Source organism: Protopterus annectens, chromosome 17.part0, assembly GCF_019279795.1.
Source record: "Protopterus annectens isolate FY-2018-M chromosome 17.part0, PAN1.0, whole genome shotgun sequence".
Classification (NCBI taxonomy): Eukaryota; Metazoa; Chordata; order Ceratodontiformes; family Protopteridae; genus Protopterus; species Protopterus annectens.
In genome coordinates this window covers 689,561,513-689,633,601 of record NC_056751.1, presented here as the reverse complement: position 1 = coordinate 689,633,601, position 72,089 = coordinate 689,561,513, and positions in this window count along the sequence as shown.

The window sequence follows — 72,089 nt, the reverse complement described above, 5'->3', positions numbered from 1 at the left end:
CAGCTGGAGCCTGTGAGGATGTTTCTGGACAAGCAGGGGGTGAATGCTCCTTCACCTGGGAGGCATGAGGATGGGCTGCTCCTGAGGAATTTTGATCTGTAAAAAAGTGAACAGAAATGGGAGAGAAGTAAAATAAAATAAAGACAAACAAATGCATAATTAAGATAAGAAAAATACAGAAACAGGGAGATGAAGAAACACAATACATTCACATATATTGACACATATCAATTTATTATTGTTAATCAGTTTTATTTTTATTAAATCTTTGTTGTACTAAAACAAAATATATGGAAGTGCTTATGCACATGTGGTAAAAATGATAAGGGGAAGTAAGTGCTTATCCACACGTGGAATCAGTGAGTGTATGGCTATCAAGTCATGGTAGGGTTTACACTTGCATTCTGCTGATAGTAGCATCAATTATTATACATTTCATATTTGTGTCTGATATAGATTTGGTTGCAATATTAAATACAACATTATGCAGTTAAAGACAGAATGTTGTTTATATACATTGACATATCTTTTAGATTTGGTTGCAGTTCTGAAATCAAAACAGTTTAAGGTTCCATTTACCATCCATGATAAATACTTGCAGCTTTATATGTAACAAAATCAGTTAAATACACTATACTGCATGTATGTATTGAGATATCTTTTAGATTATCCTGTTCTCCTTCAGCAGATAACTTCCCAGCAGAATACTTCAAGCTGCCAGTTTTATAGACTATTCTGAATCTGTCCTACTTAATAGATCTGTCAAGGAATCATACATTTATTCTGTATGGAAAGTATTCTTCATCATTCCCCTTCAGAAAGGCGTGACATCATGTGGTATAACCAATTTCAAACCTATTTCCATATAATCCCCTTTGTCAACACTTCTGTAGAAGTGTATTGACAAGCCATTACTTGAACATATCCTTAAGAAAGAGATCCTGACCCCATATAGCATGGTTTTAGAATCACACATAGCACTGCCACAGACTTATAAACCTTCACAGATACTATTAACAAAGCCAGAGACAAAGGCAAACTCATTCCCTCTGTATTACTTGATCTCTCTAAAGCTTTTGATCTATTCTCTCATCAAAAACTCCTCTGTCAACTGTCTTCACTAGGGCTATCACAATCCACATTACTAATGTCTAACAATTACTTAATATATACCAGTCGGTTAAATTGCTTTACCACTTTTCTCCTTTCCTTCCTTCCTGTCAATATTGGGGGCCACAGGTCTCCATTCTCAGTTGTTTATTCTTCAATATATTCGCAAACAATCAAAATAAATCCTCTCAGCAAGTTTCCCTCATACAATACCCTAATGATTCTGCCCCAGTATGTACTTTAGATAACCTCATGTATCGTCAGAGAATTACTCAAGAAGCCTTTAACTTGTTGCAAGTTGGATACAGGCTGATCACCTGCTACTAAATCCCTCCAACAACAAAAACAAAATAGCTGAATTACTGCTCTTTTTTCCAAAATCCCATTTCCATGAAAAAAAAAACTTTAAATGTTCTTTCTTAACTAATACCATGATTGAAGTTAGCTCACATACAAAACTACTTAGCATGACAATTGATGACAATCTTAAATTTGATTTACGTTTCCACAACAGCATAAAGAAAACCCATCAGAAAAAAGGGACCCTTCATAAAGTAAAGAAATCCCTTACAAAGTTTGCCAAGGTAACTCTAGCTACCACTTGCTTCTTACCCTCTCTTGTATATGGAACTCCTAGCATGACCAACCTACAAGTCTAGTAACCAAGAAAAATCATTAGAGTGAAAAAATAACATTAATCCAAGTTTTATTATTCTTCAAAAATAAAAAGTTTAGTGCTTTTATCTCCTAAAAATGGAACTTCATCAGAATGAAGTAAAAGTTAATCACACAGCACCCAGTGATGTTGCTTCCTGTCACCATTTAAAACTTTAAAGTGCCTAATATTTTAAAAACATTATAACTTGTATTACTAAGCCAAATTAAAACATACTGCACTTAAATTATTATATCAAATTGCTATTTGCATAATAATAAATATAGGTATAAAAAAGGGTTTACTATTAAAATGTGGATCGGCACTTACGAGAAACTGGAAAGGTTAAATGCATATTTCCCAGTTCCCGTAATGCCGGTCCAAAAATGTTCAAATCTACAGTAGTGAATGGTAGTCTGCATTCGCTGAGTGTGCTCAAAGTTCTGATACCAGATTGCACTACAGTGGGGATCATGAAATTTACCCTTTTCCCCACTGTAGTGTGATCTCGGAGTGGGGTGGTGCAGGGGGACTTTCCCCCTGTAAAACAGTAAAAAATAGTGTTGATTTTAGGAGGCATTAAACAAAATAGCCTGGGTCTCTGATGTCACCTCCTACTATTTCATTTAATGTTGAATGTGGACGCTGGAGAAAAGTTGGTTGGAATTATAGACAGGTAGAAATTACGGATATGACATTATTTTTCCATTTCTTGACTACAGTTTTTTTTTTTTTGACTTTCCACATTTTAACAGTAAACCATAAAAAGTATACATATATGAACCCCGTCTAATATGTATAATCAAGTTACTCCTACACATTATTCATAATTCATAAGATTGTAACATCAAAATATAGTATGCCATTCAATCCAGAAAAAAATGTAAGCATTTAAAAATAGTTGCCACCACAGTTTTTTTTCTCAATAATTTCAGACCACTGGCCCTCCTGGGATCTTCAGGAATTCTTTCAATAGCAAAAACACAAGAATTTATGAAAAGTATTACTATAAATGTTTTTATATAATGCATTATTAATATTAGCCCCTCAATACCACATATATGCTCATAAATCCTGTCTTTATATCTACTCTGGATCTTCCTAACATAAAACACTGGACATTGTTGATAAAGGGCTACATAAATAACACCCCTTGACAAACAATTAATGTACCTTCTAGATTTGATGACATGCTTATGCATCATTCTGCAATCTTTATTTAGGACATATGGCCATTGTTTACAATGGCAGCAATTAAAAGTACCTACTTTCTTATTAGTCTGGTCATTTATCCAGCGAATGCATTTTTATCCATGTTGTAAAAAAAATTTTAAAACATTTACACCTTTTAAAAATAATACTGGGGTAACACTCAAAAACATCCCTAAATTCCTGATTGGCAAGAAATAATTCCTAATTTTTGCATGCAATTTGTCTAATAGCCCAGCAATTCAAGCTATAAAAAGAGTAATAAAAAAATTATTATAGTCAAAGTCTACTTTAAACTCTTATAGTTTACATACCTAAATTGCAGTTTCATGTAACATTCTGTGAATTTTGTTTAGGCAGAAGTAGAAGCTATTCAAACACACAGAAATGTAGCAATTCAATGATGTTTTCAGTCCTGTTCAATTCAACCTTCATAGAACAAAACATAATACTGTTACATATAGATGCAGAATATGTACTTCAGAAAATAATGTGTGCTTTGATAATTTTCTGCTTAATAACTGCAAGCATATACAGCTGGTCATTCCTCACTAAACTATTTGATGGTCATTCACTTGATACTGCAATCCGCCCCCACCAAACCTCCCCTCTGACTAGGGTGTAGTGCCTGACTTCAACCATCTTGTGTATACAGTTGTGTAAGAGCTAACCATAGCAGTAGATGTCACTTTTTCAGTATTCATAATAAATTCATAATGGCCTGAAGACCCTTGAGAGTGAGAGGTGGGTCAGCTACGAGGTGCATAGCATGAAGCGGCATGGAGGTTCCATTTGTTCTAAGATGCTGTCCACAGTATAGGGGCATAAGAAGTAGAAACAGAGAGTGGACATGAGATTTTTGAAAAAGAATGTCAAGGGGGTAGGAGGGGGCAAGGGATACTGCAATGGTCATCAGTAGGACATCTAATGCTATGGTAAATTCTTACAACATTGTACTATGTTCTGACTGAAATCACTGTCACAGTGTTTATTTATTTGTTTATTTATTTATTGCTTTTGTTTACCAGGAAATTCCGACTGGGCATGAGTCCCTTTTTTCAGTGGATGCCCAGGGAGAAATGCTCCATTTTACAGAAAAAGTAGAAAACGGTTATACAAGATTTACATAATAAATGTATACGCTTACATAGACTAGTAATGACACGACAGTTAATCAAAAAATTAATAAATGTGCATACATAGAATAGTAAATAAACACACATTGAATTGTAATGATTTGACAGTTAATGAAACATGACAGCTAAATGAAGAATACAGTAAAATATTAGCTAATGTCAAGCTTATGAGTCTCGTTACTTTTAAATGAAATCTGCTGAAAACAGATATTAAGTAGGAGACAGTGAAGTAATTATAGGATAAAGATGGGCACAAATTATGAAAGAGTATTGAGGAGATCCAGGTAAAAGGGAGATATAGATTGTAGTGGAGAGGGGTACACAATAGCCAGAAAGTTAGAGATTTTGAAGAAGTAGCTGTATTATGGCCAGTTACATAAAAGAGTCGTGACAGTAAGGGTTTGGAGATTATCCAGAAGCATCACATGTACAGTCCTGGCAGCTGAGTAGGACTTTATTTGAGTTTTAAATAATCTTAAGGAGTGCTCTTGTCTTATTGTTAGTGGGATGGAATTCCAGGATTTAGCAAGGTGGTGGGAGACTAGTGATTTGTCTGCAGAATTGTTGAGTTTGGATACAAATAATAGGTATTTGTCCAATGAATGTAATGACCTGGCAGGATTATATGCATGCATGAGATTGGAAAATGATGGACAGTTGTTAGGTTTATATACAATGTCATGGATTTGTGGAAGATGTGAGTAGGTTAGACAATGTGGAAATTCTATCCACTGTAATTCCCTTAGGATGGCACAATGGTGTGTTCTGTTTGGAAGGTTGGCAACAAATAGTGCTCTTTATAGTAACATTGCTCATGTTTACATTCAAAATGAATGGGTGATTCACAGAGCTGAAGATGATGTAAGGGTGGCTAGTTATTGAGTTCAAGAGCTGCCCAAGTGGCCAGAAAGGACAAACCTACTGAAGGCAACCCTAGACCTTGAAATTGCATCAGTACTGTAGTGTTTAGTGAAAGTGTGTAGATAGCAGCAGGTGGCCACTTCTAGTATGGTGCTGGCACCCACCCCTTTGTAGAAGGCCCCAGATGACGTTACTGCCTGGGAGAATGAGCTCAATGGTGTAAGGGCAAGGACTTACCATGCAGAGAATAACACAAAGAGATGAACTAGATCCAGTTTGCAATAGCTTGTTTAGACACTGATTCTTCCATTTTTGAGTGCATAAAGGAGACAAATAGTTGGTCAGATTTTCTAATGGATTTGGTTTTGTCCAGACAGAATTTTAAGTGTCTGTGAACATATAGAGAATGTAGCAATCTTTCCACCCTGTTCTGTGTGTTGGGAATTCGAAAGGGAGATTAATAGCCTGGTTAAGTGACAGTTTGTTTGCTACTTTAGGCATGAATGAAGGGTTAACTCCTGAGGTCATCCTGTCCCTGTGAAAACTAAGAAAGTGTGGGTAGACCATCAGAGTTTGAAACTCTGAGACTCCCCTAGATGAAGTAAGAGCCAGAAGTAGAATAGTTTCAAGATGCAGAATTTGCTCATTTTGCTGAGACTGGTGGTTCAAAAGGAGGCAAAGTAAGCTTTTCTAGCACAAAGTTCAGATCCCAAGAAGGTATTATAGACTTCCTTGGTGGTCTAAGATGTAACACCCATTTAAGGAATAGCTTGACCTTAGGCTTGAACATAAGAGGTGGACTGAGGGGTAGACATGCACAGATGGCTGACAGGTGAGCACTGATGGAAGAGTAGGCCAGACCTATATGCATGGGATCACAGATATTTTAGTATGGAAGGTACCTGTGATTTGTTGGAGTCCTGTCTAGTTGTGTGGCACCATAAGGAGATTCTCTTCCCTTTAGCTATGTGGAATTTTAGAGTAGTGGGTCTCTTCACTTCTTGGAGAGCTTTAATTACATCCTCTGAAAAGTGGTACCTGTAAGTAACTGAAACCCTATCAGCCACATATTTAGGCTCAGGGATGGCAGGTCGGGGTGTAGTAGTGAATCCTTCTCTGTAATGAGATCTACTTGTAGTGGCAGTTTATTGTAGCAGCCACTGGTGAGGTAAAAGAGAAGAGGAAACCAATGTTGTCTTGGCCAGAAGGGGATTGCTAGCAAGAGTTTTGGCTTTTCTTTATGAGCCTTTAGAAGAACCCTTGGGATGAGAGGTAGAGGCGAAAGGGCATAAAGAAAAATCCCTTTCCACTGAAAGGATCTGTCCTCCATGCTGAGGGCCAAGGGGTCCAGTGCAAAAGACAGGATGCTGCTTGTTGGCATCAAAAACAAAGAGGTCTATCTGAGATATCGCCCAATGGTAGTAGATGTCCAGGAAAATCTGTCTGTTGAGGGTCCATTCATGATGATCCTCCAAGGTCCTGCATAATGTGTCGGCTAACACAGTGTCCTGTGATGGAATGTATGTGGCAACTAAAGACATGTCTCCCAGGTGGTCTGTGCTAATCTGCACAGTTGGTAAGACCCAATTCTTCCTGTTTGTTTATGTACCACATGACTGTGGTGCTGCATGCTAACATTCATAGGAGACCTACCTCCAGACATGGGAAAAGACTAAGCTTGGATGAGGGCCATCATCTCCTTCCTGTTGATGTGATCCTTTAGTAGTTTTGGTTGCCATCTGCCTTGAACACAGTGTGTCCTTGTCCAGCTCTCCATGCCTCGTCTGAAGTATTTCTGTGCATTTCTTGAACTGGAAGTCATGGGGTGAAAGGAAGTCCTGGGTTGAGCATCACCTGATACCTTCACCATGAGAACTCTCGCCTGAGACAAGGTGATAGTGGGATTAGTGTCTAGAGGGTGAGAGTGCTGGACATAACTGTTCTCGAGTATCACTGAATTTTCCTCATATGCAGTCTAGCTAGAGGAAACATTGGTATAGTTGTTGCCATGAATCCTAAGCCCCTTAATATTTTACTTGCAGAGCATTGACTGTATGAAGTCAGGTTGCAAAAGTAATCTGCAAGGCAGATCACTTTTTCCCGAGGCAAGTAGGCCGGAATCTTTATGGTGTCCAGCCTGGAACCCAGGAAAACTACGATATGAGTTGGCTGCAGGGAGGACCTTTTGTAGTTGATGGTGAACCCCAACTGTGAGATGAGGTTGAGCGTTAGTTGGAAGTCTTGTAGGAGTATCTGAGGAGAGGAAGCTTGGATAACAAATTGTCTAAGGAGGGATAAATCTGTTTTTTCTCTGTTCAACAGAAGGTGATTACTGGTGCCAGATACTTTATAAAATCTCTTGGGGCTATGGAAATCCCGAAAGACAAAGCAGTAAACTGAAAGTGAGATGACCCAGCACAAAACCTGAGGAATCTCTTGAAGGGGGGCAAACTGGAATATGAAGGTAGGCATCTTTTAGATCTAGCGATACAAAAAAGCCTGAGGCAGAACAAATGGAAACAGTATGTAGGGAAAGCATTTTGAAAGGTGGCACTGTTCGAAAAGTGTTTAGCAGAGAGAGATTTAGTATGGAGCTCCATTGCCCTTCTTTCCTTGGTACTAGGAAAAGTCTGGAGTAAAAGTCTTTTCCCACAATTTCCTGGGGTACTGGTTCTATTGTGCCTTGTGCCTGCAATTCCCTTAGGGTGGGTGGAAACAGGTACACCTAATTGTGTGTAGGGGGTAGCATGCAATTTAAAGGAGGGATTTCCATCTGTCCCCCAGGGTGAGGGGCAAGGGTCCCTGATGTAAAAGACATTAAGCTGTTTGTTGGTCTCAGAAGCAAAGAGGTCTCTCTGTGGTATCCCCCAAAAGGGAAAGATGTCCAGGAAGACCTGTCTGTTGAGAGTCCATTCATGAAGATCCTCCAAGGTCATGTGTAGTGCATTTGCAAGCATATTGTCATGTGATGGAATCTAAGTGGCAACTAAAGATAGCCTTTTCTGGATGGCAATCTCCCTAGTGGTCTGTGCTAATCTGCATAGTTGCTAAGACCTGATTCCTCCTTATTTGTTTATGTACAACATGACTTTGGTGTTGTCTGTGAACACTCTTAGGGGACCTGGCCTTCAGACATGGGAAAAGACATGAAGAACTTGGACTGGAAGTGGTGTAGTTAAGGGATGTCCTGGGTTTGGCTTCATCTGGCCCCTTCACCATGAAAACTCTCTCCAAGAGACAATTTAATAGTGGAATTACTGTGTCTATAGGGTGAGAGTACTGGACATAACTGTTTTCAGGTACCACTGAATTTTCCTCATATGCAGTCTGGCTATTGGGAGCATTGGAATAGTTGCTGACATGAATCCTAAGGCCTTAGTATTTTGCTTGTAGAGCATTGGCTGCATGAGGTCAGGTTTCAAAAGTAATCTACAAGGCTCTGCACTTTTTTCCCGAGGCAAGTAGGTCTGCATCTTTGTGGTGTTCAGTCTGCAACCCAGGAAAACTAAATTCTGAGTCAGCTGCAGGGAGATCTTTTTGTAGTTGATGGTGAACTCCAACTGTGAGATGACATTAAGGGTTAGTCTGGAGTGTTGCTAGAGTATCTGAGGAGAGGAAGTTTGGATTAACAAGTTGTTTAAGTAGTGAAAAATCAGTTTTTTCTGTGTTTGGCAGAAGGTGATTACTGTTGCCAGATTGAGGGTGGCACAGTTCATAGGTTCATAGGCTGGTACTAGGCTATCGGCCCTAGGGCCTATGCAAGCCTAGCCATAACAATTCCCTGTATATATTTCTTCCCACAATATTTACTTCTCTGGGCCCCTGTCTAGCAGGGCGACTGACATGATCCCCGGGGTGAATTTCCTATCTCCCATCCAATCATCAAGGTTCCTTTTGAAGAGGGCCAATGAGGCGCTCTGCTTGACATGTATGGGCAGTCTATTCCAGAGTATGGGGAGTCTCTGGGTCAGGAACCTATCCTTCCAGCATGTTTTGTTCATTGTGATGACAAGGTTTAGATCCCTGGAGCATGTGGCTCTGAGGGATTGGGATTTCTTTAAGTGGAGCATGTCCAACAGCTCAGGGTTTGACATGGCCTTGTATGTTAAGCAGATATTGCCTCTGAGTAGACGATATGCCACAGAGTATAGCTGGAGTTTTTTTAGACAGTCAGCATATGGCAACTGCTTTAGGCCTGTGATTCTTTTAGTGAGGTATTTCTGTGGCCTTTCCAGCTGTTTCAGATGTCTTGTGAGGTACATACCAAACAGGGAATTATACTCTATAATGGGTCTAATGAGGGATGAGTACAGTGGGACAATGACCTCCTTTTTTCTGGATGAAAAGCCCTTAGTGATGAGGTGTGCCACATAGAAGGATTTCCTGACTATAGTGGCGATGTGGTTATCAAAGGTGAGACCACTGTCTACCTGTGTCCCTAAGTCTCTCATCACACTTTCAATGTTTAGTGTCCTGCCATCTATGTGGTAATTCATGGGTACATGTTTTTTCCCAAAGGGGATAACTATACATTTCTTGGTGTTAATCTTGAGCCCATGGCTCTGGCACCCAGCATCTGTTTCTGTAAGGCCCTTTTGTAGAATATCCACATAATTTGGGGATTTAATAATGGCTCCCAGTTTGCAGTCTTCTGCAAACTTTGTTAGCCAGAGTCCCTTAGTGTTGGTCTGTACTTCAGAGAAGTAGATGCCAAACAAGAGTGGTCCCAGGACTGAACCCTGAGGTACTCCACTTGTCATTTGTCTGGAGCTGAATTTGAAGTTGGCTACTTTTACAGTCTGGGTTCTGTCAGTAAGCCAGCTGACAACCCATCAAGTGAAGTAGGGATTTATACCCAGCTTAGTCAGTTTATCTATGATTCCAGAGTGGGGGGTGGTGTTGAAGGCCTTGGCGAGGCAGTGATGCAGCAGTTTGTATTGTCCTCACAGCAACAGGTTCTCTGGTTCGATTCTTGGCTGGCATGCATTCTGTGCGGACTATGTATGTCCTCCCTGTGTTCATGTGGGTTTCCTCTGTGTGCTCCAGTTTCTTCCCACATTCCAGAGACATGCGTCTGGAGTATTTCTGCCAGAGCCTCCTGTGAAAATGGGCTCTGTCCCAGTCAGACTTTCCCGCTAAATAAATAACAAATAAATAAATAAAGCTACTTTGTGAAAACTCTTCGGGCTATGGAAAGCTCAAAAGACAAAGCAGTAAACTGAAAGTGAGATGACCCAGCACAAAACCTGAGGAATTGTCTGCAAGATGGGTGAAGTGGAATATGGAGGTAGACATTTTTTAGATCTCGAGATACTAGACAAGCCTCAGGCAGTATGACTAGAACCAGAGTGTGTAGGAAAAGCATTTTGAAAGTTGAAACTTTCAGAAAAGGTTTTTGGCAGAGAGAGAGAGAGAAAGAGAGAGAGAGAGAGAGAGAGAGATCTAGCATGGATCTCCATTGACCTTCTTTCCTTGGAACTAAGAAAAGTCTGGAGTAAAAGCCTTTTCCCACAATTTCTTGGGGGTACTCATTCTGTTGTGCATTGTGCCTGTAGTTCCCTCAGGATGGGTGGAAGCAGGTACATCTGGTTGTGGGGAGGGGGTGGCATGCCATTTAGAGGAGGGATTTCCATCCAGGACATGGTGTACCCCTTTTATTATAATCAAAAACACCTATTGCTCTCTGGTAATCTTTTACCAGGCAGAGACTGATTAGGTGAGCCTTAATGAGAGTGGAAGGGCCTGGGTGGGCTTAAGGGTAGGCGTGAGACTTTGTAGATAATCACAGAGACTTCTCTCCAAAGGGAGGCCTTACAGAAGAGGAACCTCTCTGTGTTTTCTCTGTATATCTCTTTCTGGGGGCATTCTCATGTTTCTGGCTGTGCCTAGGATCTGTTCTAACAAAAGAGGTGGGTTAATAGTAGCTCTCTGCAGTCCTTAATGGTTTCCCCCCATTCTTGAAGGGTTTTAAAAAGTTTGGCTACCTGAGGTCCAAACAGGAGGCTTTTGTCTAATAGGGAATCTATAATTTTAGCTTTTAACTCCTCAGGTATGGGTGGATTGTGCAACCATGCATACCTGCAGAGGACAGAACCAGTGGCAGTTGCTCTAGACAAGACCTCTACAGCATCATAACTACATGCAATGCTGTGTCTGGCTACCTGCATAGCCTGGTTAAGTAAAGAGGACACATCTTGTTTTGAATCAGTCCCTTGTGGGACTAATCCTGCTTTGTTTAAGGATATCAAATACTTTGTCATTTGAGTTTGGTAATTTATAGCCCTGAACTGCATAGTAGAGAAGGTATAGACCTTTTTACCCCCCATGCATATCTCGACCACCCTTGTTTGAAGGGAGGGCATTATCATTAGATAGAATCTTATAAGGTTTATCACAAGAGAGAGATACTGCAGAGGGGTCTGGTTCAGGATTTTTAACTCATTACATCTGAGTGACACCTCTAGGTGCATCTGCAGTTAACTCCTACTGATGCCTCTAGGCATCAAAAATTACTTGTTCATGTTTGCATCAATAATTCAAAAAACATGTTATGTTCAAGGTTTTAAAAGATTTTATCTTAAAGCTTACACAATAGGAAACAACTACATTAATATTTGACTCCATCTAGTGCAGTTAAATAGATATTAACGTTTGTGTTATGATATTAATTTATATAATTTTCACATTTGTCTAAATATCTCAACAACCAAGTAACACAGGCAGAACTCCTTAGCCTCATATGAAAGCCCTCAGCTAGATGAATAAAATGCTGCTGACAGTATGTGTATAACTTGAGTTCTGAGATATTGTAAGCTGTTTACAAAATATTACAAATATAATAGTTACTGTGTTTACTGTGACTTATAAAATTTGCTTTAAGATCTAGAACCTAAAGAGTACTACCACTATAAAAATAGTTTGTGCAAAAGAGTTTGCAATTTGCACTTCTTTTATAACCCCTGTGGTTCCAGACTAATGAACATTTGTTTGAAATGTGAGGACATAATTTGATTCTGTCAAAATGCTTGGGCTCTGTCCATTGGAAGTTACGTTGCAAACTTCCTGAGCTCCATTGGAGTGAATGAGTTAAAAAGGAACTTATGATCACCAGGAACTTTATAAACTCTGCCTGACCTTTTAGGAGCAAGAGGCTGTGGGTCAGGTGCAGCAGATGTGGCTTGAAAGGCATCCAAGAAGGCCTCAAAAACATGGGAACTGAGGAAGTTGCAGGAGTGCCCATTTCCAAGAGATTGTACTATCTTTTCTGAACCACTGTAATCTCCTTAGACTCAAAATGTTTCATCATGTTTAATATTGCCTCCCTAAAAGAAGCTTCTTCCACAGGACAATCATGAGAAACAGAGTCTTCATCCTCTAAATGGAGTTGGTCAGGGAAGTGGATTTTAGATGAATATGCCAATGACTGACCTGAATTAGAAGCCTCCTCATCTTCAGAAGGAGATGACCCACAACAACCTTTTGAGCGGTGGTGGAGTGGGAGCTGGGAAGAAAAGGATGGTGGCTTCAGGGCCATAATGACCTGATACAGGTCTTGAGAAAAGTCTATCCATTTTTTCTCTCTGTCAGGAGGAGGAAGAGGGAGAGAAGTTATGTTTACTTTTTTGGTGTTTCTTGTTAGGCATGATGTTTGCCTGAACCAAATGTAACCGTTTAGATCCCTGATGTACCTCAGTAAGTTTACTTGGGATTTCCTCCATATCCAGTATCTGGGGCAGGTCCTCTAGACCCTCTGAGATAATGATATGTGGCTCAGCTTTATCCACCGACACCGGACAGGCCTCTAATGGAGTCTAGGTACAGGGTATCAGTGAAGGAACTGCATGTATCATGGGTTCTGAAATCTCACTGGATACATCACAGCCAGAAAGAGTCGACTGAGTTTCAGGCATAGGTACTTTAAAGCACCACTACAGGGAAATGATGAAAACACATATATTTTTTATCTTGCCATGAATTACTGCACAAAGAGCAGTTTTGTAAGCTTCAGTTCCTGGCCAAGTTACCGTGTGTTATTTACAGTTGTGAAAGCTCTTTATAAAAAGCCTTTTTTTATCTCTGTAATGTGTTGGCACTTTTACAAGCTTCTTTCAGAGAATGTGCAGTACATCAGTAGGAACAACATTTGTAAACCTCAGTGTAGACCAGTCAATGACACATGAGCTGCAGGCTCTCAAACTTGGCAGGTTTTTGTTCACGTGTTCCATTCTAAGTGAATGATAACAATTGATGGGACTACTTTTTATCACAATCTTTTCTCTCAGACTGCATTATGGGACAGATTTAGCTTTGAAAATTAATCAGGATGTCTGCCCCCATGAGAGCAAACAAGGACTGCAAAAAATAAAATTAGGAATGAGTACTTGTTTTGCTGAAGGCAGCTTTGGAAGGTGCAGTAATTCATGGCAAGATATAAAAATAAATGTTTTTCATCATTTGCCCATAGTTGTCCTTTAAACTTCTTCTTAAGCAGTAGCAGTATGTCTGGGGAAGCAGAATCCACCATTTTGCAATGGGCAAAGCATTTAAGACATTGGGTGTCCAAAAAGGTATTGAGCAAGGAGAAATGGGATCACATCTTAGATACAAAAGATTGGCAAATGGAATAGGACTTGTAGTTGTGTTCCACTCCTAAGCAGAAAACACACTGAGTATGCCAGTCTTTCTATGCAATTTGCCCACATCACTTGCACTTATGCCTTCTAGCCGGCATCTAATACTAGTAAGCAAAAACACTTTAGAAAAGCAAAGGAAGGCTCCACAATGGGGTACTTATCTCTTTACTTGAAGCAGAGGTACCAGAAAGCCAACAACAAACAGTCTGATGGATATAGATACATGACCTGTGTTCAGGCTGGTAGTGAGATAGTCTGAGGAATTGCCCTCATACTTCCTCTATATACCCCTACACTTATAAGTTGAGGTCACTCGTCGGGTGTAAGATCCTGGGAAGTTAAAGCTTTGTTATGGATGTCAGCTATGATAACCCATTCATTATCAATTCTGCAACAATGATTTCAATCAGGACATATAACTCTGTTATACAGTTACTATACTAATAAATATTTTCTGGCCTACACAAAGAAAATCCTTTCTTTAAAATACAATTTGCATGTACTTCAACTACTAATTTAGGTAATACACATTGTAAATGAAATTATATGGCAATGAAATTTATTTTGTTCGTGCATAAATACATTCATTTATATATATTAAAAATAGCTGTAAATGTACTTGTGCAGATTTAGCACTTCAATTTGCAGACATATATGTATGCATACTTAAATATATTTCTTTACTCATACATATACAGAGAATTAAACATTCCATATATTTGTATACAGATGCAGTTCTGTGCTCAGATATGATTACATTTTCTTTTGTATTATTATAATAACTGGGTTTTTGTAACCAGTTACCCCAAAAACTATACTCATCTTAATGACATATTTCTTTTTATACATCTTGAAATAGTTATGCTATACTCCTGATTATTGACACTGTATAACATTGTATTGCTACTTAATGCCTTGTAATAATCCTGTAACATTGCTGTTTAATGCTAATTTACAATGAAAATTGTATAATATGTTGGAGCTTTTCTCCCCAGGCCTCCGCTGAAAAAGGGCTCTTCAGCTCAGTCGGGCAATACTGGTCAACAAATGTAAAATAAAATAATTAATTATGGCACCCAGTTTGCAGTCATCTGCGAACTTGGTCAGCCACAGTCCTTCCGTGTTGGCCTGTACCTCTGAGAAATATATACCGAACAAGAGAGGTCCCAGGACTGAGCCCTGTGGGATGCCACTTGTAACTGGTTGGGAGTCTGACATGGCTCCAGCAATTCTAACCATGTGGATTCTGTCCTTGAGCCGGTTTGCAACCCATCTGGTGACATAGAGGTTTATATTTAAGCTGGTGAGCTTATCCATAATGCCCGAGTGGGGTATTGTATCGAAGGCTTTTGCGAGATCCAGGTAGGCTGTGTGGACCACCTTCCCCTCGTCAATGGCCTTGGTGACTGTTTCAAAGAAATCGACCTGGTTTAAGAGGCAGGATCTGCCCTTAACAAAGCCAAACTGGGTAGGATCCAGTGTCTGTAGGTCCCCAATATCTTTATTTATGAGGTCCATGATGATCCTTTCCATAGCTTTGCAGACCAAGCTAGTCAGGCTTATGAGGCGATAGTTTCCAGGATCTGTTGAGGCACCACCTTTGTGGAGAGGGACCACTGTTGCTGTACGCCACTCTTTGGGTACATATCCTGTAGTAAGGCTGAGATTGAACAGTAGTTTTATGTTTGGGTTTAGCACTTCTTGGAGTTCATGTAGGACGCAGCCCGGGACACCGTCTGGTCCCATTGATGCTGTGTTTTTTGCTTTGGAGAGGGCGGCTCTTACCTGAGCATCTGAGATGTCAGGGGGGCAGCACTCTGCTGGGATAGATATTTGCCCTTTTGATGGGGAGGGTGGGGAGAAGTTTGCGCTGAACCTGTCAGCTAGGATGTTGGCAATGTCTGTGGCTTTGGTGTTTTTTTTTGTCATTTTGGACTAATTCTGAGCATATCTGGGAATTCCCACCCAGGTTCCTAAAATAACTAAAGAAAGCCTTGTGATTATCCTTAGTGTCCTGTGCAATTTTTCTCTCGAAGCTGGCCTTAGATGATTTTATGAGTGCCCGTAGTTTTTTGCTAATACTGATCAGAAATGCCTTCCCTTTTTGGGATTTTGCTCTATCATGTAGTAGCTTCCTCCTTCTATTGTATAGTTTGTTTATGGCTGGGGTCCACCAGACAAGACGTCTGCCTTTGGAGGATTGGGTCTTGGTTTTATTTGGGATTGCATGATCCATGCATTCCTGAAGGTGTTCATAGAATGCGTTTATAAAGGATTCTGCGGTCTGGGACATATTTTTCACAGGCCTGGGGGCTTTGAAGGATTCCACCTCAGTTTGAGGCATGTGAAATTTGCTTTAGAGAAGTTTTTCACTGTGGTTTTCTGGGCAGGGTGTGGGGTCGGGATGTGAATATCCAGTGAGATTAGTTTATTGTCTGATCTTACCAGTGAGGGATACACTTCTGGTCTGGAGCATAGAGTCCCCATGTTGGTGATGATCAGGTCCAGTATGTTTTCCCCTCTTGTGGGAGTGGTAACAAGTTGTTCCATAGCATTTGAGTTTATAAATTCTAGGAACCTTTGGGCTAGGGTGTTGGAGCTAGAGTAATGCTCCCAGTCTATGTTTGGGTAGTTGAAGTCACCCAATATAATGGTGTTTGGAGAGACCTTCATATTTTCCAGTGTTCTCAGGAAGGCCGAGTGGGGTTCCTGGGTTTGGGAGGGTGGTCTGTAGCAGGCTATAAACTGGAAGTCAGTTTTATCCACTGTTAGTTGCACATGGGTAGTCTCTGATGCTTCATGCTGTGCCACCAACCTGGAGGTGTGGGTATCTTTGACGAATATTGATACTCCCCCTCATTTTGTGGTTTGGACCAAGTTTTGGGGCCGAAAAGCATGGTATGAGGTATAACCTGGTAGTGCTGGGGTGCTGTCGGGAGCCTTGAACCAGGTTTTTGTTACTGCACAGATATCGATGTTCTCCATGCTAAGGAGAGTTTCGAGTGCATGCATTTTGAGGTTTAGACTTCTGGCGTTGAGTAGCATTACTCTTAGTTTCTTATCCCTTGTGATACCTATGGAGGTGGGTTTGTCTTTTGAGCCTTGCCTAAAAAGGCACTATGGGGGTAGCAAGAGCCTTTGCCAATATCCGAAAGCCCAGGGGTGACAGGTGCAAGCCGTCCCTAGCGAAGCATCGTGGCTTGTCGAGCATGTCATCCCAGGCTGACAGGCATTGGATCCCCTTTGAATGACACCAATACTTAGGCCGATTGTTGAAATTGATCATCTTGTCTTCATATTGTGGCATCATTCTTGGTGAGGGTAAGATGCTACTCAAGGTCAGGGTCATATCGGCCTGGGCTACATGCTCAGAGAGTTCCTCTATGTCTCTTTTCATGTAGTCCAGGGAGGTACATCTCAGGTCATTCACACCAGCATGGACAATGACTGAGTCATATTTGTACTTGCCCTGGAGTGACCTGAGTGCTTGTGTTATGTGGTGGATCCTAGCGCCCGACAGGCAGCTCACTGTGACCTTCTCCTTGTTCAGCCCGGTGAGCGGGACGTCAGTGTGCCTGACGATAGAGTCACCTATTACAAGTGTATCAGGTGTGTTGTTTAGCCTTAAGGGCTGTGACTGTTCGGCACACTGGCTTTGTGAGCTATGTATTGCACATGGTTTGTTTTGGGGTAGCGGTTGCTTGGGTGTCTGCTTTGGAGGTCTCTGCTGCTTAGGCAGATTTTTATTTAGAGCCTCCGAGTATATTTTTGTGTGTTTATGTGTTTGGTTTGCTGTCGTGGTAGGTCTATGTGAGACTGGAATTGCAGTGAGTATGGTTTCCTTCTCCTCCTGACTGATTACGCCAGTACTGAGTTGAGAGAGCTTAGCCTCCAGTTTGGCTATATCATTGCATCTCTCACATGTGTTGGAATTTGTTGGGAGGAGGAGAGGTTGTCTGTGTACATGAGGCAGTTGTAACATTGCCTCAAGATTCCTAGATTCACCAGCTGGACCGGAGAGGAGATTGACAACTGACCTTTGGACATGCTAGAATAGTATTGGGAATTCCTTTATAACTGAAAAAAAGGACCAATGGGGAACAAGGTACTCAAGGGGAGCTTGTGAGGGTGTAGTGCTTTTAATTTTAATTAATAGTCTTATAACTACTGTATAATCAACTGTATGATTCTTAATACTAAGAAAAAATAATGCTGTAGTGTTTAATGCTGAATGGTCAAGATAGTTTTATATGATACAAATATTTCATATTGATTATTCTGAAAGTGCATAAAAACTTTGGAAAATAATTAATCAGGGAGATAGAATATTGACTGCCTAGTCTCCCCACACATGAGTTATTGATAAATTAACATTGTCTGTTGAATTGTATTGTGAAATCTGATATTTTGAAATTTAACAGTGTGACACTGTATGTTCGGTTTGCGGCCCTTTGTGTGAGTGCTGCAATATCAGAAAGTTACTTTGGGCTCAAATATTGCAAAGTTTTTTGTCAAGTGTCTTTCTGCTCTTTTTGTACATGCTACACTAAGCTTTTCAGTGAATAATAATAAGGCAAGCTTTACTAACACTTCTTTAGTTTTAATTACATGTGAGAGGGTCAATTGAATTTAAGTTTTGATTATATGATGAAATTATTTTAGCTAACATATGCTCTTTTTTTCAACAGCTCCTGATTTTGTGTAAGTATACACAATTTTTCAGGCATTGGAAAGCTTTTAACTATGCAGGGGACTGTTGCACCCTCCTTTAACAAAGGTGGTAAGTGCGAATCATTAGTGATAGTGGTTGGCTGCTAGTAAAGTGCCAGGGTAGCATCTGTTGATAAAGCATCAGGTAGCAGTGGCAAGTGAAAATCAATGGCCATAGAGTTCTGCTGCTGCTGTTGGTAAAGCAACAGTGGTAATAGCTGCTAGTACAGCGCCAGGTAGCAGTGGTGACTGAGAATCATTAGTCATAGTGTTTGGCTGCTAGTGAAGTGCCAGGCAGTAGTGGTAACTGAGAATCATTAGTCAGAGTGTTTGGCTACTAGTAAAGTGCCAGGTAGTAGTGGTGACTGAGAATCATTAGTCAGAGTGTTTGGCTGCTAGTAAAGCACCAGGTAGTGGTGGTGACTGAGAATAATTAGTCATAGTGTTTGGCTGCTAGTAAAGCGCCAGGTAGTAGTGGTGACTGAGAATAATTAGTCAGAGTGTTTGGCTGCTAGTAAAGCTCCAGGCAGTAGTGGTGACTGAGAATCATTAGTCATAGTGTTTGGCTGCTAGTAAAGTGCCAGGTAGCAGTGGTGACTGAGAATCATTAGTTATAGTGTTTGCCTGCTAGTAAAGCACCAGGTAGTAGTGGTGACTGAGAATCATTGGTCAGACTGTTTGGCTGCTAGTAAAGTGTCAGGCAGTAGTGGTGACTGAGAATCATTAGTCAGAGTGTTTTGCTGCTAGTAAAGCACCAGGTAGTAGTGGTGACTGAGAATAATTAGTCATAGTGTTTGGCTGCTAGTAAAGCACCAGGTAGTAGTGGTGACTGAGAATCATTAGTCAGAGTGTTTGGCTGCTAGGAAAGCAACAGGAAATAGTGGTGACTGAGAATCATTAGTCAGAGTGTTTGGCTGCTAGTAAAGCAACAGGTAGTAGTAGTGACTGAGAATCATTAGTCAGAGTGTTTGGCTCTGCTAGTAAAGCACCAGGTAGTAGCGGTGACTGAGAATCATTAGTCAGAGTGTTTGGCTGCTAGTAAAGTTCCAGGTAGTAGTGGTGACTGGGAATCATTAGTCATAGTGTTTGGCTGCTAGTAAAGTGCCAGGTAGTAGTGGTGACTGAGAATAATTAGTCATAGTGTTTGGCTGCTAGTAAAGCACCATGTAGTAGTGGTGACTGAGACTAATTAGAGTGTTTGGCTGCTAGTAAAGTGCCAGGTAGTAGTGGTGACTGAGAATAATTAGTCAGAGTGTTTGGCTGCTAGTAAAGGGCCAGGTAGTAGTGGTAACTGAGAATAATTAGTCAGAGTGTTTGGCTGCTAGTAAAGCCACAGGTAGTAGTGGTAACTGAGAATAATTAGTCAAAGTGTTTGGCTGCTAGTAAAGTGCCAGGTAGTAGTGGTGACTGAGAATCATTGGTCAGACTGTTTGGCTGCTAGTAAAGTGCCAGGCAGTAGTGGTGACTGAGAATCATCAGTCAGAGTGTTTGGCTGCTAGTAATGCACCAGGTAGTAGTGGTGACTGAGAATAATTAGTCATAGTGTTTGGCTGCTAGTAAAGTGCCAGGTAGTAGTGGTGACTCAGAATCATTAGTCATAGTGTTTGGCTGCTAGTAAAGCGCCAGGTAGTAGTGGTGACTGAGAATCATTAGTTATAGTGTTTGCCTGCTAGTAAAGCTCCAGGTAGTAGTGGTGACTGAGAATCGTTATTCATAGTGTTTGGCTGCCAGTAAAGCACCAGGTAGTAGTGGTGACTGAGAATCATTGGTCAGACTGTTTGGCTGCTAGTAAAGTGTCAGGCAGTAGTGGTGACTGAGAATCATTAGTCAGAGTGTTTGGCTGCTAGTAAAGCACCAGGTAGTAGTGGTGACTGGGAATCATTAGTCATAGTGTTCGGCTGCTAGTAAAGCACCAGGTAGTAGTGGTGACTGAGAATCATTAGTCAGAGTGTTTGGCTGCTAGTAAAGCAACAGGTAGTAGTGGTGACTGAGAATCATTAGTCAGAGTGTTTGGCTGCTAGTAAAGTGCCAGGTAGTAGTGGTGACTGAGAATCATTAGTCATAGTGTTTGGCTGCTAGTAAAGCACTAGGTTGTAGTGGTGACTGAGAATCATTAGACAGAGTGTTTGGCTCTGCTAGTAAAGCACCAGGTAGTAGCGGTGACTGAGAATCATTAGTCAGAGTGTTTGGCTGCTAGTAAAGTGCCAGGTAGTAGTGGTGACTGGGAATCATTAGTCATAGTGTTTGGCTGCTAGTAAAGAGCCAGGTAGTAGTGGTGACTGAGAATCATTATTCAGAGTGTTTGGCTGCTAGTACAACGCCAGGTAGTTGTGGTGACTGAGAATCATTATTCAGAGTGTTTGGCTGCTAGTACAGTGCCAGGTAGTAGTGGTGACTGAGAATCATTAGTCATAGTGTTTGCTGCTAGTTAAGCAGCAGGGTAGTGGCTTCTGATAAAGTGCTAGGTAGTAGTGGCCATTGAGAATCAATAATCCTAGTATTCGGCTGAAGACAAAGTGCCAGGGTAATGGCTGCTGATAAAGCACCAGGTATAAATGGTGAGTGAGTATCTAATCATAGTTCGAAAACCAGGAAAGAAGAAAACTAAGCAAAGTGGAAAAAAACATAATGATGGACTTCCTTCATGCAGCAGCTGAAAGTGTCCCAATAAACCATTCTAATATGAAAAGCACAGCTCACTGAGATTCAAAAAAATTGATTTTTCAAATCCACAAAGCTAATATATAAAACATACAAAAATCTACAAACTTAGCACTTTTGTCCCTTACAGTAATGGGACTTCTTCAGAGTTCTAAAGTGCACTATTGTGAAGCAGCTTTTATACATATTTTGTATTCCACTTCACACCCTAATCATGCTAATTAATTAATAAATATACATAGGAAAAAGCTTTTAAAAATACAGGCTACTAAATCCACCAGCTCATAATAAAATAATAAAATCAATAATGTTCCACAAAGAATAAATAAATGCAATCTACAATTCTACAAATGAATAAAACAGTCAAAAAGTTCATTATATCCATGCATAAGGAGAAACACAAAAATACATAAATAGTCCATCATTAAGGCAGGAAAACAAATAATTATTTTTCCCTCTGGCTTTTCCTGGTTAGGGGTTGCCACAGTGGATCACTTGTCTGCTCATGATTGGCAGTGGAGTTTTACGGGGTCAAGTTACCAGCCTGGTGCCCAGCCTTCCACAGAAGGCACACACAAATGCCTAGGACCAATTTAGAGTATCCAATCCACCTACAGCATATCTTTGGGATGTGGGAGGAAACCCATGCAACCACAGGGAGGATATGCAGACTCTGCACAGATGGCTCCCCAGCTGAGCATCAAACTGGAGAACCTCTTACTGGGAGGCAGCAATGCTAACCACTGCACCACCACAGCCACCCCCTGGAAAATAAGGAATAAATAACCCAAAAACCATCTACAATCTAAGGGTTTTCATTCTAAAAAAGCTAATTAGAGAGATATGGTCATTTAAGACTCCCAGTTCAGTTGAATTTGTTTTAACTGCCATTCAGCTATACTTACATCTATTCCCTAACAATATTATAACTATGACATTCACATACAAAAATTTCCTGGACTGATTTTTATACCAAGAGTGTGATACCCTGGCCTACTGTAGTATATCATCTGCCAGTTATATGCCTATACCTAAAATGTTACTGTCCACCCTAGTGTTCATGGGTTCTTAAGTTGCTATTAGCCTAATGACCACTAGTGCCCTTAAAAAAATCTAGCTATGCATCACAAACCTGTATAGATCCTAAGTAACATGGGCGTCTATATGGTGAGGGAATGTTTGTAGGGAGAAACTAAGTGATTTGTGGTGAGGAGGTGTTAGGATAATATTTTTCTTATTTATGACCTTTGTCCATAAAAGACATGGGAGCCAGATCAGGGGTCAATTTATAATTTCCCATCCAGCTGTCAAGGCTTCATGTGAATAGAGTCTAGGATGGACTCTGTTTTATGTGGGTGGAGAACATATTCCATAGCATGGGTATCATTTGGGACACATTTCTGTCTCTCCAGCATGTTCTGTTTATGTAACAAGCAAAACTCAGATCCTTGAATCTAGTGTTTCTGGTGCTATTTGTTTTGCACATGGGAAACAGATCCTTCAGGGCGGGTATGAGGAAGCCCTGTAAGCCAGGCAAAGATCCTCCCCAAAGACAAAAGTTTACGCACCCTCTACATGTTTAATTAAAACAATTTTAAATTTTAAATAGCCTTTCTGGTTACATTGCCATTTATATACGATTGCAAAAAATACCATTTTTTTTCAAAACAGGGAGCATTGCTAACTTTTTAAAAACTGTTAACTTTACATATGGTTGAGGACTTTTGGATCGTGTTTTTGTCATATTTAGATAATGGTTTACCACCATGAGGTGTCTGTGTTTCCACTGATTCAATTGACTTTAGAAAGTGCTTGCTTTTGCATTAAATCAAATTATATCAGTCAAATGTAGCCTTTTTTATTTCATGAAATATTTATAGATAGTTTATTCTAAAACACCATATTGTACATTTTACAAGCTGGCATCAAATATTATTACTTTTCATAAGATTTAAATACTTTATCGGTGTTTTTTTTCTTTGTTGCTATTAGTTGTTGCAAGTAAATAAATATAGATGCTAATTCTTATTTGTTTACATATATATTTTTTTTCAAGCTATGTGGAGGAAGATATACGGATGGCACAGTGGACCAGTGGATAGCACTGTTGCCTCACAGCAACAGGTCCCCTGGTTCAATTCTTGGCTATGATGCCTTTTGTGCAGAGTCTGCATGTCCTCTCTGTATTTGTGTGGGTTTCCGCCGGGTACTCCAGTTTTCTCCCACATTCCAAAGACATGCAGTAGGTGGATTGGACACTATAAGCTTGGCCATAGGAGTGTGTATATGAGTGTGAAATGTGGAAGAACTACTTTGGCAGGGCTAGCCACCTGGCAGTGTAAAGCTTGGCCCTAGATGATTGTCACAGTTGAAATGACACTGTAAACCCTTGTGCAAAAAAATGGGAACAAGGAGTTGTGCCTGGAGAAAGATGAAACCTTCCGTAATGAAACGGTATCCAACCCATTATCTATTAATATTCGTATGGTACTTCCTCTTGTGATCACAAGATGCAGCAACAGTCACCCAACATATATTCGGTTTTCTTAAAGCGACAGACTTGCAATAATTTATGAGTCTTGTGCTGACCATAATGTTTGATGCTGACACTTTGTTTCTGATTCATAGCTTAGGCAGCAAGCACTATGATATTGGTAAAATGTTTAATTTCTCTTTGCACATTGTCTATATGGTACAAAGAATTCACTGCATGCAACTATGTGAAATTTTACTTTCAAAGTTAAAGCAACAAGACGATTTGACTCTTGTTATTTTGTTGCATGGAAATGACAATATTAATATTGTCCTTGAGCAGTACAGCTTGATTGTTTTTCTTAAATACATGTTTAGAAAGTAAAAGTTTATCTTTTTGGATGCTGGAGAGTTCTTGTGATGAACAGATGTTTATGATACAAACAATGAAGCAAGATCTTTTTCTTTCTTTCTTTCTTTCTGTATTGCCTTCTGATTATTTACATCACCATGACATTACTGCACATACTGCCAAGTAAAATTTTAATAAACGTTCCTGTTTACTGTCCAATTTTCTGAAGTGTTCAGCTTGCATATTTTTTGTTAGTTCCTCTTCTAAATGGCCTCTCTAGAGTTTAGCAAGTTACCTTATCCCAAGAATCAGGTTTCTGACACAAGACACCAATGATCAAAACACAGGTTGCTGTTTTCCATTTAACATCACTGCCATGGTAGTTTCTATGAGTATCCCAACAGTGATATCTTTGTTTTGGGAGATTTTTCCCTTCCACACATTTGTGTAACTGAGGAGTTGGTATAAATAACTTCAGGAAGCATGGAGGGCTTGACTCCCTTCAAAAAATGCTTGCATATTAATTTTTCATCCTAGATTATTTTGTGCATTAGTATTTGGCATTGTGGATCGTAACGTTTTATGTCTTCTGTTTTTTTTTTAGTGTCAGGACCGTTCTAGGGATGTGGGTAGACATTATTTATTTTGCTTTATACTTTTTGCCCAGGATGGTGCACTAAAGGAAAGATCCAATTTATGTAATCTCACTTTAAATTCCTTATTCCTGCCTATAAAATTGGAAGTTATATAAATCATCTAAGGCAGTACGTCTACTGAATTGCAGTCAAGGCCTATAGACAGTTACTGATTTTGCTCTTGATCAGTGCAGGTAGGATATTTTACACATTACTTTAGTTCATAACAAGTTTGCTTCAAAAAATAATAATTCTCTTTTAAAAGTTTCTTTCTGGTGTTTTCGCACAATTTCTCACTGTAAAGAGCTAGAGTTTTGGTGCAGAGCTGAGGCTGGGGGTAGTTGATATTAATATATTAGCAACATAAATTTGTAATTTTTTATTATACCACAGCTATATGTTGCCCATTCAAAAGGAGAATATTTGGTATATTTTATTCCTTGCGTTATGTTGTGAAATATTTAACATTTGCCAGAATACATCACTAAGTATTGAGGCTTGCAACGCAAATGGGATTCAGATACTTTACACATGACTTTTTTTCCATTTATTTTACAATCTATGGCTCAAATTGCTTTCTTTTAGAAGTCACATATGTTAACTGACCAGTGGAGAAAAATAGTGTAAATTTAAATGCTACTACAGTAGTTTTAGGATTTTATAAAAATAAATCTATGCATGCCATTTTAGTTAACAGCAACTTTAAACCCAGTATAATTAGTTTGATTATACGAGCAAAGAGAAGATGCTCTTACATAGTATGCATGGAAAATGGATTAGCAGTCTTATTGCTATTTTAGATAAATATTCATCATGGACTAGAATTTATTGATTTGTTATTATATGTACTTTATTGCTGGAAATGACTGGAATGCTGCTACTGACCCTAACAGACACGGTTTTGCCAAGGATAGCCACCATACGTTTAAGTTCTTCTAATATGGTTTCTGATCTGCAGGCCACTAATGATTTGATAGATACAATTATATGTTTTACCAATCATCAAAATGTCATACATTGTTTTCTGCATTACACAAATTGTTTTGTCTAAGGTTGGTTTTCATCTTATTCATAGAAAATTAGAGTAGTCTACATATTCAGTGCCATGTAGAAAAGTCATTCAGTTATTGATTTTTCTTTCTTGGAATGTAACAAAAAGACAAAATAGAATTGATCATTAAGTCCTAAACTATACTTTGTCAGTACAGTTGACACTTTAGCTATAAATTGTGATATCCTATGAGCCATATTTGAAATTTAAGCTTGCATACCAGTATTTGCTAAGCTACTTTTTTTTCAAGAATCAGAAAATTATTTGAATGGGAGAAATTTCAACCAGCTTTAAAATGTAAATAATTTGCTAATTAAATGTGTGCCAACAACTTGTAAGTAAAACCCCTTCAACACGAGCTAAGCTGAATTTGCTCTAGCCATTTATCTTGGGTTGTGGATAGAATGCTGAATGATCTTGGCTACCTTCAAAATTTTGAGATAATATTATTAAAGTCCATAAGCCTTTTACTATAAATATTCCAGATATTAGAGATGGAAATATTGTGGTTAGATCTAAGGAGGACATCTCTGACACCTTTTTAAAATTATACTGTGAGTTTGATGACAACGTACATTGTACATTCTACTAACTTTGAAAAGACATTGATAATGACCTTACTGTCCTTATGTTTCTTTAGCTCAAGTCCAATTCAGCTGAACTGCTCATTATGCCTTTCTCACATGAAGACACATAATTAGTTATTTGTCAGCTAAACAATTATGAGACTCCCTTGCCAGATGACTTCTGCACAGATGTAAATGAACAATTTCAGATCGGGTCTATATTAAAACGACGAAAGTTCAGAATTTTGAATGCTCACATGAGCAGAAATTCAAGAACTCGAAATCATTATTGTGCAGGGCTGCACCCCCCCCCCCCCGCCCCACTAAATATATATATTCCAACTCCGAGATCTCACTACAGTGAAGAAAGGGCAAATATTCTGATCTTCACTGTACTACAATCAAAAAATAAAAACATAGAGTTCCTGAATTTCCGCTCATGTGAGCGTTCGAAATTTTGAACTTTAGTCATTTTAATATAGACCCTTTCAGATCACCAGCCTAAAATCATTTTAAAATATTATACTTTATTCAGTCCCAGAGCATTTCGGATATTTGTATGAACTAGTCCAAAGCAAAGTATTTTGAGTCCTTAATATAGCTCAGATTTGTTAAATCCTTCTGCTTTCTGACCCATAAACCATATAAACCTGGACGTCAAATGTTACACTAGTATATTAGCTTACTGACTGACATCCATTCTGCCTGATATATCATTTTCCATATCAAGTAGGCTTTCTAAACACGAAGCACAACACCAACCAAGAAAAACTGAATGAATGACCCACACGCTGAAATTGAGGAAACAAATGTTTTACTATATAAAAAAGACTCAGTAAAAAATATATTTTTTACTGAGTCTTTTTTATATAGGCTTTCTAAACACTTGTTAAACCAGTGATCAAGCTATAACTATTTCTCTTCATTTGTTTAAAAAACACCATAGATTTCATAATCTTGGACTTGCAATAGATGCAACTAAAGCATTTGACAAAGCAGATTATTTGTTTCCTTTTAAGGTTAGATCTAAGTTTGGATCTCCATCAAAGCATATAAACTATATCACACTTCTTTACTAGAATCATTCAATATAATTATCAGTTAATGGCTGCCAATAGATATCAGTCTATATAAAATGTCACTCAAGAAGACTGCCATCTTTTCCCATATCTTTCAAATACTTATATAAAACCTCTTTTTGTGCATTTACTTACAAGATCATATGTTTTTCATGACATAATGGAATTTCAGTTCACTGCATTTGCTGGTGACATGAACATCTACAACATCTACTTCCAATTCACTTCTTCTGGTATTCCAATTTTTCTATATACCATTAGCGCCTATCCTTTATTTTCTAAAAATAAATTAAATGTGTTTAAATCATTAGTATGTACATATAATGATTTCAGCTGGTTTATAAACCTGTAAGGTGTTTCTGATAAACTAGACTTAAGATATCTAGGCATTCTTTATTTACAAGAAAGCTCGGAATACTACCAAAATAATGCCTTAACTCATTATATCTGACTGACACCTACAGATGCATCTGCAGTTAGCTCCTACTGATGCCTCAAGGAGTCAAATATTGTTTGTTCACATTTGCATCAACAATTCCAAAACTATGCTATATACAAGGTTTTAAAAGATGGCATCTTAAAGCTTACATAATGGCAAACTCAACTGCATTACTAGTTGACCTCTTTCTAGTGCAGGAAAGAGATATTTGCTATCAAATTTATGATATTAATTTATACAGATATAATTTTCACATTTTTCTAAATATCTCAACAACCAAGTAAAATGGACAGAACTCCTTAGCCCCATATGGAAGTTCTCAGCTAGAGAAATAAAATGCTGCTGACAGTATGTGTGTAATTTGAGTTTTTGCTGAGATATTGTAAGTTGTTTACAAAATATTACAAATGTAATAGTTACTGGGTTTACTGTGACATTTATTTGAAAACCTAGAACCTAAACAATATTGCCACTATAAAAATAACTTGTGCTGAAGAGTTTCCATTTATACTTCTATCATAATCCCTATGGTTCCAGAGATATGAACATTTGTTTGAAATGTGAGGACATAATTTGATTCTATCAAAAGGCTTAGGCTCTGCCCATCGGAGGTTACAATGCAAACTTCCTAAGTTCCATTGGAGTGAATGAGATAAAATATTAGAACACAAGTCATAATGACTTTAAAATGTCATGGCATGAACTATTTGTGGTATATCAAAAATAATGTGAACATGTTTCCCAGGTTGTAGCCAGCTGTGGACACATAAACATATAACGCCCTGACTACAGATCAAACAGTCAGTGATTGATTAGTTGCTTATGCACTTGCTGGAGCACACAGGACAGAATGAACATATCCACCCTGTGGGTACACATTGACAGGAAGCTATCAGCCCACTGCTATAATCTCTTGGAGGTGGGACAGCAATGTGCATGCATATCCAAGGTATAGACATTACGATTACTAGCACCTGGTGGTACCTTTTAATGTGAGTATGCAAAAGCATGCATTTGCATGACCATGGCATTATGGGCCTCCACGATGGGAATCCCCCTTCACCACCTTAGTAATACATGTTAACCCTAACCAGGCTTCTCACCCTACACTTTACCTAAAATAACCTTTCCATAACACCACTACTAATCAGACTAATTAGAGGCTAGTATTATGGAAGAGTATTACTATAAAGATCTCAACCAATCAGGGACACATAGAACATGCTCCTGGACAAAAGTAGTCAGAACCAGGCACAATCATGGGCAAAATATCAGAATAATACCACTATTAGTCTGTGACATTGACATACGTTCTGTGACTGTGAGTTAGTATGCATGTTCTGCAGGAACACACTTGTACAGCTGTCATGATTTGTCAATAACCTATAAGGGGCATCAAGTACATCTTCCTTAACTCATTCTCTCGGGAGCAGCTCAAAAAATCTTGACTGCTTACTTCCACCATAAGAACAACATTGCAGCCTGAGTTCGATTTCAGATGATCCATTTCTAATACCATATAGTAAACAAATGTTCATAACTCTTTAACCATAAAAGCTAGATTAAAAATGTAAATGCAAAAGTTGTTCAGTAGACAACGATCCTTCCAACAGTGTAAATGTTAATAGTGTTTATCTAAGTCATTGTTAAATATTTGCCAAGGAATGCTGATGTAATGCATATTTTCTTCAGCTTTTGATAAAACAAATCACAATATATTGGTGAACATACCATGTAGACCCATACAATTTGTAATAATGTGTTTGTGTGAATATCAGCTTTAAAAATATATCTTTACCCGTACTGTGTGATACTGTGTGATGACCTTGTACTGTAATATTCACATAAATATGATTAATATTATATTTCTCATAATCTGACAATTAAAGCATAGTATCTCATCACTTGTAACAGCAGAGACTACATATCAGAGTACAAGTCATGTGGCTCAATGTAAGCTTCAAAATGATTCTTCATGTATGTTGTCACCATGCCTCCTTCCAAAGATATGTGCATAATAATGAAAAATAATGAGAAATATAATTTTCATAATGTGACAAATAAGCCTAGTATTTGATTTCTGTCCTTGTCATAGACGAGCATTAATTTTTTTGCAGAATTTGATGTTTGTTTGTTCTGCTGTGAACATTACACTTCACCCCTGACTTTGCATTACTTCCTTGCACACGATAGAAATATGGCAAAATATTAAATTTCATAACCCTGCAATGAAACTGTGATATCTATTCATATATGATACTCACATTTCATAGTATTACATGAAGATGTACCTTTTGATGGTGGCTTCAAAAGGAGAACTCATTTACCACCTTTGTAGAGTTATTCACTGAGATATGGAACATATCATAGTTTTCATAACCTAAGTCAAAAAGCAAACCTAATATCTGTACATGTGTACAGCATGCATATACAGTTTTTTGTCATGTTGTAAGTATTAATGCTGGCTTCAAAATGAACATGTTGACATGTTCTCTAACAAAGTTATTCACCAAATTATGAAAACATATAATATATTTCATAACCTTAGTCACAAATAAAATGTAATGTGTGTACATAAGTACAGCATACAAAGGCAGTTCTTTTACAACATTGTAATCGTGATGATATGAGGTAGTGCCATCTGTGCCAGGGAGAGTAGGCAGTGCATGTGTAACATATGCCAGCATAGCTAGCTGGAGTTTTGTAAAAAAAATTATGTCATTTGGCTGTCACACTAATTTGAACAGATGTTTGTAATAAAATGTATTTGTAAAGTTGCTTGTGCTAAAAATGCATCAACAGTGGGTCCTGCTGGACAGAAAAGAGATATACATGTATGTCAGACAGCATGATTACAACTGATTAAATGTATATGTTTTAACAGAGGATTCTGAAAGGGTAGAGGTTAATCACAGTCCAGCTAATTTTGAAAAATATGTTGAAAATTAAATGGGTTGGTTTAGGCCATAAAGATTTTATCTTACGGGTCTGATTGCAGCCAGAGACAAAAATGTTTGGGAAAAACAGGACAAAGAATCTTATTGTATTGTCCTTGGGGGTGAAATAATTGCTATCCTGGAAGGGTGGAAGTGTTTGAAATTGTTTTATAGCTTTCAGATGCTGCAATACATCTTAGCAAAGCACTGGGTATGCAATGTACCAGAGTCAGGTGACCAGATGTGATGTCATTCTATAACCAGCACTCAAATGATTATTTAGATATTAGTGAGAGATTCTGGAACTCTCACAGCAGCATTTTGTCTTCTGGAACCTGACAGGAAAAGTCTCTCACATATATCTCACACAACCTCACACCTCATCTTGAGTTGCTGTAGTAAGCAACTCAACACACGTCATCATACCTTTCTTTAGTAAATAACCAGGGAATAGTAATTATTTAGATTAGTCAGGAAATATAGTGAGATTAGTTAATTACTGTTTTTTCTGTATTTGTGGGAATCTATCCAACTGTGTTATTTTTTATATCTCATGTGATTGAAACTGTAGTGTTTATTGTAATTAGATATTCAGTATTCTCATGCATTCTACTTTATTATTTATTGTTAAACATTTCTATATCTTTCATTGTGGCTGGTCTTTTAGAGAATACTTTTAACATTTTGAGAGTACTTATGCTCATGTGCAATGCCAATGCAGATGGGCTCTCAAGACAGGGTATAGGTTAATGTGTTCCCAGATAGGCCCATTTCTCTCAAGCAACATTTTTCCAGGGTCACTTGAAAAACTACACTGAGTCTTTAGAGGGGGAAAGATGTGATAACATAAGGTAGTGCCATCTGTCCTAGGGAAAGTAAGGCAGTGAATGTGTAACATATGCCAGCATAGCTGGCTCCTGAAAGCCTTGCTGCATTTGTCAAACTCTGCCATTTATATTGGTATTAATTTTACTCAGTATAATTGGGTACTCTTGTAAGAGCCTTGGAGTAGCTGACTGGAGGTAGTGGAATTACTTTATAGTCCGGGCAAAGGGGGCACAGCTGGAAAATCTGTGCCAGCCTTTCCCAGGTGTGTGTGTGTGTGTGTGTGTGTGTGTGTGTGTGTGTGTGTGTGTGTGTGTGTGTGTGTGTGTGTGTGTGTGTGTGTGTTTGTGTGTGCGCGTGTGTGCGTATATGTGTGTGTGTCTGTGTGAAAATCAAATATCCAAGTGTGTGTGTCATCTACTTAGAACGGGGACACAGAGCTCCAAAGTGGTCATTGTGGAGTCTTATTTGGGACCTGGAGAGAGAAAATGAGTCCACCCCCAGGTCAGGAGTGTGTTTCCTGTGTACTCTTAATGGAAACTGTGCTTGGTGCAGAGAGTTGCGCCTGAAATACTGTTTGTATCTATTTTTGTTCCCAGTGGCTGTCCCTCACCAGTGTCAGTGGTGAAGACTGAGGTTCCTTGATTTCTGGTCTGGAGTAGGGACTACCACAGTAAGTACTAACACTGTCTTTAAAATGAGGTCTTACTCAGCATGTTGACAAGTTCCCTACCAGATTAATAAATAAAATATGAAAACATATAATAAATGTCATAACCTAAGTCATAAACGCTGATATCTGTACATGTGTACAACATACAAATACAGTTGTTTTACCATGTTGTAAATAGTGAGAACATCTTAAAATGAGGTTTTATTCAGCAAGTTCCCTAGCAGACTTATTCAACAAAATATGAAAGATACAATTTTCATAACTTGAGTCTTAGCATGTATTACCTCTACATATCTGTACATATGACTACAACCTACTTTTACAGTTTTTTACTGTGTTGTAACAAGTGGAACCATCTTAAAATGTGGTTTTCATAAAATTTGATAGAGTTTTCCTTACCATAATGGTCCTACATGGTCATGGTTGTTTTCCATCCTTTGTCACTTGGTGCATGTTGCCAGTATATCCTGCATTGCTGCCATCATGCCGTTATGGAGATCAATCAAGAACAGGTCAGTGCCATCTCCATTTAGGTGAACTCCATCACTTCTGAAAAAGTGAACACCTTCTGTAGTGATGCTATTATGGCTGATGGTTGATCCACTAACCCTGTGCATCAAGCCATGCATGAACACATTTTGAAACTGTCTGGCCTTGTGCACTGCCCATTGGATGTTTGCATTTCTTCAGTTCTGTCGAGGAATTATGTCAGACCCCACAAAATGGCAATGTGGCCACCATGATCAAAAATTGCCTGATTTGAAACCTCAGCTCTCCAAGTGGATGAGTGATGACATCGTTCCCTCCGATGTGTAACACAAGAATGTCAGGGTCAGGGTAGATGGAACACTTCTCTTCCAACAACTGCAGGAGTCCACCCTAGTGCATACCTCTCTTGCCATCCAGTGTACCTTAACACTAGATGTGGGGAAGCTCAAATTGTAGTATTTGTCACTTCTGGAGGCATGGCTGGCAGTCCAGTGAATGTACTGTCACTTGTCGTTCCCCTGCTCTTGAAGCCAGGTCACTGTCACAAGGCAGAGCTACCCCCACAGGGAAGAAATGCAAATAGGTTACTGGTAATGTTTGGGAGATTTATTGGGTTACTATATATATATATATATATAGATATATATATATATGTATGTATATATATGTATATATATATATATGTATATATATATATATATATATATATATATATATATATATATATATATATATATATGTGTGTGTGTGTGTGTGTGTGTATAATATGCATTGCCAGTTCGGATCTTCACTCTTATCCACAGTGTTATTATTCTTTTAATAATGTTCATTATTTGCAATGACGGAGGGATGCATACCTACCAACTAGGAAAACACTAGGAAAACTAGGAAAACAACAAGTGACACACATTATCAGAATGGCAGCGAGTACAAATCACTGTAAACAGAGACATTCTTGACCCAGCCAACATACTGCATGAATGGATGCTGGCAAGCAGCTACAGAAATGGCACATGTAGAGAGATAAAAAGCAGGATCAGGACTGCCATTCCACTAATGAACCCAGGACAGGCATGGGGCTTTAGTGGCACTAGAGGGCATCCTGTGCTGGCTACCCATGCAGACTGCTGAGACTGGGACTGTCTCATGACTTCCTTCAATGTCAACAATCTGCCTTACCTCTGCTTTTTCCATTTCCATGTGTCCTTTCAGCAATGGATATAAGTAATTAAAGGAGGGATCTGACCTAATGTGTCTTACCTGATCTAAAGTCATTTAATTATCCTGAAGTGGGGGAGAGTGACAGGAAAGTTACACAAAGGTTATATGTGAAAAGAAAAAGACTTATCTATGCTTTTTCTTTTTGCATGTGTCTTTTCAGGAGCAGAAAGATTACATCACATGGGGTATCCTTGAAATCATGCATATCCAGGAAAGCAGCACAATGAGACTGAGTTGAAGACTCTCCAAGTACCCTACTGCCATCCTGGCGGAGTCTAAGATGCACGGTGTTTAGGTATGACTAAATAACTATTTCTGTCATACATTGCAAACTGTACATTTTCTGCTCTCAGCAATCCACAAGACCTTTATGGCCATGATCCTCATGGAAGCATTCAACACACAGGTTGATCTTGCAGATTAAGCATCCCCATGATGGTTCAGCATGTTTACCCTTGCTGACACAGTTTTGTTTCCATCTTGATTTCCGCCATTTAACTGGAAAGTGTGATCCATGCTTAAACTGGCTCACAGGCTCTGGGACAGTAATCTCAGTGAACCCTTTCTTCATCTTGTAACTGGCAAGGAGGTGCATACCTAGGTTCCTTTGAAACTGTAACTCTGTTGTTGGAATAACACATCCAATGCATGACACTTGCTGATGGCTATTACTTTCATGGAACATAATGAAATCATTCACTATGGCCACATCCCATAAGAACCAGAACATGTGCAGCCACCATGAAGGCCTTTGTTGCAGTTGGATACTGTGTATTGAGCTAATCAGCTCTGTCCATCCCATTCATGTAAGTGTTGTACATGTTTATAACTGGTCAACATGGTACAGATGCCTTTGTTCCATCATGCTTTCTCCTGCGTGTGCAGGAGACTGACAATGTTGGGTTACTATTATTGACAGCAGAAATACTGAGTTGCTATCTTTCCATTCAGTATCCAGCAGTGGGTCACTGTACAACTACTTGAAGTACCCTCAAGGTACTTTAACAATGGCCTGTCTGTTGAATGTTAGAGGCCATCCTGACCTATTGGTACACATGGCTCCACAGTATAGCCCATCTTGTAGCAATTGTTGTGCCAGAGGACAGAGCTAAAGAATTTATCAAAGTAAATGTGATGCTTCTTGCCAATCAGTCAGCTCCTTGAGTCAATGAAAACTCATTGTGCCAACCTGACCTCAATATTCTGCTCTGCCTTTCCAGTGTATACCTGAAATTCATGTATGTACCTATTATGAGAGTCTGCCAATACTCATACCTCTCTGGCTTACCAAGCATAAACTGTTTAAATGTGAAACATCCACGGAAGCCAACCATGGCTTTGTCTACTGCATCCTCACAATGCACATTGTACTGTGTTCTGCAAGCATGAAGTACTGCATCCAATATTGGCCATACATGGTGTTGTTTGTCATGACCAATGGAGCCCTGTAGTAGGCTCGGGCACTTGTTACTGCACTGGAAATACTGCTGATTTTTTCAAACCTCTCAGGTCGTGTACTCAATTAGTGGGAAGTGACCATACACATGGTGTGTTTTGCAGTACTGCCTGTATTCTGGAACATGTACAATAGACATGTATATTGTAATAACAAGAAATGTGCATATATCTCTAGGACAAACATGACTCCACCACTTATCAACCTTGCCTGATGTGGCCTGCCTGTGTGCAGCATAGCCATTAGTTTCATTGGCAATAAGGGAGTACAGCTCCTCTGGAAACATCAAATTCATAAAATACATGTCTGTGCTGTCTCAGTGCAGGTTGATTACAGGGCCTAAAGGACCCACAAAGTCACAATGCGTACTGCTGTGAGGTGTTTTTCCCATATGCTCTTACATGGTGGGCATGCCTAATGTACCTTAGTGGGTAGCCTGGAACAGTTTGGAATGGAATGTCCTATAAGGGTCATAGATGGTATTCTATGTCCATTGGCAGTACCAACTGTGTTGCATGCATTTGTGAGTGAAGTACTAACAGGCATTCCATGTTGAGGCACCATCTTATCCCTGGTTAACAAGGAGCTACTTTGACTTAGATCTAGTAGATTTTCTCCATCCCAGTCCACATACTCTGGACTAGTCTGAACCTTATGTAAAGTCAGAGGTGCATCCACATCCTTGTCAGCACTTGAAGTGACCTGGACTGTGCAGGACTTAATGGGTCGGTGAGTGATACCATGCCCATTCTTGAACACAGATAGAGGCAATTCATCCTCTGTATCAAAATCAGAATGCACTGGATGACCACTGGTGTGTGTGCCAGCATTCCTTAGGAGTGCAAGTTGTACCTCATCCTCACCATTGTGGTCAGTTTCACCATCACTTGTCAGGTCTGTTGTAGCACATTACAATGGTCTGTCTGGAATGGCTGGGACAGGAGCATCATCCTTATCAGTGGCAATAGCCTTCTCACATAGATGTGCGAGTGGAAGCTCATTGTCTGTCTTGGAATGTTCATCTTCATTCTAGTTTGCATTATGTCATGGTAGGAGGTCCACATCCATGTCTGAACCACTGCTACTACCATTGGAGTCTGTTTCCTCACCCAAGAAGTAAATGTTACTTGATTTCTGCTAAACAGATGGCATCTTCATTGAGGGACATTTTGCCTTGCACTTGAACGTACAGGTGAAAAACACAACAGTATAGAACAATATGATGTCACTTACCTGCAGATGGAAAACACAGCAGAACACTATATAGTGAATGTGTGATACAGGAAACTATTGTATGGTACGATATTCCATTGCAATAATTCACAAAAATATAAACCATATAAGCACACTGAATACCTTCATCTGTATCTTACAGCAGAAACAAATGGTAAAAAGAAAAGAAAGAAAGAGGGGGGGGGGACTTCTGCATGACTCCACATATACAGAAACCAAAATCTGGCATATGCATTCATCAATGTGATAACCACTTTGAGTAATGTGAATAACAGTAGCACCTGTTAATGAGCAGTACCTGACAAGTGATAATGACTCAGTGTTATACTGTAGCTGCACATATTGTAAATTAGGAATGTGATAATGACTTACATTTCATTATTGCAAGGTTCTGCGTGTTCAGCCAAAGGTGTAGTTGCTGCACATAGCCTGTTGAGAAGACAATTGTTACATTCCTGGTTCAGGTGTAATGTAAGACCGAGTCATTACCATCTCTCACTAAAAGTTATAACATATATATTACTGAGCCCTTCCTCTCACCTAAATTCTACACATGACTGACAAAGCCAGAAATCTTGTCCAAAATATATGGTTGCTCCATGACAGGATTAGTGTACAAGTAATAGCATTTATCTCCCTGAGCCATCTGGCTGATCAGAATCCGACACACAAATGACAAAGTCAGTAACATCTCAACTATCTGGTTGATCCACACCTTCCTCTCACTCAAACTGTCATGAATGATGAAGCTAGTAATATTGGTCAAAACACATGATTGCTCCATGCCAGAATGAGTGTACAAGTAATAACATTTATCTCTCTGAGCCATCTGGCTGATTAGAATCAGACACACAAATAACAAAGTCAGAAATATCTAAACTATCTGGTTAATCCACGTAAGAATTAGTGCAAAAGTAATAATAACATTTATCTTTAAATTTCTGTCTTAAAATTTAAATTAAATTAAATTAAATGTTTAAATTTCTTTAAATTATATTTCTGTGCAGTACCCACTAATGTTAAAACAGTATCCTGTGCAATAAGTAACAGCTGTGAAATGTTTGTGCAATAAATATCGTGTTTCCTTAGACTAGTGCCAACAGAATCCTAGCAATAAAAAGCAGCTGTGGAATTCTCTGCGATAAATACAGCGTCTCTTTAGCTTAGTAAATGTCTGTTGATATGTAAAACAGTAAATGTTATGTAGTAGGACTGTCTAAATGTAGTAATATGAATTGTTGTATGTGTTAGATGTTTGCACATAGAGCCTGGAGTAATGTAATTTCATTCAGTTGCACTTGTTGTGGAGGCTGAATGACAATAAAGTTTACTTTGACTTTGACTTTATCCACTGAACCATCCCTCTGATTAGAATTACACACATAAATGACAATGGCAGAAATATTGTCCATAATATCTGGTTGACTGATTATTGGTGCAATGAGGGCTGCACACAGTGGGATTAGAATTTCCTTGAATCTGGATGCAATACCTTTACTTATAAGTCATGCCACATAAAATGATTACCTCACCTCATCACTGTGAACACATGGTGGTCAAAGATCAGGCTACTATCTATCTTTGTATCTATCTCTCACCACTGAGTCCACTCTAAGGGGTGCACTAATGATGCTGTAATTTGCAATGGTATTTGACTTCCCAAAGGGTATGATAATGCATCTTTTGGCACCAGTCATTTACAGGTCTAGACCCTCCTGAAATATATCTACTTCATTTGGGAGATAAAATGATTGCCCTAGCTTGCATTCATCAGCAGACTTTGTCATCTAGAGGTCTTCCACATTAACCTTGACGTCCGAGAAGTATATTCCAAACAGGAGTGGTCCCAGTACTGAGCCTTGTGGCACACCACTAGTAACTGACATCTTGCTGGATCTGGATTCACCCACTTTATTAACCATGTGTCCTCCCCTGTCCAACTGGCTATCTATCTGGTGACATATAACCTTCAACTGCAAATCACTTCTGCCCCACCCCTCTTTCAAACCACAAAACACCTTAGCTGAGCTTTTTCTATACCTAACCCCCAGAAGATAAAGGGCTAGGATGAACAATCCCCCAAAGTCAGAAAAAGTGAAACTTTCAATTGTTCAATCTACACAATCATCGAAAAATGAAAAGTAACATAAGCACTCCAAAATGCTCAAGAGATTTGTTTTTGTAAAAAATGTAATTAGCACAAACACACATTCAGCATCTTCTCATCCTCTGAACAGTCTCATCCCATATTCATTTTGGTTCCCACAAAACGAATGATTGGAAACCCACAAAGGAGCCTACACAGGAAAGGTACAATATTAAACTGCTCATGAAAAAAAGCCACATGTAAGACCACAGCAGGTTTCATTTACTTTGCTCTTCCTTGAATAAGAAATTTAAATGAGCCACGCCAATACAAGTGGCGTTGCACAACAAACATCCACTCCTCCACACTTTAACACTGACATCACCAACATCATTTGAGATTAATGAAGGACAGCCTTTATTTATAGTGATTCTCTAAAAATGCTATAACAGCAACGAATCCATAAAACATAAACATAAATATTACTGCACTCATCAGACATAAGCTACAACAAAACATTTCACAAACTATATGTTATAAACTACAATGCCACAAGCAAAGGTTTAAAATTCGACCCGGAATAAACCCTGCTGTACCTACATTATAGTGGGCCTAATGGAGCTGTACTTCTTTGACTTTATCGATATCTCTGCCCTTGCAATATAGTAGGCCTAGCGGGGCCGTACTTATTTGTCTTTAAGGATATCTCTGCTCTGCTGCCTTTTCAGACTATGACTGGCAGTATCTCCAGTCTTGTGAACTGATCTGCACACAGAACCATTCTGACAAAATAAATAGAAGGATCCAGTTACAATGTGGGTAAATTCGGCAAATGTCAGAAAACAGAAAGGGAATTGCTACTGCAGGATCCTCTATTTATTTTGACAGGAACAAAGAAAACTTAAGTCTGGGGGTGGAGGTGTGGCTTATCACCACTTGCTTCATCTTTTGGAGATGAAAAAGAATTCGGTTGCAGAATGGCAGTGGTGAGGGACAGGAGTTTGGTATGGATGCCATGATCAGAGGAACATAATTTTGAATAAATTACGTTAATATAGATAACATTTTTAAAAATCAGCATCTGCATTAAAATCAAGGTTCACAGTGACTAAAAGTTTGTAGTCAAACCTACTGTATAGACATGCAAAAGCTATAAACTAAGTTAAATTTTGTGACTTCATTGATAAAAGGCTACCAACTGAACATACTCATCTGCATTTCTGAGACATAAAATAAAAATCAGAAAAAACTAAATGAAGACTTCAGCCAAACTAGAACTTCCAATGAGTGACTTCCCAAATTTCCTATAACAGAGACACATGGGATATATAAAAATGAACCTTATAAACCTCAGGCGTTTCAGCTATATGGCAATTCTGATTTACATTTGAAGTCATTTTAATGGATAATTTCAGACCAATAAAGCAAACTTCTCTAGCTGTAAACATACACATTATCATGACTTCAGCATTATAACACAAGCAGAGTATTTGACTAAGCATAAGAAACTCAGGGTTGTTATACCCAGCTGATGTCCATTATCATTAGGGTGACTGTAAAATATCCCAACTAACAAATTCAAACAGAGTTAGTAGGTCACACTGAAAAAACAATCAGAAAAAACTAAATGAAAACTCCAGCCAAGCTAGAACTTCCAATGAGTGACTTCTCAAACCTCCTGTAACAGAGGCACATGGGATATATGCAAATGATACTTATGAACATCAGGTGTTTCAGCTATATGGCGATTCTGATTGCCCATGACTTTTACATTTGAAGTCGTTTTAATGGACAATTTCAGGCCAATAAAGCCAAACCTCACCAGCTATGGATATGCATACAAGGCCAAAATATGCATACAAGGCTGAAATATGCATATCCATAGCTAGTGAGGTTTGGCTTTATTGGCCTGAAATTGCCCATTAAAATGACTTCAAATGTAAAAGTCATGGGCAATCAAAATTGCCATATAGCTGAAACACCTGATGTTCATAAGGGTCATTTGCATATATCCCATGTGCATCTGTTACAGGAGGTTTGGGAAGTCACTCATTGGAAGTTCTAGCTTGGCTGGAGTTTTCATTTAGTTTTTTTCTGATTGGTTTTTCAGTGTTTCTAACTCTTTCTTTTAATTTGTTAATTGGGATATTTTGTAGTCACCCTAATGATAATGGATATCAGCTGTGTATAACAAACCTGTGTTCCTTATACTTAGGCAAACACTCTGCTTATGAGGTTATAACACGGTTGAAATATGCATATCCATAGCTAGTGCAGTTTGGCTTTATTAGCCTGAAATTGTCCATTAAAATAACTTAAAATGTAAAAGTCATGGGAAATCAGAATCATCATGTGACCAATGATTGAGTACAATGCCCCATTTGGAATGTATCTGACCTGACACTTGCAGCAGCTACAGAGGCCACAAAAGTTCCTCACCAAAAGGATAAAGGGTCTCAAAAATCTGTTCTATGCTGCCCGACTGAAAGAACTCCAGCTCTATTCAGTCGCTTACCGTGTGCTCAGAGGTGACCTTTGCCTGACATACAAGGCCATGTCAAACCCAGAGTTGATGAATATGCTTCACCTCAAAAAATCTAGATCCGTCAGAGCCACAAGGGTGGGAGACTTAAACCTCGACACGGCCATAAATAGGACGTGCTGGAGGGATAGATTCATCACCCAAAGACTCCCTATGCTGTGGAACAAAATCCCGGTATATGTGAGGCAGAGCACCTCGCTGGCCTTGTTCAAGAGAAATCTTGACCAATGGATGGGAGATCGCAGATATACTCCAGGGATTACCTCAGTGTCACTGCTAGACAGAGGCACAGCAAAATAATGGGTATAGTTCCCCATACAAAAGGGGTGGCTTAAGCCACAAAACTATGGGCTAGGCTTATAAATGCCCTCGGGCAGATAGCCTAGTATGAACCTATGAACCACCTGATGTTTATAAGGGTCATTTGCATATATTCTATATGCTTCTGTTACAGGAGCTTTGCGAAATCACTCATTGGAAGTTCTAGCTTGGCTAGAATTTTCATTTAGTTTTTTTTCTGACTGTTTTTTCAGTGAGATGTAAAAGAACAGAGAATTAGGAAAGTCTGTTTTTCCACAAAATATTCATGCCTTATCTCTCTCTCAGATTCCCTGAGGGCTAGTCTCAGTGTCTTCACAAACAATACATGGTATGCTGCCTGTGAGAATGCACTTATTGTGAACTTTCTACTAAACATCTGTTTTTGAGAAGTACCTCCTATTCCCGGTTGCCTGTAACAAGCATATGAGTAGCCTCATCCATTATTGACCATATATGTATTATATGTTCTGTCACCTGGCATGCATTGTTTTCAGATGTAATGAATGTTTTTCCAGATTATTACAATGCAGCTACAAGTTTGTTTTTATCACTTTAATTGCACGGGTGTATCACTTAGGTATCATGGTTTTATTTTTAACAGGTTTAAACTGAGGTCATTCGATGAAACTAATTCATAGCTAGCAGTCCTTTCTCAACCAGGAGACAGCTGCTTTAAAAGAAAGAAACATTGAGCAGTGTATTCACAAATGATAAAGAAAAGCTCACTAAATGCAATTATTTCTTCTTTCCAATATGTTTTGTTTCACATTCTGGTGTTTCTTGTAAATTGTTTGCTGCTAGGGTTTAGGTGAAGCACTGCACTGGCAGTTATAGTATTATGGAAATATATGATTGATTTTGATATAAATAAAACAGTGCTTAAGAAACTTCTCTGTGTGGAAGATTTGCAATTCATATACATCTATTTAATCACTGTATATTAATAAGATCAGATAATGGTAGTAGAAATAACAAACTTATATCCTAAGTCAAAAAATAATAAAAATTTTAATTTGTTAGTTGGGATATTAAGTATTCAAAAGTAATCCAAGCAGGGTAGACAATCTGTTTCCAGTCGAAAATCCTTTATTAAGCATACAGATAAGTGATCCAAGTAAAAGAAAAATAATAGAGTACTAGTTATGCCACAAACTTTCTAACTATATATATATATATATATATATATATATATATATATATATATATATATATATATATATATATATATATATACTTTTTATCAGGAATGGGAGTGGTTTATTGTGCTATAAATGCAGTCACCTCAATATCATCTGGTTGTTCATTTTTAATAGATGATTACCATGAAAGATACTGTTAGTGTGAAACATACACATACAGAACTGGCTTGCTGTGATCGCGAGAAGGTACAGGGTGCACGGCAAGCCGATTTTCTCAAAAAATTTAACTATGAGCATCGGGCAACTCCACACTGAAAAATAAGTTGTGATGGTAACTGATAAAGTTCAAGTACTTTTCCAACTTATTTTTTAAAAGTGAAGCTAAAATACTACTGTAAAGTTGTTTGTGCTTGTAGAAGGCACTTAGGTGTAATAGCATACAATTTCTACCACCTCAGAGAGCACTTTTTGTTGTTTATCGCACTTGTATTTAAGTACAGAGGCACATTATGATGGTACTTGGAGTTAATGAGCTAAAAATGGCCACTTTTTTAGATGTTAAATGGGACATTGCTACACCTGTAGTTTAAATTATGAACAATCTTGACTAGTTGAGAGGTTTGCATGATGCATATGCTACACTCCACACTTGAAGAGTAACCCATGCCATCAATGTTGTCGGTGAGCTGTGTATTTACTGGGTGCATCACAGGAAGATGTACCTAAATGTATCTTGTAGACACTTTGAAGGAAAGTCTGCATTGTCAAATGGTCATGCATCACAACAAATACTTATGTATGGCCAAAAAGATGTGTGGAAGCTCATGTTGACAAAACTAATACACTTGAATAAATCATCCATGGAACACATAGGTATTGGCCATATGGATAACAGCACTTAAAAACAACACACTATATTATTAGCAGATTACACAGCTGTGTAGTGCATTCATCTGCCACAGGCAATAGCAATGGATATTGTCTGCAGCATCTGCAATTGATGTGTGAATTAAGAAGTGATCCATTATAATGAATGGTACAGCAATATGTGACACCGATCGCAATGCATCAGTATTCCCATGTGCACAAAAACTACAGCACTGCAAAGTGTAGAGTCAATGAGCGAGGACACTGTTACTGTGATACTGTTCACATACCAAATGATACATGAAGGACTCTTTATATCAAACATGTCAAACTCAAGATATGTGTCACATGATCACTACCACATTGACATTGCCATGGAAATGTTTATACTCCCATGAAATCCTGACTTGTACGAATAACTGTTCATGCAAACTATCAAGAGGTAATACTGACATGATATACTGGTACATTCATGGTACTGCATTGTTACACTACAGCTGTATCTAGGATACAATTGTACATCATAGGTTTATAGATACATAGGCATACCTCTCAATTGTACAGATTTTCACAGAATGTCCAGATTTTTGCATCATATGTTTGGTCTGTTTTTCATAAAATTGTGGTTTTCTGTCAAATTAGTGGCAAATCATTAAAAACTGAAGTTACAAAATAATGACTGACGTTTGATTTTCAGACTTCATACCCTTCTGAAAATTCATGCAAATGCAAAACCTGTTATTCTAGCAACTTTCTAAGTTTATAAAAGCAATATTTAAAAACTGTCCCTATTTTTGGGCTTTTGTCCCACTTTTATTTATGGTTTTGTCCAGATTTCTTGCTCTAAGAGGCTGAGAGGTGTGTGCATAGGAGAGTACTAGGCTAAAGTCCCAATATCCCATAAAAGCCTAACTATGTGTAACACATCCTTCAAAATTTTAAATAGCTATATGAATGATGTTCACATAGGTATGAGTCCATGCTATGTTATCTAATGCCAAATGCCTCTGTCCATGAGGGATGTGGCTGCAACAACAAGAAGACTACAATCATGAATAGCCATCCATTGATCTGGGTTGTACTTGAAGACGTTCTGGCAAAGCATTTGGTTAACATGACTGGGAAGCTTGTTCCACAGAAGGGGTAGTGTCTGACAGTTGTATATATTTGTACAACATAATTCAAAGGTTCAGAGGTATTTACTAGACTAACGATGACAAGGGCCTTTTTAAGCTTAGCCATGCATCCCAAATCTCTAACAAGTTCTGGTACCATTGCTAAGTGTAAGCAGGGGGCTTGGGAGATAAAACATTTAGAAGCAGAGGCCTGGGAAATCAACTGTTTACAGGCTACCTGTGTCCATTACAGACATAGGTGCCAAACCAGGGAAGAATTTCCTTCTCCCCATCCATTTGTCCAAGTTACACTTGAAATGGGTTAGGGAGGAACTCTGCTTCACGTGGATGGGGAGCCTCTTCCAGAAACAGGATAGTCTCTATGATATATACCTGTCTCTGGGAGGCCCTATTTATATCACAGGCAATGTTTAAGACTTTAGAATGGGTAATTCTGGTGCTGTTTGTTTTATAGATATGCAGGAGGTCCATCAGACTGGGGTCTGACAATGCCCTGTATGCCAGGCATAGATCTCACCTCAACAGCTTGTAGGAGACAGAATACAGAGATAGGGCTTCAAGGAGGTCTGCACAGGGCATGTTACTTATGCACTGTATTATTTTAGTAAGGAACTTCTGTCAGATTGCCTTAACAGTTCCAATTGTTGTATATGCCAGGTTAGGTACATACCAAAGGGGGCATTGTACTTAATGATAGGTCTGATGAATACTGAATACAGTAGAACATTGACTTCCTTGAATCTAGATGCTGTATCTTTGTTTGTAAGTTGCTCAACATAGAATGATTTCCTCACTATTGTAGACATGTGATGGTCAAAGGCTAGATTACTATTTATGTGTGACTACTGGGTCAACTCTTAAGGGGTGTGTTGTCAGTATGATAGTTACCAGGGATTGATGTCTTCCCAAAGGATGCTATTATGCATTTCTTGGCATTTAGTTTTAGCCCATGGCTCTAACAGGACTTATTATGTCAGAGGCTCAAGTTAACATCCTTGGGACAATTGACTGTCATGCAGTCTGTGTTAACAAAGTGTAACATTTCCGTCATGGTCAGACTGGAGCCAGCCCTGTAGGCCAGACATAGTCTGTAGGAGATATAATACAGTAATAGGGTGTTCAACCTCTCTGAAAAGGACTTGGTGTTTATACCATCTATCTTCTTTGTGCAATAACTCTGGGGTTGCTCCAACTATTGCAGATGTGTGGTAAGGTACATGCAAAATGGTACAGTGTTCCCAATTATTGGTGTAATGAGGGCTGGGAATAATTGAATTATAATATCCTTTGATTTGGATGGCCTGCCCATACTTAGGAGTTGAGCTACATACAAGGGATTTGTCATCACTGTAGTCACATGCTGATGAAAACTCCGATTTATATCTACCTGAGTACCCAGGTCACGTACCAGTGGGTCTACTCATAGGGGTGTGCTGTTTATATTGCAATTAGCTAAGGTATTTGTTTTCAAAAAGGAAATAATTATGCTTTTTGGTTCATTTAGTGTGTCTCCATGCCTCTGGCAACAGTCGATTTTTGTGTGTTAATACTTTATGCAGTACATCAATAGCATTCTTGGATTCAACAATTGTCCACAATTTGCAGTCATCCAGAAAGATGGCCAGATAAAGGTTGTCTAAGTTTGTCTTGACTTCTGAGAATTAAATACTAAACAGGAAAGGGCCTAGTACAGAACCATGAGGCATGGCCCTGGTCACTGACCCCTTGCTAGAAGTGAATTCACACACTTTGACAGTAAATGTCCTGTCTGTGATCCAGTTTTCTACCCACTTGGTGACATAGGTGTTTATGCCAACTTGAGGTAGTTTTTGTGTAATACCTGATTGTGGATTTGTGTCAAATGCCTTGGCCAGGTCAAGGTAGGCATGATGCCCATTTTCCTCAGCCATGCTTTTGGTGACCTTCTTGAAGAAGTCAATCAGATTTAACAGACATGACATAGCAGTGACAAATCAAAAATCTGTTGGATACACATTCAGGAGATCACATGGGTCCTTTTTGATGAGGTCCATGATATTCTTTGGTCTGCCTGACAAATGAGGATAGTCAGGATTATGTTTCGATAATTCCCTGGAACAAGGGATGTTCCCCTCTTCTCCATATGGATGACTATTGCTGTACACCCTTCTACCAGAAAATAGGCTGTATGGAGGCTGTGATTAAGTAGGGATCCAACTGTGTTTGGTAGGTCAGGGTTTTAGTTCTTGGGAAGGCAACCTGGGATGTTGTCAGGGCCCTTTGATGATGTGTCATTAGCCTTACAGAGAGCACAGATGAGCTACTCTCCTGGGAAAATAAGCTAAGTAATATTTGCATGTTTACTTTGGCTAATGGTCATTGGGGACATGAGGAGGAGAAATTTGATCCAAACTGTCAGCTAGCAGATTGTCTATTTCTCCATTGAGTATGGCTGATGGTATCTACAAACAGTACTGCACTTAATTGTGTATTCCCCTTAACATTTCATACTTATTTAAAAAACAATTTGTGACACCTCCAAACACAACCTTGAGTTTGCTTCAAATGTCACACAGTGGCACTGTTTATACAGTCATACAATTGTACTTGTGTCACATAATTACATCAATTGTACGTCATTTCCCTATATGTTTTTCATTGGAAAGATGTGTGTGATTGCCCTACCATATATGGACACATTACAAATGAGGTGGATGTGTCTCATGCATATCATTTACTGACACAAATGCTGAGAGGAACAAAATGGTGCTGGGGATCACCTCAGTTACCTTTGGATTAGCAACCCAATTGTGCATCCAATGAATTCACCAAGGTTGCAGTTCCATCACAACTTCTGATATGTTTGTGTATATAACAGCACCAAAACATGTGGATGAAACAAGATGTATGTCCCCATGTAATCAGTATGATGTTAGATTGATGTATTTCACAGAGCATTTAATGATGGCAGGTATGCACATGCACACCTGTGCCACACTGCAAGTGTCACTGTGATGGCTGAATGAAAACTCCACTATAAAAATACATGGATTACTAAGCCAACAATATACACAGTATCATCCCATGTCAACAATTCTCAGGACCCATATTATTACAGCTGTTATGTACAGAACATGTAATCAAATGTCAGCTGCGGCTATCAATACATTACCTCACATCACAGATTGCAATACCATCTTGTAGGCCTACTGTACATCCACACCTCAACATTTGAAGATAGTAAGAGTACATGTTTATATGTGCATGTGTTTGATTGCATTGCATACTGCCTCTGTCCATATGTGACTTGTGCATCACTCCATGACAGAATTGAAAATCACACATCCAGTGCATTGGAGATGGCTTGTAAAGACTCATGGAAGGACTCTGTTTCACAATGTGTGAATGCATCTTTGAGATAATGACATCCACCAGTCCTCGTCAGGAAAGCTGTTATGTGGACAGCAGGAAAAAGGGGATGTTGGATCCATGGGGCTATATATTGTAGGAGGTTTTTATAATGGTTAAGGTGCTTACCTTATAGAGAGAAGGTGCAGGGTTTGATTCTTACATGGGGTAATTGGTTAGGCCTAAAATGGCCCACAAGGGCAGTTAGCTTTGTACTAATATATGAACCTATTAAAGGTTCTACTGAGAGGTAGTTAAATGAAAAGAGATTCAAAATATCATACAATGATCATAATGCACCACCAATCCCACACACAGCAGTTGACTGAGGTCAGATTTGAACATTAAACCTGTGTAGGTATAGAAGATGAATTCCACACTATGTAAGAGTAGCACCACCATGTATGTCTGACTTTAACAGTGTCATGGTGCACTTTATAGACAATTATAGCATCAGTGTATGCTGAGAAGAAGTTGTTGAGAGAAGTGTCTGACAAAGATGTGGATTTATATCTTGGTGTAAAATTGTCTCAAAAATATTATTTTTATAAACATACACTCAAGTCAACTGCTGTGAAATTAGAACCCCCAACTCTAAGTTCAAAAGATGGAGAATGCAGTACTTAAAGCAAGCACCACAGCACAAGTCTGTCTTTTATGGTGTCAGACAACACTTTAGAGATGATGACATCAGCAGTGTGTCTGCTGAGAAGATGGTAGAAGGAGTGTCCCACATGCTGTTGTAAAGTAGTCTCCAGAATGTGAACTAACTGAAAGCAAGCATGCACACACACACACACACACACACACACACACACACACACACACATGCACACACACACACACACACACACACTCACACACACACACACACACACACACACACACACACACACACACACACACACACACACACACACACACACACACCAGTGGACTGTAGTGAGACTAAAACACCTACCTATCTACAGAACACAGTATTTATCACAAGCATCTCAGCAGAAGTCTGGCTTTCAGTGTCAGACAACACTTTAGAGATGATGACATCAGCAATGTCTGCTGAGAAGATGGTAGTTGGAGTGTCTCATGTGAACTAACTGAACACACACACACACCAGTTGACCTTAGTGAGACTAGAACCCCAGCCTATCTACAGAACACAGTACTTAATGCAAGAACAAAAGGGCAAGTCTGGCTTTCATAGTATCAGACAACACTTTACAGATGATGACATCAGCAGTGTATGTTTGGGAGAAGATGTTGGGAGTCCTATGTGAAATGGCTGTGTAAGCATGTGCAACTGTAAGAATTTATGTTGTTCATGGGTCTGGATTGTTGACTGTAGGATACAGACTCATGCTGTTCTGACTATTCACACAAACACACACACCAGTTAACTGCAGTAACATTAAACCTCTACCTAACTAGTTACAAAACTGGAGAACACAGTACTTAACACAAGTGCCACAGCACAAGTCGGACTTTTACATTGTGGCTGCACACTTTATAGCAGACAACATCATCATTATATGTTTGGGAGAAGATGGTGGGATGCCTGTATGAAATGGCTGTGTAGGCATGTATGACTGTAAAAATGTAGTCGTCCATGGGACCGAATTGCTGACAGTAGGATACAGGCTCATACTCTTTTGACTATGCAGACACACACCCACACCAAATGACTGCAGTGAAATTAGAAAGACTACCTTACTAGTTACATGAGCTACAGAATGCAATATTTAATGCAAGCATCGTGGTACAAGTGTGACATTTACATTGTTGCTGGACACTTTTTATAGCAGATAACATCATCATCACTGTATGTTTGAGAGACGATTTTGGAAGGCCTGTATGAAATGGCTGTGTAGGGATATATGACTGTAAATATTTGTGCTCTCCATGACACTTGATTGATGACAGTAGAATTAAGACTCATGATCTTTTGATTATGTACACGCGCTCATACACACACACACACACACACACACACACACACACACACACACACACACACACACACTGTCTGTCATGGTAAGTTAACTGCTACATAACTATTTAATTCCCATCCACAGTAGTTAATATATGGGTCATCAATGAAGTCTGCTTTTCCTTGTCATAGTCTTCTTTAGAGATGATATCATCATCATTATATGATGCAGGTAGCATATCCTATTATCAAAGTGATTTACAAAGTGTGGACTTTGGATATTCTGTTTTGGTGCCAGTGTGCAGATATACTTTAAAAGACAGCTTCTCTATCTAGATGCAACAGTCTGTTAGGAATGCATGTTACAGGACTGACACATGTACCTGTTTCTCAGTATGTTGTGAGCGTTACACACTTACATTTACACACACATATATTTTCTGATCAGTATGGATGCAAGTGTTGATGTACATATGTTCATATTTGTGATGAATTGATGTCTACAATAAAACATGTATAAGACAATATCAATGTCTATTGTCAGTATAAAGCTTTAGATGATTTAACAATGCAGTTTTGCTATTTATTTTTGTAGTGTAGTTGACATTTAGGAACTATTACTGATATATCCATTTTCAAGTGCATGGATGAAGAGCACACATGAGTCTGAATAAGTATGTGTTCAATCATTAACAAGGCCCTTCCCTTTGGTGGTATTTTTGCAAGAATTTTAATGGGATGAAAAATAGCTGGGCAATGTATATAATGATACATTCCAATCAGTTCTTTCCATAGTGTCCCACTGAGCAACTGGTTTGTACAATCAATGGCAAAGTATATGCACATGTGATATTCACTTTTAAGGAATACAACTTGAACTTGAGAAGCACGTTTGCATATAGGCTATGGTAGAAATAGCTGGCAGATAGTATGTTGTTCATACTGTAGTTTATACTGGAAATTCTGTGTCATAAATTTTAAGACATTAGGGACTGTTGGTATTGCTTTATCTGTTTGCGCAAAGTTAAGTGATGAGCAAATGTGGTTCTCTGCTTAAATTGGAAAGTAGCAATATATTTCTATTGGTTAGCCATCGTTCATGCAAACATGCAAAGCATAGCTGTCAGGACTTTGGACATTACCAAGTGTAAGAAATACAATTGCTGCCTAACTTTCTGTGTGACAGAAGATGTAAGAACAGTGAGCTCATATTTTGAGTAGAAATGACACAGGGTTCGAATGCAGGTCAATCTAATTTTTTTACACATGGTGTCAAGATGGCATTATATAAGTAAATGTGATAATTCCTGCAAATGTGAGAGGCAATGACTACAGTGAAGTACTGTATGAAAATAAACATCAGTCAATTGATTTATGTCAACAGTACATGTATGGAGTTGCACTTTTATACATTCAACAATCTAAATAAATGCTAGAGTAAAATTCCATACTACTGCTTTTAATCTGATGTAACTGTGTTCCTTCAATGCAGCAAGTTTAAGCAGTGGTAACCATAAAATGCCACAGAACATGAAGAGCCATTCAATGTCAATCAGCATTGGTGTGCAATGTCAAACTCTGCACAAGTGCAGAGGACAAAAAGTGAAGGGTTTTATTAGGGGGCATTACTGCTATGTGTGTGGTGTATGATTCTATTTTTTGACCAGATTAAAGGTGTGAAAATGGGATAGATAGGAAAGTGATGGAATGGGGGGGGCAAGCAGGGAAAAGAACAAAGGGGAAACAGTACAGGAATTTGCAGGTGGGAAGTAGGAAAGAACCATAGCTATCTACTTCTTCAACAGTATAATATAAACATGGATAGAAAATTGGATGAATTTGGAGAATTACCACAACATAGATGGGTGGCAATGCAGTAATGTTGTATAGCCAATTGGACTGAATCGAGTGTGTTGTGAAGACACGTGCAAAGTGGAGACCAAAGTATGAGATGAAAATTAGTTTATTTTGTGGGACAGGTGTCCAGATTTTGACTTTATTTCAGTAAGAGAGGGATGCTGGGTAAGGGATGTAGGTATAACAAGGTCAGGTAAATAGGGTAGGCGAGGAAGCAGCTGCAGAAAAACAGGACAGACAAGACAGAGACAGGGATGATAAAGGTTTGGGGCGAACCACAATTGGGGATTGGGAGGAGACATCAGAGGCCCATGCCTGTCAAGCATGGGGACAGTGAGAATTTGAGAATCTAGTCCTCACCCACAAAACTGTCATCACTGTCCCCTTCCTCAGCTTCCTGTTGGAGTGCTTGATGTTTTTGTTTTCTCAGCATTCCAACAAGCAGCTTCTACAGATGGCTGAGGCATGCACCAATGGTACATTCTATGACCTCATGCACCATGCCTGGCAGGTGGCGAAATCCCCACCTCCATCAATACTCCTGAAGGGTACAACTGCACCAGCTGCTGGGGAAATGCTACCTGATGTTTAGGGCCCAGGTACTGCAGGTGTTGCTGAGGCAGAATTGCCAGGTTGCATCCCAGATGTGCTAGGTGTTGGTGTGGCAGCTGTTGGAGGGGTGGCAGGCTGAGCCACAATGGTAGGCCTACCTCTCTCTGCTGGAAATTATTTTGTCAGTTGTCAGAAAATAATCATGTCAGAATGGTGTGATCACACATATAAAAGTAAAAGGGTGATAGAAAAAAAAAAAAGATAATTAGAGCCATCATATGTCGCTTACAATAAATTACTACAATACAGATATATTTTTACTTTTATGTTAAGTATACTTTTTAAAAAATCCAAAATAGAACTGAGAATTGTTCCAAATAATCCTTGCAATATGGATATATTGCACATATGCTTTTAAAAATAATGCAGATTAGGTTAACAATATGGCATTTATTGAATCCCATAAACCACGATAAATGCTCAAAATACCAACAAAGGAAAACCCTGAAGAAGATTGTTAAAACTTGGCTTGGTGGCATTAAAGCATGGTTTTAATGATGTTCTTCAGCATTTTTCCTTCACTGGTATTTTGAGCATTTATCCTAGTTTTGGAGTTTCCTTGGTGTGGTTGATATTTTCTTCAACATCCTTTTGGCCATTTTTTGTGACCATGGCATTTTTGACAATTTTGGTGAAATTAATATTTAATATTGTATTGTTATTTTAATATGTATTTTTTACTTGTGGGATTTGAACCCACACATCTAAATACACTATTACAACTGACTCCTACAATTGCCTTGAGCAACAGAATGAAGCATGCATGCTTGATTTTACAGTTATGATATGCATGCACAATTTTCTACTAATGTATGGAGCAGCAGTATACTTTTAATAAAAATAATTATTGGTTTGTGCTGGATACATATCCCTTGCTTCTCTCAGTCTTTCTAAATGTTCAGCATTGGCCTCCCTGTTCACTGAAATCTCATGTGCAGCTGTAAAATAAAGAGGAGAGAAAAAAAGAAGAGCATTATGCTTACCAGTCTGAGCTATCTCCGGTGTTGTATGTAATTTAAGTTATCTTTATCTGTATAATTAAACAACGGAACAATGGCAGTATTCTTAAACTCATCCAGCCAGTGTTTGAGCTGTTCCTGCTTGCATCTTTTCACATTATTGGTAAGAGTGTCTGCATTGCTCTCCAGTGCATGAAATGTCAGTCACTCTGGAGACAGCCTTGGCTAGACTGTTTCAAGCCTCCAATTTATAATGAGATCTGGTATAGTGTCCCTGCAAAAGCGTACAGTTGTGGCACTTTACAAGGAGTTCAATTAATATTCTGGACTCCTCTACACTCCATCTTTGAGCCCTCAGTTGGGGACCTTCCTTCCTAGCTCCTGCCTTGTCTATTATACAGGTCATCTAGGAACAGTTAAAGTGTTTTCCTGCCAATTTGTGATATCGTGTTTTACGGCTAGTATGCAAACCCCCACAGCCATGCCAACCATGTTTGCACAGATGTTAAGTGGAAAGCAGCAGTGACAAAGAGAGAGAAAGGCAGTTTATGAATGGAAATGTGACAGCTGGCATTATTTTAAGGCTTGTATTCTGCTAATCCTTTTAGATGACTTTACTTTTCAGACATTTATTGGGACTTATAATCTTTATGACTTGACACATGTTTTGTATGACTTTACACACTGATAAAAGTAATTTGTACAAAGCAGGATTTAAACCTATGTAAAATAGAGAATACATATTCTTCCACAGAGGTGTTTTTCATCCTTTGTACAGAAGAAGTGCTTGTCAGATATGTTCATTAGTTAAACAGACACATTAAAGAACCTATTGATAAATTAATAGGCTTAATAACACACTTGTTCATTATACATGGGTTGTGGGTCGACATGTCAGCCAAGTTTTAGTTTAAACTCTTCAAAACTGACATATAGGCAAAATTGTGTATTCACTGTCCCCCAGTGTTATCCCAATTGTGATGTTTAATTTGCATCCTTCCTTTGTTTCATTTCTTCCATGATCATCCTCTCTACCATGTATGGAATCATCTGTACATGGTAAGCCAAAACCATTTCATTGATAATGATGACCATTTGTCAGATATATGCATTTATCTATATCTGTGAGGTGGGAATAATTGGTGTGTGTATTGCTCTGCCATCTGTGATAGTGAGACCAGTGTTAGTTTATCATATAAATTGTTTTAAATAATTTAGTGTAGTATACATTTCTTCCCTTTGTTTGTGTTTATTATCACAGGCCATTCTGAAAGTGGAAGTGTAGGACTCGTACCACCTAATGCCAAAGCATCGGTAGACTCTGATGATGATGGCGGCCAAACAGAGGCACAGTCAGGGGGTGTGGAGGTTGAATTTGATACTGAGATTGGCATTCAGCCATCCCCTGTATTTCCCACAGACACAGACAGTAGGCTCATGCATACCTATTCCACTGAACCCTCAGGTATTGGACAGATAGAGGGTGAGACACTTGATCGAGGTAGTGTGATCACTGTAGCAACAGAGCCAGTTGACTCTGGCCATATCCAAAGTATGGGCAATGTGACATGTAAGAAGGAAGTTAAGGGTGCTCTGAGGAGGCCTGCTGTCCACTCCCCACTTGATCCTGGTATGTTATTAAGTGCCACTCAACGTATGTTTAGGGCCCTCATGGAGGCACAGGTACATTTCACTAGGGCCTCCAAGGACATGTTTATGGTTCTAGATGTGATACAGGCTGACATGCATGACTACCTCTGCTGTGTAGCTAATTCAATGGATTGGGTGAATGACATGTTGGAACAGGTGGTGTCTGTGATGGAACATTTGCTGGGAGGGGAACAGCATCCATGTGGATTTAAGTCAGCCACATCATCTGATGTTAGCCAATGTGGCCATCCCCGATCACTCTCCCATAGTGGCACTACTTCTACTGCTCCATCAGTGGTTGAGGTATCCACCCAGATATGGTAGGCCATAGGGGTCATGGTCCTGGGTGTATTCATGAGAAGAGCTTCCCCAGAAGACATCAGTCATGTTCAAGTAACAGCAGCATATCTGCCCATGGGTATGGACATGATAGTGCAACTCCTGGTAGAGCTAGTTCTCACAGTCAGGGTAACAACAATAAACTATTACCTCTACCATGCATGGCTCACACCTGTCCAACATGCCAGGATGTAGAGCAAGTATAGAGCTTGTCTGTGTCCTTGCAAAGACTTACACAAACATTTCACCTTGAGTGTCCTTACAGACACACACACACACACACACACACACACACACACACACACACACACACACACACACACACACACACACACACACACACAAAACAGGTACATGGGTCATTCATGAGGCTTGCAGCTCATTCTCTCTCATTGATCATTTGACAATTTATTTAAATTTTACTCACAAGCACTCACTTACCTTTTGTGTCAGCCTTGGCCTCCTGTCTCCCCAAACAACACTCTGTGCAAATGATGATAACTGTGCCATATCCTTGATTTTATCTTTTGGATTCAGGGATACATAACTCATTTTTCTGATGCACAGGGAGCAAAGCAGACTGAGAGCTCAGTATATATGTGTTTGTGATGCTCTTCTGAAAATTGTACTACTTTTTACAGGTTTTTGTATTGTGTGTATTTGTGATGCGTGAGGCCTGTTAGTTGGTAAAGAGCACAAATCTATTTACATAAGTCAGTCCTGTCACTTATTGATGTCATTGATGTAATACTCACCCACATGAGTTGTGAGGGTGGCCTAATGGTTAAGGTGTTTGGCTTGCAAACACAAGTTGCAGGGTTCGAGTCTCCCAAGGGATAATTGGCTAGGCTTAAAATGGCTTGTAATCTATGAACATTCTACTTGGGTATATTAGCAAGTAACAGTATGCCAGGATCTGCCATTCATTTGTGTTCTTAGCAATTTATTTTCCTGTTCCAGATTTAACTTTTACTTTACCTTCCAGAGGTTACAAGTGCTTTAATTCGGGGCTGACTCTGTGAGATATTAGCAGTACACAGCCATCACATGGGTAAGTAAAAGTTGTGAGCATTCCCTAGCATCAATTTTACTGTATGTATATGCATAGGATGAAAGTTGCACCCCCTTAGATAGTCAGAATGTGTGCTATCCATTGCCTCTTGACCAGGGCAAAAGTCTACATTTGCAGAGGCACAGCAGCTAGTGGTTCTCCATCTGACTGCTCACCTGTGTGTGGCTGTGGTGGCCTTGGCAGTGGTAGTGGGATGTGTGCCCCTTCCCCGTGGTGCTCCTGTTGAAGCTGTTTTCTCAGGATAATACTGTGAAGGATGGCACAGACAGTGAACATTTGTATGGGGATTGTACTGCAGGGCTCCCCCTGATGTATCTAGACACTGTAACTGTGCTTTTAGCAGCCAAAACACACATTCTATGATATTTCTTGTTTGAGCATGTGCCTAATTATAGCATTTTTCTACTGGTGTGTGTGCATTTCTGATAGGCATCATCAGCCATGGTTTGAGTGCATACTCTGCACCACCCAGTAAATGACCTTGTGGGATATTCCCCGTAGAAAACCTCTGATAGAGTTGAGAGTTGTGCCAGATATGAGAGTCATGCTAAGTGCCGAGGTTGCCAACATGCACATTCAAGATGATTCCTTTAGCATTACACATGACCTGATAGTTAATGGGGTGGAAACCATTTTTGTTTATCTACATCCTTCCCTGTTCCATGGATGGTGTTTTGATCTCAATGTTGTGCACCCTATGCCACCCAGGACTTCAGGGAATTGTGCTACAAGGTAGAAATCCTGCATAGTTGTAGCTCTGTCCTCAGTTATAAAGGGAGAATATATGTAGTCACTAGCATGCTGTAGCAGAGCATTTAGGAATTGATGGAGGATCCTGGATGCTGATGCCTGTCACACCCTCAGCATGTCCCCTGTTTGATCTCTGGAAGGTTCCTGTAGCTAATATTCTAAATGCTACACATACTTTAGTTTCCACAGGTAGTGGTTCCCTCAGTTTGCCCTTGCTCTCAGTTGAGGACAACAGAGGTTGCAGCATTCCTGTCATGTGTCTCTCTTCAACTTTCCAGCTCATGCAGACTAAGAAAATTAAATGGGGTCTACACATATTTCTCCTTCTTGGTTGAGGTCTGTTAGCAACAGCAGCAGCATAGACTTGGGCCTGTTGTACATATTCATGTAGAAGAGCAGCAGCCCCTAACATTCTGTCTGTGCAGAGTAGTTTCTGTGGCTGAATGCCAATAGGTTTTGGAATTCGTGGCCAAAACCTGCACTAAGAGTACATGATTGCTTTATAGCTTGTTAAATAGCTCCTCCATCTTGGATTGGTTGATTAGCATATAGTTCAGCTGCTTATGCTGTAATTATCATTCCACAATGTTTACTGTGTTTGCACAGCTCTACATGACATGTAAAACTGCTTACTGAAATCAGCACTCTACCATAGCATCACAGGATCCTAGGATTATAGGAAGTTACTAGGCTATTGACCCTAAGCCCTTATATGCCTAGCCAAGACTTTAGACCATGTTTAGTCAAGTCAGCACCCAAAGCCCCTGTCCAGCAGGGACACAGATGGAAATCCCAGGGGTGTATTTTATGTTTCCCATCAGTTATCCAGGTTTCACTTATAAAGGGACAATAAGGTATTCTGCTTGACGTGGAGAGGGAGTCTATTCCACAAATGGGGGAGTCTATGGGACAAAAATCTGTCCCGCCAACAAGTCCTATTGATATCACAGACCAGGTTGAGGTTGTGTGTGTGGTTTACTTGAATGGAGCTTGACTTGAAGATATGCAGCAGTCCCATCAAGGCAGGTTCTGAAATTGCTTTGCATGACAGGGAGAAGTCACCTCTGAGGAGTCTGTATGAAACAGGGCTTTTAGCCTATCTGTGTAGGGTAGATGTTTGAGGCCCTGGATTCTCCTAGTGAGAAACCTCTGTGGTCTCTCCAGCTGCTGCATGTGCTTTGCGAGGTACATGCCAAAGGGCCAATGTACTCAATAATTGGCCTTATAAGGGAAGAATACAGGGATGTTATGACCTCCTTGTCCCTGGATGAGATATCCTTACTTATGAGGTGGGCCATGTAGAAAGCATTCCATACAATGGAAGCAACATGGTGGTCAAAAGTCAGGTTACTATCAACCTGGGTGCCTAAATCCCTCACAACTGATTGTATGCTTTGTTATTAATGTGATAATATGTGGGGACATCACTCTTCCCAAAGGAGATGATAATGCATTTTTTTGGCTTTCAGCTTGAGGCCATGCTTATGGTACCAGTCATTTGTTTGGGTGAGACTCTCTCAGAGGACGTCCACATCACTTGGAGAACTGATGACAGTGCCTAGCTTGCAGTCATCTGCAAACCTGGTCAGCCATAGCCCACTGGTTTTGGCCTGCACCTCAGAGAAGTATATCACAAATAACAGAGGCCCCAAGACCGATCCCTCTGGTACACTGCTCGTTACAGGTCTACTGCTTGAGGTGGCTTCCCCTATTTTGATTAGGTGGGTTCTATCAGTGAGCCAGTTTGCTTCCCATCTGGTAACATATGCCTAGTTGAAAGAGTTTATCTATTATGCCCGAGTGGGGAATAGCACTGAAGGCTTTGGCCAGGTCAAGGTAGGCGGTATGCACCATCCTCCCTTTATCCATGGCTTTGGTGACTGTCTCAAAGAAGTCAACCAGATTTAACAGACATGACCTCCCTTGACAAAGCCAAACTGTGTGGGGTCACGTGTTTGGAGTTTGCCAATGTCCCTGTTGATGAGGTCCATGATAATCTCTTCCATGGCCTTGCAGATCAGGCTAGTTAGGCTGATAAGTCTGTAATTTCCTGGATTGGTGGATGCTTCCTCTTTGTGTAAAGGGATGACAGTAGCTGTCCTCCACTCAGCTGGGACAAAGCCATTACTCAGGCTTTGGTTGAATAGGGTTCCTAATGGTGCTGCAAGATCATGTCAGAGTTCATGTAAGATGCAGCCTGGAATGTTATCAGATCCCATGGAGGCTGTATTTTTTTGCCTTTGAGAGGGCAGTGATGAGCTGTTCCCTAGAGATAAGGGGAGGGTGTCAGGTACTGGGGATGTCCTGATTTACTGATGGGGGTACAGAGGGGTGAATTTTGTGCTGAATCTGTTAGCCAGTTGGTTGGCTATATCTACAGCATTTGTGTATGTAGCATCCTTGACCACCAGTTTTGAACAGATCTGGGTGCTTCCTTTGAGATTGTGGGCATATGTGAAGACGGCCTTATGATTGTCTCTAGTAGATGTGGCCAATTTGTACTCAAAGTTGGCTTTAGAGGATTTCACTAGTGCTCTTATTTGCTTGTGCAGGCTAAGGAGAGCTTGCTTCCAATTGGGCTCCTGCTCCTTCTTGGTCCTGGACAGCAACGTATTCCTTTTGATATATAGTTTATTTATTGCAGATGTCCACCAGACAATTTACTCTTTTTTCCGGAGGATTATTTTGCCCTGTTGGGTATTTCTGATTCCATGCATCTATATAAATGCTTGTATAGTACTTTAGTGTAGATTTGGACATTGGTGCCAGTTCCTACAGAGGAGGAGGGGGCTGTGAAGCTGTTTATACCATCACACAGGAGGTGTAATCAGCATTGGAGAAGTTTTTTGTTTGACCCTAGCTGGGGGGGTTCAGGGGTGATGGTGACTTTGAAACTGACCACTTTATGGTTGGATCTTACCAGGAAGGATGATACTGTAGGGGTGCTGCAGTGATTACTTATGTTAGTTAATACCAAGTCCAAGATATTATCACCTTTTCTGGGGGCATTGACTAACTGTTCCAAGGCATTTGCATTGATAAAATCAAGGAATCTCTGGACATCTGTGTTCTGGCATGAGTAGTTCTTCCAATCTATGGTTGGGTAGTTAAAGTCACCCAGGATCAGTGTAAAGAGGTGAATCTTTTTTTACTCAAACGTTTTTATTGATTTCTTCAAATATAATAAAGTCTCAATTGAAATTTTAGTGATACTTTAAACAGATTAACAATCTATATACATTATATACATAAGGCCTGAAAATAGAAATGACAAAAACAACAATCTGAGTCATTTGTGTATATATTTTGAGATGAGCAATCCTTCTTCAAATTCCTTCTTTCAAGTAGAGTCTGAATTTATTTTTAATGTCTCATTAAGAGTTGAGACCTTTTTCCAAGGGTTGTTTGTCCATGGATTAGGAACAATCCTTAGCTCCTTTACTTTGACTTCCATTATTGAAGTGTCATTTAATAACCAGTATTTTTCAAAAGATGGTTCCGAAATGGATTTCCATTTTCTGGTTATGCATTTCCTAGCAACTGCTAGAATAGTCCACAATAACTACAAGTCTTTTTTATTAATTTCAGATTTTTTATTAACATTCAGCAAAATTAATGATTTAATCAAAACAAATGAATCAGTAAATATGGCTTGAAGAAAATTGCCAATGTCTTTCCAATATTTTTTAATTTTACTACAGTCGTAAACTATATGTAACCAATCTGCTTTACATGTTTGTAGGCATCTCTAACATGCAACATTACAGGAAGAACTAAGTTTGGCTGTTTTATTGGGAATATAAAATGATCTATGCAGAACTTTTCATGTGAAAAGTCTCCAAAATTGTACATTAGATGTTAGTTTTATAGAATATAATACATTTGTTTTGCTTTCCAGAGATAAATTTATTGAATGTCCTTTGGTGATGAAATCCCAATAACTCTGTTGAGTTTTAATCTTATAGTTTATTAGTAATTTATATAATTTTCAAGTTATGTTCTTTCAATTATTGTTATCGTAAACAATTTCACTTAGTTTATGAATTTAGGTCTATTTTTAAAATGAGAATTATTTAATATTTTGCTTAGATCTTGTGAGTATAGTAAAATACTTTGTAGAACTAGCCAATATGAAGGTAAAAGATCATATATGTTTATTAATTGCTGAGTGTCAATTATTTTTTGATTGTCAATACATTGTTCCCAACAAAAAAAAATGTTTGTTTCCCATGTGGTAAAAATATTCTTATGGAATTTGTCAGGAAAGTTTTTTGTAGAAGTAAAAGGAATTATTAAATCCATCCAAACCTTTATGTCTGAATTAGCTATAATAAATTTCCAAAATATGTTGAAGATGTAATTTGTAAATTCTAATTTCGTGGGTTTTACAATATTATATTGGATTCCTATACATAAGATATGCCAGGGTTTATTAACTTGATTGTCTAACATAAGATCATTTATTATAGAATTTTCATTAGAATAAATGATGGTATGTAAGGTTTTCCAATTAGAAGAGTAATTTGTATCAATCCAATTTAGAATTATTCTGAATATAGAAGCTTTTATGTACATCTCTATATCTGGAAAATTAATTCCTCCTTTTTCCCATGGTCTATTACGGTGTACAAGGGTTACTCTATTTTTATTGGGATACCATAAAAATTTTAATAATATAGTATTTATTTCTTTTAAGATATGTTTATCAGGGATCTTCGGAATAGCTTGTGCTATGTATAAAATTTTGGGTAGAAGCATTATTTTTATTATTTGAAGTCTGTCTTTAAAGGTTAGATACATTTTATTCCATGTTAATATGTACTTTTTCAAATTATCTATGATATTTTTATAATTTATAGAAAGTGTCTCTTCTATGTTGTTACACAGAACAATACCTAAATAATTTATTGTGTAAACTTGTCTGCCTATTATTTGATTCCCTTCCAGTATTAAATCACTGTTTTTGTTTAACATTAAGAAGTTAGACTTTGCCTTGTTGAAATGAAGACCTGAGATTAAGTAAAATTTCTCTACTTCTTCATCTAATTCTTTTATAGCTTGTTTTGAAGTAGATAATGTGAGCAGGATGTCATCTGCAAACAGCATAATTTTAGAGTTGCATTGTCCATCTATATAGCAATACCTTTTATTTTTGTATTTGATCAAATTGAAGAAGCAAATATTTCAATAGCAAGTGCAAATAAGATAGGGGACATGGGACATCCTTGTTTTGACCCTCTTGTTAAAGCCATAGATTTAGAGGTAAATGGTACTAGTTTTACATATGTTAAATTATTTTTAAATATATTTTTATTAATGAGATAAATGAAGGGGGAAATCATAGAGAGTTAATATCTTGAATAAATATTCCCAATTTAGTAAATCAAAAGCTTTTTCTATGTCCAATGCTATTATTAGAGCTTATTGATACTGTCTATTTAATATATCTATAAGTGTTAATACTCTTTGAATATTATCATAGTTGCATCTGTTATAAATGAAACTTGTTTGATCCTCATTTATAATGTGTATCAAGGATTTTTTAATTCTATTCACCAGAATAGACATGAAACTTTTATAAGCATTATTGAGTAATGATATTGGTCTATAATATTTATACTGAGAAGGATCCTTATTTTCTTTTATTACAGGTGTAATTAATGAATATCTCCATGAAGGTGGAACTGCATTTTGGGTTTGAACTTCTAGTAAAGTTTTATGGAAGACTGAGGTTATGGATACTGTGAAAATTGTATAGATTTCTATTATAAATGCCATAGGTTCATAGGTTCATAGGTTCATACTAGGCTATCTGCCCGAGGGCATTTACAAGCCTAGCCCATAGTTTTGTGGCTTACGCCACCCCTTTAGTATGGGGAACTATACCCATTATTTTGCTGTGCCTCTGTTGAGCAGTGACACTGAGGTAATCCCTGGGGTATATCTGCGATCTCCTATCCATTGGTCAAGATTTCTCTTGAACAAGGCCAGCGAGGTGCTCTGCCTCACATATACCGGGATTTTATTCCACAGCATAGGGAGTCTTTGGGTGATGAATCTATCCCTCCAGCACGTCCTATTAATAGCCGTGTCGAGGTTTAAGTCTCCGCCCTTGTGGCTCTGACGGATCTAGATTTTTGAGGTGAAGCATATTCATCAAATCTGGGTTTGACATGGCCTTGTATGTTAGGCAAAGGTCACCTCTGAGCAAGCGGTGGCGACTGAATAGAGCTGGAGTTCTTTCAGTCGGGCAGCATAGGACAGATGTTTGAGACCCTTTATCCTTTTGGTGAGGAACTTTTGTGGCCTCTCCAGCTGCTGCAAGTGTCGGGTCAGATACATTCCGAATGGGGCATTGTACTCTATCATTGGTCTGATGAGTGATGAGTATAGGAGACTATGACCTCCCTTGATCTAGATGAGAATCCCTTCATGATAAGGTGGGCAATGTAGAAGGTCTTCCTAACTACTTTAGCTACATGGGTGTCGAATGACAGACTACTATCAACCTGGGTCCCCAGGTCCCTGATAACTTCTTCTATGCTCAGTGGATTGCCACCTATTTGGTAGCTAGGGGTAACCTTGTTTTTCCCGAAGGGTATGACTATGCATTTTTTGGCATTTAACTTTAGGCCATGGCTCTGGCGCCAGTTATCCGTTTCTGTGAGACCCTTCTGAAGGATATCTGTGTCAGATGTGTTTTCTACTATGGCGCCAGTTTGCAGTCATCTGCAAACTTTGTCAGCCATAACCCTCCTGTGTTTGCTTGTACTTGGAAAAGTAGATCCCAAACAAGAGTGGGCCCAGGACTGAGCCCTGTGGTACACCACTTGTGACAGGCTTTGAGTCTGACATGGCGCCAGCAACTCTGACCCTGTGGGTTCTGTCACTCAGCCAGTTTGCAACCCATCTTGTGATGTATGGGTTAACATTTAAGCTGATGAGTTTTTCAATGATACCCGAGTGGGGTATTGTATCGAAGGCCTTCGCCAGATCGAGGTAGGCTGTATGGACTGCCTTTCCCTCATCAATGGCTTTGGTGACTGTTTGAAAAAGTCAACCAAGTTTAGAAGGCATGATCTGCCTTTGACAAAGCCAAACTGGGATGGATCCAAAGTCTGCAAATTCCCTATGTCTTTATTTATGAGGTCCATTATGATCCTCTCCATGGCTTTGCAGATAAGGCTTGTCAAGCTAATGGGCGGTAATTTCCAGGGTCGGTGGAGGCACCGCCTTTGTGAAGTGGGACCACAGTTGCAGTGCGCCACTCCCTGGGTGCGTATCCAGAGGTAAGACTATGATTAAACAGCTGTCCTAGCTGTGGGTTTAATTCCTCGTTGAGTTCGTGGAGCACACAGCCGGGGACACCATCAGGTCCCATGGATGCTGTGTTTTTTGCTTTGGAGAGAGCAGTTCTCACTTGGGCGTTGGAGATGTTTGGGGGCTGCAATCGCTTGGTATAGATATCTCTCCTTTTGGGAGGGGGAGAAGTTTGCACTGAACCTGTCAGCCAGTATGTTGGCAATGTCTGTAGTATCAGTAATCTTCACATCATTTTGAACTAGTTCTGAGCATATCTGGGAGGTTCCTCCCAGGTTTCTAACATAGCTAAAGAAGGCCTTATGATTGTCTTTTGAGTCTTTAGCTATTTTTCTCTCAAAATTTGCTTTGGATGATTTTATGAGAGCTCTTAGTTTTTTACTTATAGTGATCAAGGGTGTCTTACCTTTCAAGGATTTTGCTCTATCTTGTAGTAGCTTCCTCCTTTTGTTGTAGAGTTTGTTTATGGCTGGGGTCCACCAGACTGGACGCTTGCCTTTGGTACAAAGAGTCTTTGTTTTGCTTGGGATTGCCTTATCCATGCAGTCCTGCAGGTGCTGGTAGAAGGCATTTGTAAGTGATTCAGCGGCTTGAGTACTGTTTTCCGCGCTCGGGGCCTTAAAGGAGACCACACTAGTCTTTAGAAGTGTGAAGTCGGCTTTCGAGAAGTTCTTTACTGTGGTCTTTTTATTTCAGGTGGGGGTGGGATGAGGACCTCCAGCGAGATTAGTTTGTGATCTGATCTCACCAGTGAGGGGTATACTTCCGGTGTTGAACATTGTGCTCCCATGTTCGTGATGATGAGATCAAGTATGTTTTCTCCTCTTGTGGGGATGGTGACTAGTTGTTCCATGGCATTTGAGTTTATGAATTCCAGGAACTTTTGGGCTAGGTGTTTGGGCTTGAGTAGTGTTCCCAGTCTATATTAGGGTAATTGAAGTCACCTAGTATGATGGTGTTTGGTGATACATTTATCCCCTCTAGTGTTTTCAGGAAGGCCATGTGAGGTTCCTGAGTTTGTGAGGGTGGCCTGTAACATGCTACAATTTGCAGAGCAGTCTTGCATATGGTTAATTGCACCTGGATGGTCTCCGATGCATCGTGCGTTGCCACCAGTCTTGAGGTGTGGGTGTCTTTGATGAATATGGATACCCCCTCCTTTCTTGGTATTGTCCGGATTTTGGGGCCGGAACGCATGATAAGAGGTAAAACCTGATAGTGCTGGGGTGCTCTCAGGAGCCTTGAACCAGGTTTCTGTCACTGCACAGACATCGATGTTCTCCATACTGAGAAGGGCCTCGAGTGCGTGCATTTTGAGATTTAGACTTCTGGCATTGAGCAGCATTACCCTTAGTTTTTTCCTTTTTGTGTTCTAGGGTGGTAGGTTTAGAATTTGAGCCTTGCCTAAAAAGGCACTATGGGGTGGCAAGAGCCTTTGCCAATATCCGAATCCCAGGGTGACAGGTGCAAGCCGTCCCTTGAAGCAGCGTGGCTTGTCCAGCATGTCATCCCAGGCAGACAGACATTGGATCCCCTTTGAATGACACCAGAGTTTAAGCCAATTGTTAAAGCTGATCATCTTATCTCTGTATTGTGGCATCATTCTTGGTGAAGGTAGGATACTGCTCAAGGTCAGGGTCATACCTGCCTGGGCTACATAATCAGAGAGCTCCTCAATGTCTCTTTTCATGTAGTCCAAGGAGGTGCGTCTCAGGTCGTTTACACCAGCGTGGACAATGACTGAGTCGTATTTGTACCTGCTGTTGAGAGACCTGAGTGCTTGCGTTATGTGGCGGATTCTAGCACCCGACAGGCAGCTTACTGTGACCTTCTCCTTACTCAGTCTGGTGAGCGGGACGCCAGTGTGTCTGACTATGGAGTCACCAATGACTAGTGTGTCTGGCATTGTGTTTGGCCTTAAGGGCTGTGACTGTTTGACACTCTGACTGTGAGGTCTATGTGTTGCAGGTGTTGTGTTCTGAGGTGGTGGTTGTTTGGGTGTCTGCTTTGGTGGCCTCTGCTGTTTTGGTAGATTTTTGATCAGAGCCCGAGTATGTCTTTGTGTGTTTATGTGTATGATTTGAGGTTGTGATGGTACTATGTGAGACTGGGTCTATAGTGTGTGTGGTAACCTTCTCCTCCTGACTGGTCTTGCCAGTCCTATGTTGAGAGAGCTCAGCCTCCAGTTTGGCCGTATAGTTGCATCTCTCGCATGTATTTGTGTTTTGTGGGAGGAGGAGAGGGTTGTCTGTGTACATGAGGCAATTGTAACATTGCCTCAATATTCCCAGGTTCACCAGCTGAGCAGGAGAGGACACTAGCAACTGATCCCTCGACATGCTAGAAGGACTAGACAAAAAACTTTAAAAGAGATTCCGGGGATGTGGGTGACCGAGAAATGGGGTTTGCCTTTTGGGGTGCTATCTATAAGAGTGCCGTATCAAGGTAATAAGTACTGTAGGAGCAAGTGCTAGGTTTAACAGATAGAGAAAAGTCTACTTGGAGTCAAGTAGAGATGATCTTTTAGGTATTAGAGAAAGTGCTAGTAACAGGGATGCTTAAAGGTAAGATTGAAAAGAATGCACTCTGCAGTGTGCACTAGAGAAGTTAGATATGAAAGTAGGTAACTTGAGTTTTACCTGTTTAAAAAGTTAAGGTTTAGTGGAGAGTTACTATTTTTAAAACAGCAAGATGGACTGAAAGGGGTGGTTACTTTTGTATTTTGGTACTATGAAATACTGTAGGATGGCCAATAAATTTAAATAATTGAAGGGGTGGGATTTCAAAAGTGATGGTTTTGTGATTACTCACATAAGCCAGTGAAAGTAGAGAGAAATGAGATATATGGTCAGATTAACATAAGAGGCGGGCAACTAGAAAGACAGTGGTATTTAACAAGACAACTTAAATGGGTGGGAGGGAGGGAAAAATTCTGCTTGACTCAGAACAGAGAGAGCTGTGGTCTCTTTTGAAGTTTTAATATGCTGTTTAAAACAGAATGCAAGCAAAACACAAGATAAAGAAAACAAACTACAGTATTCAAAATATAGAAAGGCAATACAGAAATACAAAAAATAACAGCAAACTAACCTTTCCTTCACAGCAAAGTGTAGCAGAGTCTGGATGAGCCTCCACTCCCGGAGCTTTATTGCTTTTACTTTCCTTAATACTGTTTGTGACTTCTTTATAAGTGATTTGTTTTTGTATATCTAATTTCAATTTTTCTGGTATTTTCATAACTTTGGGAAAGTTCAGTTCTAAGTTTGAGTAATTTATGTCAGTTTTGTTTGTTCCATAGTGTAACGTATAATGATATTTAAAGGCATCAAGAATTTCACTTACATCAGAAACCTTTATGTTTTTTTCCTTCATGAATAATATTTTTAATATTACTTAATCTAGATTGTCTTTTTATTCTGGATGCTGAGTTATGCATGTGTCTTGGTGAAGTAGAATATGAGTTTAGTTTTAATCTTTCCAATGCTAGGTTTGTTTTGTGAGTTAGAATTCCATTATATTTTTTATTCAAATCTTCATTTTTTTTGTTGTTAGATTTATTTGTTGAATCATTGTTTTTAATCCTTGTAAACTGTTCTTGTATGTTATCTAGTTCTGATTCCCATTCTTTTTTTTATTTCTAAACCTCACAAGGATTTTGCCATATAAATACACTTTCAAGGTGTCCCATATCATTACTATATTTATTTCTTCAGTAGAACTGGTTTCTAAGAAAAATTGTAATTCTGAGGTTAACCATGGTTTAAATGCTTTTAATTTTGTAATGTAGGCTGGTATTCTTGTTAAAATGTTAACTTTTTGAAATCCCTTTGAACTTTGAAAACAAGTGCATTATGGTCTGAAATGGGACAGTGAGTTATTAAAATTATGACTATTTTTGTATTTAATTCATGTGAAACATATATTTAATCTATTCTTGTATGGGTATTGACTCTATAATCTTGGTGGGAGAATAGTAAAGAATTATTATCTTTAAATCTGAATATGTCAATTATTTTTGCTATAGGCTTGAAGCATGTGTTTCTGTTATTAGTTGTCTCTGAGTTATCTAAAATACAATTGAAATCCCCACCTAATATCAGGTTACCTTTATATGTGTTACTTATAAAATCTAGATTTTTTTAGCAGTCCCTGTACCCATGTCAGGGAACCAATATAAATTTACTAGCGTCCAAATCCTATTATTAAATTTTATTATAACTAGTGTTAAAAAAACTTCTTTAACTTCATAGCTATTTTGGGGTTAACGATACTTTTTTCCACAAAAATTATTACTCCTCTTGTTTTTGTTTTATGTGAGGAATGGGCTAGTAGTAAGTAATCATTTGGGTTCCATATATGTTTATCAGTTATTTTAAAGTGATATTCTTGGAGAAATATTACCTGTGCTTTATTTAATTTTAGATATCTTAAAAGATTTAACCTTTTCTTAGGATCATTCAAGCCATTGACATTTAGGGAGAGTAGTGTTAAATCCATGAATTTTATTCAATTGAACATTAGTTATGACTGAATTAAACTCATTGCTCTATTTGATAGTTCAATTTCTCATATTTCTCATCTTTTCTATTTTTTTTGTCAGATTAATTTTTTTTTATAAGATTTACTATATTTTCTGGTTCAGGCCTATAAAAAAGAAAAATGTTTAATATAATATCAACTACATATAATAAAAAGAATTAGTATTTCCAGTATTCCCCTATTATACATGGAATGATGTACTTTCCCAATCTGATAGATAAAAAAGGATCCTTCAGATTGTCCCTCATACCATAACAGCAAAGAATTCCTGTGAGCTCCATAATAATTTTATTGGAGATAACTTGAATTTGAGCACAGCAAAAAAGAAAACAATATTATATCTGCTTGTAGAACAGTTCTAATTTTTTTGACTAAAAGAAAAAGTAGTTATTTATTTGATGTTTTAAAGTTGTCTTATTCTGTTCCAGGATTTACACTGTTCCTGTGTAACAATATCTAGATTAAAGAAAGAAAAAACATCATCTTACTGAATGTTTCTTTCTTTTTTCCCCTTTCCTTTCTCCTTCTTTCCCTTTCTTCCTCATTTTCTTTCTTTCTTATGTTTTTTGTCTAATTATGTATTTTTATTTAAAAGAAAATATACATATTGCGTTTCTATTTTTTAACTTTGTTCTATATATATGTTCTATATATATATATATATATATATATATATATATATATATATATATATTCTATCAAACATAATAAGCAAAAATTGAGGGTAATGCTACTAAAATACACTCACTCGAGGCACTCCTTAAAATGGAGAACATCGATGTCTGTGCAGTGAGTGAGACCTGGTTCAAGGCTCCAGAGACCACCTCTGTATTACCAGGCTATAACTCATACCATACTTTTCGGCTATCTAACTTGGACCAGAACACCAAAGGTGGAGGTGTGTCCATATTCATTAAGGATATTCACACCTCCAGGCTAGTTGCTCAGTATAATGCAGCCGAGGTTATCCAAGTGCAACTAACTCTGGGCAAAACTGCAATCCAAATTGTAGCTTGCTACAGATCCCCCATCGTGTCCCTGGATTCCCACTCCTCTTTTCTGATATACTGGAAAATATTAGGGTTCAACCAAATACCCTAATATTGGGCGATTTCAACTACCCCACCATTAACTGGGAAAACTACTCATGTACCAACTCCTTTGCTCAGCGCTTTCTGGAATTCATAAATTCCAATGCCCTGGATCAACTTATCCACACCCCCACCAGAGGCAACAATATCCTAGACCTAGTCATTACCAACATGAGTGGCCGATGTTCCACACCTGAAGTCAACTCCTCGTTGGTCAGATCTGACCATAAGCTAATCACCCTAGATATCCACATCCCGCCCCCACCACCCATTAAGGAAACCACAGTAAAATATTTCTCCAAAGCCAAATTCATGCTTCTTAAGACAGAAGTGGTGAACTTCATGACACCCATACAGATGGATAATACAGTTACGACTGCTGAATCCTACATAAATGCACTCTATAAGCACTTACACGAGTGCATGGATCGTGCTATCCCAAACAGAACCAAGGCGCTATCCTCCAAAAAAAGGAAGCCAATCTGGTGGTCCCCTGCCATAAACAAACTCTACAACAGAAGGAAGAAATTGTTGCAAAAGAGAGTAAAATCTCATGAGTGGTGGAGCTCCCTGGTCAGAAAGAAGCTGAGATCCCTTATAAGATCCTCCAAAGCTAGCTATGAAAAGAAGATTGCCACTGATTCTAAAGACAAACACAAAGCATTCTATACCTATGTCAAGAATCTCAATGGCAACACCCAGATCTGCTCTGAGTTACAGCACAATGGCACAAAAATTACAGAACCAACTGATATTGCCAACATCCTGGCAGATAGGTTCAGTGCTAACTTTACCCCCCTCTCACCCCCTAAAGGGCCCATATCTATACAGGAAGAATGCAGAGTCCCTGTAATCACAACTTCACAGGTAAAAGCAGCACTCTCTAAAGCCATAAACACAGCATCCATAGGACCGGACAACATCCCAGGCTGTGTTTTACACGAACTTCAGAACGAACTGGCTCCCCACCTAAGCACCATGTTCAGTCATAGCCTCATGTCAGGCTTTGTGCCCACTGAATGGTGCACAGCAGCAGTTATCCCACTCCACAAAGGGGGAGCCACCATTGATCTTGGGAACTATCGCCCTATTAGCCTGACGAGCCTGGTCTGCAAGGCCATGGAAGGTATCATCATGGAATTCATAAACAAAGACATTGGTAACCTCCAAACTCTGGACCCCACCCAGGTTGGGAATGTGAAAGGCAGATCTTGCCTCCTGAACCTGGTCGACTTCTTTGAGGCAGTCACCAAAGCCATAAACAAGGATAAGGTGATTCACACAGCCTATCTTTACCTCGCCAAGGCTTTCGACACCATCCCCATTCTGGAATTATAGCTAAACTCACTAACTAGGTATAAATCCCTATGTCACAAGATGGGCTGCCAACTGGATCACTGACAGAACCCACACTGTAAAAGTTGCAGACTCCAAATCTGACTTCAAACCAGTGACAAGTGGAGTACCACAGGGTTCAGTCCTGGGACCTCTCCTGTTTGGTATCTACTTCTCTGAAGTACAGGCTAACACAGAAGGCCTCTAGCTAATGAAATTCACAGATGACTGCAAACTAGGAGCTATAGTCGCATCCCCAAATGATGTGGACATCCTACAGAGGGGCCTCACTGAAACAGATGCCTGGTGTCAAAGCCATGGTCTCAAGCTCAATGCCAAAAAGTGCATTGTCACCCCCTTTGGTAAAAACTCTGTACCCATCAACTACCACATAGGCAGCAGTCTTCTTAACACCAAATGTGTGATAAGAGACCTTGGGATCCAGGTGGACAGTCGTCTCTCCTTTGATAATCACATTGCCACAGTATTCAGAACATTCTTCTACATGGCACACCTCAACACAAAAGAGTTCTCATCCAGGAAAACAGAGGTCATTGTTCCCCTCTACTCAACACTCATTAAACCCATTATAGAGTACAGCGTCCCTTTTGGAATGTACCTCACAAGACATCTGCAGCAGCTGGAAAGGCCACAGAAGTACCTCACAAAGAGAATTACTTGCCTCAAACAGATGCCCTACACTGATCATCTCAAAAAACTCCAGATTTTCTCTGTAGCATATTGCCTACTCTGAGGTG